This window comes from Silene latifolia, chromosome Y, assembly GCF_048544455.1.
Source record: "Silene latifolia isolate original U9 population chromosome Y, ASM4854445v1, whole genome shotgun sequence".
Classification (NCBI taxonomy): domain Eukaryota; kingdom Viridiplantae; phylum Streptophyta; class Magnoliopsida; order Caryophyllales; family Caryophyllaceae; genus Silene; species Silene latifolia.
The window spans coordinates 45,710,641-45,782,729 of record NC_133538.1 but is presented as its reverse complement, the minus strand read 5'-3'; the positions used below and the strand labels follow the sequence as shown (position 1 = coordinate 45,782,729).

The following is a 72,089-nucleotide window of genomic DNA, read 5'->3' as shown; positions in this document are numbered from 1 at the left end:
GTCCTATTCACGACCTGGCACCGAATGTTTTTAAACATTTAGGACCCCATTACGTTGTCACAAAAATTTGTCCTACGAGGTATCGTTATTATCTCGCATCTGTGATCGATCAGTCAACCATTTGACTTATGGCTCGTTGAACCCACCATCAATCGACTGCACAATATAATAGCCAGAGTTATCAGCTCATTAAGGCGATTACGGACCAAACAAAATATAATGTAATTTAGTTCACTTTGTGGCGTTCAATGTTGTCAGTACAATCCACATGAAAAACAAAATATTCTAAAAACGATGAAGTTATAAATAGTATATGAAAAAGATAATGTATCAAATCCATAATCAACTACTACAACTCAGGAACACATTTAATTCCCATGGAAATAACGTGCCCTTCATGCTTATCAAAATTCAATGGTTTAGTGAGAGGGTCCGCGATGTTATCATCCAAAGCTATCTTGTCAATCACTATCTCTTCTTGCTCCACGTAATCACGGATCAGGTGAGCTTTCCGATGTACATGTCTAGATTTATTGCTAGACTTTGGCTCCTTAGCCTAGAAGATGGCACCTATTGTCACAATAGATGGAGATCGGGTCATTCGAACTAGGAACTATCTTAAGTCCTTGTAAGAATTGACGCATCCATACCGCTTCCTTAGCTGCTTCCGAAGCGGCATAGTACTCGAATTCAGTGGTAGAATCAGCTAAAACACACTATTTGGAACTCTTCTAGCTGACCGCAGCACCATTAAGAGTGAAGACGAACCCGGACTGAGATTTTGAATCATCTCGATCCGTTTGGAAGCTAGCATCTGCGTAACCGATTGCGCATAGCTTAGTATCGCCTCCATAAGTCAATACCCTATCCTTAGTTCTCCGTAGGTACTTGAGGATATTTTTAACAGCTATCCAGTGTGTTTCACCTAGATTCTTTTGGTACCGACTCGTCATACTCAATGCATATGCCACGTCTGGACGTGTGCATATCAAGGCATACATGATTGATCCTATTGCAGATGCATAAGGAACACGACTCATGCGCTCAATCCCTTCAGGCGTCGTGGGTGACTGAGACTTGCTCAACTGCATCCTAGACATCATTGGAAGGTTCCCCTTTTTGGAGTTGGTCGTGATGAACTTCTCAAGAATCTTATCCAAATAAGACTCCTGACTAAGTGATAACGTCCGTCGTGATCTATCTCGGTAGATACGGATTCCCAAAATGCGTTGTGCCTCACCCAGATATTTCATCTAGAAATGGTTCTTCAACCATTCTTTAACCGAAGATAGGAGAGGAATGTCATTCCCAATCAAGAGTATGTCATCGACATACAATATCAAGAATACAATCTTGCTCCCACTCAACTTGATATATAAGCATGGTTCCTCGACCGATCGAGTGAAACCATACTCTTTTATCACCTGGTCGAAACGATGATTCCAACTCCGAGAAGCTTGCTTAAGTCCATAAATAGAACGTTTAAGCTTGAACACTTTCTTAGGATTTTCAGGATCTATGAAACCTTCGGGTTATACCATGTACAACTCTTCCTCCAAATAACCGTTTAAGAAGGAGGTTTTCACATCCATTTGCCAAATTTCATAGTCATGAAATGCGGCAATCACTAAGATTATCCGAATGCAACGTAGCATGACTACAGGTGCAAAAATCTCATCATAATGCAATTCGTGCACTTGAGTGAAACCTTTTTCCACTAGTCGTGCCTTATAGGTATCTGGTTGCGCGTCTACAGAACGCTTTATTTTGTAAAGCCATTTGCACTGTAGAGGTTTTACCTTATTAGGTAAATCAACAAGATCCCATACGTCATTTTCATACATGGAGTCCATCTCGGATTGCATGGCTTAGAGCCATAGCTTTGAGTCGGAACAGGCCATAGCACTTTTATAGGTAGCGGGTTCATTACTCTCTAGGAGTAAAACATCATTCTCCTCGACCATACAAATGTATCTGTCCGGAGGATGAGAGACTCTACCCGACCTCCTAGGTTCCTCAGGAATATTAACAGTATCATCAGTTGGAGGAACAACTTCCTCCATCTGTTCCTCGGTTGTTGGTTCTGGAATCTCCGACAGCTCGAAGGTTCTATTACTTGTCTTGTTCTCGAGAAATTATTTCTCTAAGAACGTCGCACTAGCCGCAACAAAAACTCGATGTTCGGTAGGCGAATAGAAGTAATGACCAAACGTTCCTTTTGGATAACCTATAAAATATGTCTTGACCGATCGCGGGCCGAGCTTATCCTCGTGTCTCCACTTGACATAAGCCTCGCAGCCCCAAACCCGAATAAAGGACAAGTTAGGGACCGTTCCCTTCCACATTTCATATGGAGTCTTGTCGACAGCTTTAGTCGGACTTCGGTTAAGTATAAGAGCAGCTGACAAAAGAGCAAAACCCCATAATGAATTAGGTACTATCGTGTGACTCATCATGGATCGAACCATATCAAGTAAGGTTCGATTTCTCCGTTCGGACACACCATTTAATTGAGGTGTTCTAGGTGGAGTTAACTGCAAAACGATTCCACAGTCTTTAAGGTGTTGATCAAACTCATTTGAAAGATATTCGCCAACCCGATCTGAACGGAATGCTTTAACCTTTCTACCCAGTTGTTTCTCAACCCTGTTCTGGTATTCCTTGAATTTCTCAAAGGACTCACTTTTATGCTTCATTAAGTAGACATATCCGTATCTACTCAAATCGTCCGTAAAAGTGATAAAATATCTATAGCCATCTCTAGCGGTAATTGACATAGGTCCACAAACATCAGTATGTATGAGTCCTAATAGGTCACTAGCGCGCATTCCAACACCTTTGAGGGAAATTCGAGTCATTTTGCCAATGAGACATGATTCACACGTGCCATATGTAGAAAATTCGAAGGCGGGAATAGTCCCATTATCGACGAGTTTCTTTACGCGTTTCTCATTTATGTGTCCCATTCGACAATGCCATAGATAGGTTTGATCTTTGTCACCAACCTTTAATTTCTTATTATTCACGTGTAATGCTTCTGTGGTTTGATCTAAGATGTAAATTTCATTCATGGAAACCGCTTTGCCATAAATCATTTCATTGAAAGAGAAAATTCAGCTATTATCCTTTATTAAAAATGAAAATCCGTCTTTATCAAGTACGGAAACTGAAATAATGTTCTTAGACAAACTGGGTACATAGTAACAGTTATTTAAAAATAACTCAAAACCACTAGGGAGTTGGATTACATATGTTCCCTTCAAGACAGCAGCAACTCTAGCTCAATTCCCGACTCGCAGGTCCACATCACCCTTTCCGAGAGGTGTGATGTTTCTTAGGCCCTGCAAATGATTACACAGATGAGAACCACAACCAGTATCAAGTACCCAAGTTCCGAAACTTGCATGGTTAATCTCAATCATATGAATATAAGATGACATACCAACAGGAACGACGCGGCCTGCTTTAATGTCCTCACGGTTCACGGGACAGTTCCTCCTCCAATGTTCAGTCTTGTGACAATGGTGGCACTCAATATCACCGCCCTTGCTCTTTGCCTTGCCCTGTGAGCCACTAGTCTCACCGGGCCCACTCTTACCGTTTCCTGGCTTCTTGAATTTTGGCTTACCTACAGTTAGGTCGCCTGGAGCTTTACCCTTACCTTTACCCTTGTTGTAAATCGTAAGAACATCCTGCTTCATGCTCCCACTCAATTTCATATCCTTCTCGGTCTGTACGAGAAGGGAGTGTAGCTCATGAGGACTCTTTTTCAAGTCATTCATATAGTAGTTCGCCCTGAAAAGGGCAAAACCATCGTAAAGAGAATGAAGCATACGGTCAATGACTATGCTCTCACTGATTTTACAATCAAGTGCCTCCAATTTCTCGACATTCTCAATTATGGTAAGAATGTGTGGGCTAACCGGTTGGCCCTTTTGGAGTTTCGCATCAAAGAAGCGACAGGTATGCTCATAAGTAACGATTCTCGGTGCTTTTGAGAACTCGTTAGTGAGCGTGGTGAAAATCTTGTTCGCACCTTGGGCAATGAAGCATCTCTGCAAATTGGTTTCCATTGCAAAGATGAGTACTTTCTTTATCGCACCCGCTTCCATAACGAAATCACTATAAGCAAGTGACTATTTAACTCCCACATTGGGGCCTGGATTTACCGGTATTGGCTCAGTTAAGTACTTGAGCTTACCGTCAGCAATGGCAGCATTCCGTAGTGCTGCTTCCCAGTCCGCAAAGTTGGACCCATCATTCTTCAGTCGCGTGTACTGATTCATGTTGTCCATAAAAACTTTCAGCCAGGACTCGCGTCCAAGTGTGGCACTTGGCATTGGGATTTCGTTATTTCCAGCCATTTGTTGTGTAACAAGAATATAAACGTGTTCTACACTGCGAAAAGAAGAATAAATAATAAGCATGTGCATCGATTTTAATTTAAGTCTAATGCAATCTTTGTTATAACGCGAAGACTCATGCATTTATACAATTGACCTTCCTCAAGAATTATATAAATGATCCCAAGACTCAATTATCTCTAAATTGATAAGCCAACCTTTTGGCTAATTCTCTTGTTAGAATTCTCGGTCGATAAATTTTCAGTAAATTCTATCTTTAGTCCATCATAATCACGAGAAACTCTTCGGACTATAATGTTGAGATAAACTAAGTCAACACAAACTACTTACCCAACGTAGAAGGGGTCATATTATGCCTACCGACGAAGAAGAGATTCATAGTTGTTTGCCCTTATAAAGACTAATCTCAATTTCCGTTTTAGAAGAAGATCTCATCAACTTTATTTTAATTCAATTTAAGTGAACTAATATCTAGCATGCGTGAATGAATAAACTAAAGTGATGGCTTAAAAACACGTGACATCTGTATGTCTATGAAAACTAACATACAACCTATATGTGTCAATTTTCGTGCATTTTAGTAGGTGGTTTGGTTTTAGGCGGAATATGATGCATTAACTAGCATGTGAATGAAAAGCAATAAAAACGGTAAAACGTAAAACAAAATAAAGTCCTAGTGTGGCATATCCTATCAAAATGAACATAAGTACAACTTTGGAATCCGTCCTTGGACCCGAGAAGCTTGTCTTGATGTTCCATCTTGATCCATGTAGCGGGAGTGAGCTCCAATCTCCATCTTTAGTCTTCTCAAAAATTACAATTTAAAATTACATAATAAACCTATTTACATTCTAATTTCAAAACCGTAATAAATAAAGAAAACCAAACGGAGATACGAGATCTCAAATTACATTAAAAATTATGTTCCCATCATTACGAAAACATAATTTGACTAAGGCCACACTAAGTATTACAAATTACAACCGATTGCAAAAATACGTAAATAAAACCATTCAACGATTCATTCAACTAAAATAAAATGCATCAACTAAAAAAAAATTAAGCATACAAGACATAATTCTTTAATTATGTAGATTAATTTTATCCAAACCACCTATTTAATTGATCAAATTAAGTGACAATTCCTCAATTAATCACATTAATTCCAATCTTAATTCATATTAAACTTGTAATATGAATTTAATCCATTAATATTTTAAACTGCTTTAAAATAATTAGCTATCTTTATATGTGAACCTTTTCACTACAATTAATCATACATTAAAATGTATAATTATAATTATTGGCCAAAAACAACAAAAAAAGTTTTCTTTAAAATTATACTCGGCAAAAAAAAACCGAAACAGCCTAATAAAAAGAAAACCTTTTCTCGGTTTTTCAGCAAAAACCGAAAGAAAAAAAACAAAAAAAAAAATTTTTAATTCTGCTGAACGTGAACAGTAACAGAAACAAAAAAAAATTTTAACTTTTCTCGGCTGGAAAAACGAAACAACAAAAAAAAAACAGAAACCTTAATTTTTTTTGTGTCTCGGCTGGAAAATAAATTAAAACAGCCCCAAATATTTTTTTATCAATTCGGCATTATGCCCTAATTGCAAAAACATGATATTGATGAACAAAATCGTTTATCGTTGCTATTAACAAGATTGGCATATTCATCTTATAATTTAAACATGTAAATTCATGAAACATGATTCTAAACAACAATTTAGAACCATTTATGCCAAAAACAATATAGCAAAAAATAATTTATCATCAATGAAACTAAGCAATTCCATTTACATATCAATTTAAATTTTATTAAATCAACACATCTACAAATTCATTATATTATCATTTTAACCTATTAAAACAATAATATGAATAAATCAAATGGAATCAAAACAACAAAACAAGAACAAAACCGGCTGCAAAAAAAAAAAAACAATTCGGCATAAAAAAAATTCAGCCGTGCCATTTTATTTTTATTTTTCGAAACCCTAAAAATGTTTACATCCAATTTTATGAAAATCATCAAAATAAAATTCGTGGCCTATGCTCTGATACCACTTGTGGAATTTATCTGTATGCATCCCTTTAATTTTAAGGATTATAACGAATTATAATGACGAATGCGAGTCATAAAATGAATTACATAAACAAAAGGTAGAGAATTAAGGAATAACCTTCGGTCCTAGCAAAATCGGCCTAAGAACAATATTGCAATGATATTCGCCTATCAGTTGCACCCAAGATGATATAAGATATTCCCTTAACCTGTTGCTAGAATCGATCCCTCAATTTCTGTAAAATTGCTTAGGATTTTTCGTTTTTGTGTTTTTAGATGAGAGGCAAGAATAGGTTAGAATTAGGTTAGAAAATTACCCCCTCTCCTCCCTTTTAAACCGTGAAAGAGGAAGAGCAATAGGGCTTTTTTTTAAAAAAAATTTCGGCCCATATTAACCGAAATTAGAGAGATTAATTTCTCTTTTTCGGTTTTTCTACTTACCCAAAATAAGGAGATTAAATCTTCTTATTTTGGTAGTATGCAAAATGTATAAAAATGTATTAAATATAAATTGTCATTTATATTATTCCGCATTAACAAGTCTACACACAACAGCTTGCGGTTGATTTATTAATACGGGTCAATAATAATTTATTATGACAATATCGTATAATTATCATTTGCTGATTAAATATAACCGATTACATTTAATTACGAATTAACATATTAATTCGTCCAAGCTCACATTATATACATTAATTAAATATAACTTATTATATTCAATTTACGAATTGACAGTTAATTCGTCTCAACTAATATTATTTAATCACCATTAAATAATTGTCTCATCAACACATTGACTAACTGTTTACTCATATAAGGCATCAATGTCATTACATTTCCATAACCACATCTCTCAAACACATCCTTTAGGTGTGACTTTTAGGGACCAGTTGATCACCGCCATCTGTATGATAATAACGTCAAACTTTCTAGCAAGCCAACCGTTATTAGGTAATCGTTAATCAACTGATAAAATACGAAGTATACCCTTGTGAACCTATAAGAGATTTAATAATCTTATCACACTCATTTGTGGAGGACACAAGCTCCAACAATTACCTGCCCCAAATATCACCCAAGAGGAAGCTTACACGGCTAAGAAAACCTCAAAGACCACAAATCACAACCAACAAAACATTGTTTAGAACATATGCAAAATCCAAATTTACGAAAGGGACAATACACCCACTTGTATCTCAAGGTAGCTCGCGCCTCTTTAGGGTGTCTGCTTAGCCTCTAAGCAAACACAACCGACCTACCTCCCCACATTTCTCTATAAATGCCACCCATCACACACCATAACACCCACGCGAGTGTCCGCCCCCTCACCTCTCTCTTAAACTTCTAGACCCGACTTCCTAAGTCACAAAATCGACACGTGTTTACGACCTACCGATCGTAAACCCAAGTCTTACACATTTTGTTTGGTACCGTCGCCGTGCATTCGACCGACCCAATTGACCAACTCAATTCATTAGTCAACATGCTTTAATTAACATATTTTCAACATATTTTCAAAACAAAATCCTTTTTTTAAGGCACTCTTTTAAACTTCTTTGATCGCGAGTAGTCACAACGAGAAAACCGTCTCTAAAGTCGTCTACTTCGCAAACATCAATACACGTAAGTTTGAGGGTGTAAATATCTCATTTATTTCATGTCTTTACTGTTTTTATGAGTTTATGAGCATGAACAATGCATAACACGATTTAAACATAGGTTAGACGAGCCAAAACCGAGTTTTGGCCTGAGACAGGAGCTCCTTGCTATGCAGGGAGGCTTGTGCCTCTTGTAGGTGTCTAGGTCAGACTCATCCGTGTTTGTTCTCGTCTTTCCTCTTTATTTCATTTCTTATTTGCAATCGGTTTTTACCATTTCAAATGTTTCAAATCGTTTTTATGACTAACTTTTTAGCCATAAATTATAATCACCCTTGGTTCCATATACCCTGACGGTTTAATCCGTGAATCGGTGATATTATTTGGTTAATTACATTTTAAAGGAAATTATTTTCTTTTATTTACCATTTTAATTCATTTTTATGATAAACATATTTTGACCATTACAAAAATCATCCTTGGTTCTTTATACCATGACGGTTTATTCCTTGACTCGACGATTTTATGGTTAATTACATTTTAATGGGTATTTTAGCACCCTTTTATTTCATTTACCATTTTTCTCATTTATTTACATTTGCAAACATATTAGTCATAACTCATAATCATCCTTGGTTCCTTATACCATATCGGTTTAATCCGAGTACGATGACAAACTTGACTAATTACAAATAATTGAACTTAACATAATTAGTTCAAATCAAACATTTTCCTTTTAGAAATTTTAATATGTTTTTCAAACATGCAAATCCGACAATAAATATTACTAACATAATAGTAATTATTCCGAGTCATGCAAACAATACTTGTAAAATATTTAATCATAAATACAGTTTTAAATAACCTTTTCAAGAACCAGGATATGCCCCCTTGGGTCGGCTCATTGCTCGCGCCCCAAGAGGCCGTCTACTTTCTTATCTAAAAACCAGGGCAGAGCCCCTTCCCTCGCCAATAGGCTCGCGCCCCTATGGGGCTTCCTGGCACTATTCTGCCTCGTTTTTAGCACTTGTCTAGGACGATCCCGATTATGGTTAATCCGAATACATGACGGATCAGATTGACAAGCTTACATTTTTACACTTTGTCATTTGACACCCTATTTCAAATAATGGATCGTGTTAAGCATCGTAATCCGAATTTGGTAAATGGATCTTTAATTTCCTTTTTCACATGCAAATCTATCTAAATCCAACTTGACATCTTATGCTTGATATTTGGATTAATAAATCGACTTAGAAAGCTCACAGGTTAGGTTAACACTTTTGGATGTGCACTCATGCATTTACACCATTTTATCAACTTTTGCACTTAAACAACCACGGTCGATCAGTAGAGGCCGCTAACGCGGGCGGGATTGGGTGTCCGATTAAAGAGATTCCCAATACATACCCTCACCCCTTACTCAGAACCTTTGGATAGTGGATGGCCTTATCCAGGGCGTACGAGAGTCATTTTAGGCATAGAATGCTAAAAGGGGGGCGAGTCCTTATCTTTAGTACCTATGTCAAACACTGTTTTTTGCCTTGGTTGACCTAGGTATAAAGTGGATTCGAACGGGTTCCAACCATCCCACAAATGCTTGGTGGCGACTCTGAACATCTCTAATCGTTTCGAGACCTTTACCGAGACTAAACCGACCGATCTAAAGCGATCTGGTCGGAAGCATTTTTACGTCACCGAGCGTGGCTTTCAAAAGACCGCTGCATGTCCACAGATTGACTTGGCGTGCAGGTGGCCCGTGACTGCAGATAGGTAGGTGGCCCAAATCCACAGACCGGCATGTGGCCCATGTCCACACAGCTGTCGCAACCCTATCAAAAATAAAACCAACCGGCTCTAACTTATGCAGCAGAGGTAAGTCGGGTATCGTATCCACAGGGAGGCGGTCACTATCTACTCATTATTCTAGTCTGTCTAAGGTCACAAAATGGGGGTTTGAGTTGTTTAAACTAAACTAATGAACTGAGTCAAAAACAAAGGATTGAGAGAAAATATAGAAAGAGATACTAGGATGTCGGTTCACCATGATATCACACAAATCAGCTAAAAGTAGGTCAGTCGGTCTGATGTGAGAAGGGTAGTGGAAAGGTCCTCTAGGTCCGTTATCCGCCCTAAAGTACTACTAGCTTAGCTTTCACTCTCACTAGTGTAATCTATTGTTCATAGCAGGTCTGTTTATTCCAATCTCTCGTTCTAGATCTGAATTTAACCAAGTTAACTAATTCAGTTGCATGCATTCAACCAAACGATTACAGTTAAATTGCTATCAAACAAATCTCACAACAAAACCTCCAGACCAACTAAAGCATTATCGATTAGTTATTATGGCTCTCCTAATCCTAGCATGGTAAACTAGCTACGTATAATTAAAACTAATCTAACAGAGATAAGGATGAGAGAAACTGATTATCTTGGTACAAATCCTTGAGGAGTAGATTCTTTTATTGAATCTAAGGTTTTCTTGGAGCACTAGGATTTTCTTAAGAAGACTAATTTGGAAGGTGTCCAGATTAGAATACCCATTTCGGCCCTCCTTGTAAGTTGATTGATTTCTTCTTACTTTGTTTTAATAATGTTATGCATGCATAAGATCTTATTAGTTTATAACTAAACTAAATATATATAGTTATTAGAAATGTGGAATAAGAGATTAATGAATCTTATAATTGGTATCAGAGCAATGGGTGTTGCATGCATTGTAACACCCCCATACTCCAAGTGCCTTACCAGGACCACTCAGGTATAAGGATGCCACCATATCGGTTACCCGAGGCATGATATTCATAAGACAATAACGAAACAACTTTAAATGATATAACTTTAGTGAAAAGTACAACTGAAGCCAAATCCCAAAATACGGGTACAAGTCCTCAAACCAACTGTATAATCAACTAAAAGTAAAGTTTATAAAACTACGAAGCTACAGCGGAAGACTACTATCGTCAGACGGTGGCACATCCCAGCTATCCCAGTACTCAACTCAAACCTGCTCAATTACTACTCACCATCCCTGAATGGATCACCGCAGGTTTTACAAAACAACAACCGAGGTCACTACTAATCACACAACTTATATATATATATATATATATATATATATATATATATATATATATATATATATATATATATATATATATATATATATATATATATATATATATATATATATATATATATATCAACAATAAGACAAAAACAAAACTTACACCGTCACACACACAATCACACCAGTCCCATCAATCTCAATCACCGATCGTCCCTTTGGACTACCGCCAAGTGGAGGACCGCAGCCGTACCCACCTAATCCCCGCTCCTCATATTGAGCGATAACCCTGTCCATTAATGTGCACATCCCCTTCCGTGGCGGGTTCCACGAAGGGCGAAACTAGGGCGTGAAGCCACTCCCGCAAGTGACTCCACTCAGCCGAGAACGCATCTCGAGAACCATAGACAAACAATCACAATCACAACCGTCACAATACAATTACGATATTAATCAAACAATAAATCTCAACACATCAACAATCATCTCATTATGGGACTAATACTGAGTAGGAAATCCTACCTGGAAAGCACAACAATCAGACGGTCTCTACAGCTGTATCAAAAAGCCTCTTCTACAAAACCTCCTCCTATCATACAAACATATAACACTACCAAATCACAATCTACACAAAACCCCCAAATCCCCATATTAGGGTTTAAACAACTTAAAGGAAATACTATACAAATGGTACATAGGTCTTACCCTCGACGCAAGGATCTCAACGGTATAACGAACGGTGAAATCCGACCTTCCAAACTCCGGGATTTTCTAACAATGCGATTAAAGTGAAGAACGTAATTTGCTTTCTCTCTTGACAGTAATTTAGGTTTCGAAAAGTGTTTAAGAACAATGACGGAAAAGCTTAAATACTTTAATCACATAATTAACAAAACCCGAGAAATAACTCCTCAGAATGGCTTACTCGATCGAGTAGCTAAGGTACTCGATCGAGTGCCCCTTACTCGATCGAGTATCCTAGTTACTCGATCGAGTACCCAACAGGTCAGAAACTATTTTAAAACGCAACTCACCCTTACTCGACAGAGTAAGGCCTACTCGATAGAGTACCCAGAGACTCATAAATACGGAGTATTACAGTCTTCCCTTCTTATAAGAACTTCGTCCCCGAAGTTCAACCCATACTCAAAAACAAACATACTAACTCGATCAAGACATAACAACGTGACTAAGAACTGTAAACAAAACTCCAACCCAAACATGAACTCGTAACACCAACTCCGCTAACTATTCCTACCTCCGCAACATGGCTCACGATATCGTATCAACTCCATTATATCTCTCTCAACACTAACTCCATACACTACCAACTAGCTCCGTAATATATCATCCAGAGCCAATCCATTATCAAAATACCCATAACATCAAACGGAATGTTACATTCTACCACCCTTAAAAGGAACTTCGTCCTCGAAGTTTACTCAGACTCATAACATCATCCTCCAACTGTCAACACTATATAAAATATTCTCACACTCCGAAGCATCACACTACTACAAGCACGGCCATGGCCTTTTATAAGTATCATCCACAAAACAAATCCCTCCTTTACGCTACGCTAACACTCTACTTCCAATTATATTACAACATGCACCACCATGAAACTTTCTTTTATTGCATCCTACTACTCTTAAGATAAATGTTACGTCCTCGTAACTCACTAATACTAAATCCTAGCTATATCGTCTCATTATCCTCATCACCACCGTATGTCAAAGATAACCACCTATAATCTAAACACTCGCCATGCATATATCCAAGGCTCTCTTACTTAAACATTCCTCATACCTCAGCTCGTTCGGCACACCACCTAACCTATACCATAAAACTCGTAGCAAAAACACCATACTAATTCCCCATTATTACTACAAAACAACATACCTCTCTATGTAAAGCACCTATCTCCTAAAAGCATAACTCACGATCCACACTCGTTACGTACACTCACACTAGATCCTCAAGTTATTTCCTTCATTACCGCAAAATCTCATACACAACTTAACATGACACTAATACCCAACACCCTACACTCACTGTCCCAAAAACTGATTATGAACCACGTGCAGCTTCTAGATTAGTATAACACATGTTCCACTAATCACTTACCATGACTATGTCTAACGCCTCATCTCAAACAAGGTCCAAAAGTACCGTAACAACTTATGACAACTGTGTCCCATCAACAGAATGTCACTATAACATGCCAACAACGAAAACATATACAACTCTCTTTCATATCATACTCTGCCCTCATTCCAAAACTTAACCGGTAAGAAACATCGATAACAAAACAATCGTCTATCTCGTACAAATCGAAACTCACAGAAGCAACATCAAACAAAACAACAATCTATGTATGATCGGTATGTACTTCGAAACTCGAATCATAATCATCCCGCCTACTCCACCACAACCGGTGACGGCATCACAACACCGCCACCAACAGCCACACCGCAGTGCGAAAATACCCGCATCACAACACTAAATATCGTGCCCGGATCACCACCCGAGGCACCACAACCACATCGATAGTCATCACAATTGCATACAACTCCCATAAATACCGACTCGAATAACTTCTCGAGGACACAAGAAAACTTACTCAAATCCACTTTACTAAATCATAACACAAAATATTTTATGAATTAAACAGATAATAACCTCGTGAATATCATCCCCTTACCATATCACAGATTGACATGTATCATGAATACATACAAGTATAGCCAGTCATGCCAGATCACTCAAATTATTACCTTTTTGAATATCATTTAATTAGATCAGCGTACTCAACATGCATTCTGAGTAACATTCAAATAACAACTTTATGATAATCACACCATACCACGTCTTGTGAGGTCAAAACCTCACACAAACATTTATATATCACGGACCGTAATCACATCCAACCAAATCAATCCCGATCACGTAAGTTACCACTCAACAAAAGTTACCTGTCGCCCGAGCTTAACTAACTGCATGCCCTCATCACATTCTTCCATTCGCATAACCAGCACCTTCTGCCACACATAACTATACAGCTAACACTCACTATGAGAAACTGCCTCCTAAGACTATGTCTTATACTTCCTCACAACCATACCTATCAATTCAATCTCTACAAAATCAGCCTCTGTAGAATTGCCATCTTTCCTATTTATCATTAACCTTAACCACTAGCGACAACACCTCCACACAACTACCGTTCGTACATCAAACTTCTTACACTCATCTCTAAACATCACCGTTTCTTCCCTATCTTTGGTTATCATCCCCAATAACGAGCATCAAATCCATCAACAAAATTACCTCAACATTATTTCCAATACTATTCTTAATTGTATCATCATCTAACTCTCCACCAAAATCTCATATCCTGCAGATATTCTACCAACTTCTTACTTTCCTTAATTCCTCAAAACTCAAGACTAATCTTGTTGTTCCGAAGCTCCTGTATAATCATTAATTCAATTCCTCATGATATTATCATGCATCTTAACGATTCCTTACTTTTATATCACATAACTCCGGTGAACATTTTCTTAGTTTTACTCCCCTCATGCTTTTCTTTTTACACTCGACTAAAGCAATTGACCATTCAACTCCTTATTACTTCTTCCTGACTTTTTAGTGCTCCGTTCACCTTCTCATTGCTCCAAAATTCCAATCCCATTATTTCTTATCGATATTATCTCACTCTTCCTTACCATGGGTCCCCTCTCATCACTCCACTCACTCACACTTGTCGTTAATTTGTCCATAAAAATCAACATTTAAAGTTCAAACAATTACATCTGTAGAAATCAAATTTTTTTTTTTTTTTACCGTTAATTGCCCAAGGAAATCACACATTAGTTTCGTCTCTCGATAACACAAATTTCCAAACTCAGTCACTATCTGCAAATCCACGTCGTGACATGTCTCCATTAAGTTCACTATATACCACTCTTCTCAATTTCTCTAAAACGACCTTTCATTACATATATTCTTACTCAACACTATTTCTAACCATCTCCTTCCATAATTCGTTATACATCTCAGGTTGCTACTATCCACATCCTTTCTTTCAATCTTTTCATTCTCACGTTCCTTAAACTTACATCACTCTTTGCCCACATTCACTTACTCTTACATTACTCAACACACAATCATATCACTCATCCCGTCTCACAAAACATGCTCTATGCCTCAATTAAGCCATACCAATCTCCCTTTTCTTTTTCCACTATCTATCACAACACATAGAACTCATGTCCTCCCACCGAACTCCTACTCACCACAGGTGCCACTCACTACACCATAAGATTGGGTAACTTACGCATCAGGATCAACATACATGTAAAGCAATGCATAAAGAAGTAAAATAACATCTTTGAATTAAACATAATATGCAACGAAGTCAAAAGATAAGCATATGACCCAAAACAGGGTCACTAGATCGAGTCTGAGCCACTCGGTCGAGTAAGTGACTTACTCGATCGAGTAGGTGAAGATCAGAAGCACGAAAAACAAATTACCAGGGCCACTCGATCGAGTAACTGACGTACTCGATCGAGTTCCCCACTAATCGATCGAATACCAAGGCTACTCGATCGAGTACCTACGCATTTCTCAGCACTGTCCAGTTTTCGTAAAACAGTCATAACTCACTCATTTCTTGGTCGTTTTGGGCGTGTGACCTATCGTTAGAATCGTAAAAGAACAAGCTATCACCTCCAATTGGAATCACATCAAAATCATTTATGCATCTCAAGTTATAACAGTTTAAAGACAACTTTGTCTTTTGTAATCGACGACATAACTATTTGATTTTTACTTCCAAAAAGCGGCTTAAACAACAACCAAGCAAACAAAACCAGTCCAAAACTCATAAAACCAGTATTCATAATCATATGTTACTATTTTCAAAAGTCAAGCAACAACATTCATCATGCACATAGATTATTTAACTTGTCAATCACGATTTACCCACATGCTTTTATTTTATAACTTTACGTACACAATAACATAATATACGACATAAAATCCCATATTCACATTTTACTAACATTGCAACATTATACAATCCATTACCCACATAAACATGCTCCACACACATGAATTTCATATTCTTATGCAATTACTTACTTAATCTCTTCCAACCAATTCATCCATTACAGCTACACACTTCTTACAACATATACACATGAACAATCGTGGACAAGTACATAAACTTATCATACAACTCTATGCAAACAAAATATACATATACAACACAATATTCTATTCACATGTTATTATTATGTCACATTATGAATCATCCATCCTGCAACATCATTACTCATCCCATATCATCACATATGAACTACTTCCTTTTTCTACCACATCATTCATCATTCTCATATACTTTTCCTACGATTCAAAACAACATTGTAAACCAACTATCATGCTTTCAATCAATAGCTTACGAAATCACATCATCACCATCTTTTCTACACATTCCCCATTCTCCACATACATACATCCACTGATTCATGCCACACATCACCATATAAGTACACAATTCATAAGATAAACACATAGCAATCCCGACTCATATCCCATGGTGACCGGTTCAAAATTGTAGGGCGAGTTCGCGACTTTAGGACGTCTCTCAAGCCTTTGCATTAGCTCCTACAACCTTTACCCCGGGTTCATTTTAATTGACTCCCTATATTCATTAAATTCATTGGTTACAGGTTTCAGGATCGTCGCTCTGATACCATTTGTAACACCCCCATACTCCAAGTGCCTTACCAGGACCACTCAGGTATAAGGATGCCACCATCTCGGTTACCCGAGACATGATATTCATAAAACAATAACGAAACAACTTTAAATGATATAACTTTAGTGAAAAGTACAACTGAAGCCAAATCCCAAAATACGGGTACAAGTCCTCAAACCAACTGTATAATCAACTAAAAGTAAAGTTTATAAAACAACGAAGCTACAGCGGAAGACTTCTATCGTCAAACGGTGGCACATCCCATCTATCCCAGTACTCAACTCAAACCTGCTCAATTACTGCTCACCATCCCCGAATGGATCACCGCAGGTTTTACAAAACAACAACCGGGGTCTGTACTAATCACACAACTTATATATATATATCAACAATAAGACAAACAGGCAGCTTACACCGTCACACACACACACAATCACACCAGTCCCATCAATCTCAATCACCGATCGTCCACCTTTGGACCACTGCCAGTGGGGGACCGCGCCGTACCCACCTAATCCCCGCTCCTCATATTGAGCGATAACCCTGTCCATTAATGTGCACATCCCCTTCCGTGGCGGGTTCCACGAAGAGCGAAACTAGGGCGTGAAGCCACTCCCGCAAGTGACTCCACTCAGCCGAGAACGCATCTCGAGAACCATAGACAAACAATCACAATCACAACCGTCACAATACAATTACGATATTAATCAAACAATAAATCTCAACACATCAACAATCATCTCATTATGGGACTAATAATGCGAGTAGAAATCCTACCGGAAAGCACAACAATCGGCAGTCTCACATTTGTATCAAAAAGCCTCTTCTATAAAACCTCCTCCTATCATACAAACATATAACACTACCAAATCACAATCTACACAAAACCCCCAAATCCCCATATTAGGGTTTAAACAACTTAAAGAAAATACTATACAAATGGTACATAGGTCTTACCCTCGACGCAAGGATCTCAACGGCATAACGAACGGTGAAATCCGACCTTCCAAACTCCGGGATTTGCTAACAATGCGATTAAAGTGAAGAACGTAATTTGCTTTCTCTCTTGACAGTAATTTAGGTTTTGAACAGTGTTTAAGAACAATGACGGAAAAGCTTAAATAATTTAATCGCATATTTAACAAAACCCGAGAAATAACTCTCCGTAAACCGGCTACTCGATCGAGTAGCTAAGGTACTCGATCGAGTGCCCCCTTACTCGATCGAGTATCCTAGTTACTCGATCGAGTACCCAACAGGTCAAAAACTATTTTAAAACGCAACTCACCCTTACTCGACAGAGTAAGTCCTACTCGATAGAGTACCCAGAGACTCATAAATATGGAGTATTACATGCATAATCGGTTATTGTTTTTCCGAGTTAAAATGTTAACATATAAAACTAAAAATTTGTGATTTATGAGGATAAATACCACGAAATTTTTGTATGAATAACAGTCTGGTCCTAAATTGATTTTAGGTCATTTTGATGATTTATGGTATAAATATTGCTCTTTAATTTATTTTTAGTATTTTTATTATATTTTATTTGGTAAAATGACTTTTAAATACTAAAATATGTTAGACTATGATTTTGACCTTGAAATTTTAACACGACCTCACATGCATATTTTACTTATTGTATGTAAAATTTCATGTAAAAGTGTTTTATATTGCATGTTTTATGATTTTTACATGATAAAAATAGATTAAATGGAGGTATTTTTGTTAAAATTAGTTAGACTTCGTTTCTGTCCATGAAATTTTAGTATGTTGTCACATGCAATATTTACACACTGTATGTAAATTTTGAAATAAAATGGTTTTATTTTGCATGATTTACGATTTTTAGATGTAAAAATCACATAAATAGTGACTCTTTTAACAAAATTAGCTAAAATGAATTTTATGGCATGAAATTTTTTTCCAATGTTGTATATATGATATTAACATCATATCTAAAGTTGCATGTCAAATTTCGTTGGATTTGGATGTTTATTGATTTTTATATTGTAAAATTGATAAATAGCAACTTTAAATAGTCATAGTTGTAAATTCGATTTTTATCTTGAAAATTTGTCATTTCCAGGTTCTGGAAATTTATATAGAATATTCAAATTTTAATTTTGATTTTTCATAATTTTATGTTTAATTTGGAATTAAAAGGTTAAAGTTATGTATTATGCGATTTATTTGTGAAATAAATTAAAATATTCTATGGGCAATTTTAATAAAGTTTTGGAATATTGGGAATTTTCCAGAATATACAAAATTATGATTTTAAAATTTTTGAATTTTTATGACTTATTGGGAATTATTTCTTTATTATTATGAATAAAAAATATTTAAAGAGTAATAATAAAATATCAAGTTGAATTATTGTCAAATATTTAGTGAAGACTAAATTTTTGAGTCCTGAGAAGGTTGGGGTAATTAACTTGGACATAGATTTGATTTATGCAATATTATGTGATTTTAATAAGTTAATAGTCACAATTATCCATAAAATCGGACCGAATATACGATATTAGCTTAAATAGGGCGATTTGGCATATCACATGGCATATTTCATACATATATTAATCCTGCATTTTTATTATGATTATCATATTTTAATTTATATATAATTTTGAATTATGTAATTTGTACTTAGTATGGCCTTAGTTTTTAATTGATATTTCCCGATATGAATGGGGATATCGATTCGATTGTAAGTAATGTGATTTTGTATCACTTTTATTTTTATTTTTGTTTTTCTTTTTATAATGTATAAAGTAGAAAAGCTATGTAGTTTATTTATCCCGGAGATCCTTGAAGACCGTGTCATTCGGAAAGGAGTTCCGATAAAGACGGTGTTGCCTTGAAGTGCATGCCAAATGAATTTCAAGGGACCAAAGGAGTTGGTTTCCGAGTTTGTAAATAGTTTATTAGATTTACTATTTTAGGAAGGTCATACTAGGATTTTATCTTTTTGCTTTGCATTTATTTTATATGTTTGCATGCATAGCCAAATCGCCATAACTACACATGCATATTATTTTCTAATCGAGTCATCGACTGTGTCAATTATAATTATCGTAGTCCACCGCTTTAGTTCACTTAAAACGAGATAGATAATAAATTGACAAGATCTCTCACTAAATAATAATTGAGAATTAGCCTTACCAAATAGTAGAACCATGAATCCCAATTTCATAAGGAAGTAGGCTCGGCTCACCGGGGTGCTAAACTTGTTACGTTGGTAAGTGGGTAGTAAATTGTTATTACATCGAAATTTGGATTGAGCTCAACGGAAGTATTCGCAACCGTAGCCGCATGTGTTCCGGGCTTAAGATAAATATTAAAGTAATTTTATCGACCGAGAGTTCTAGAAGTAGAATCAATTAAAGAGTTAATCCACCGAATTATATTGATTAGGGATGTATCGGCTCACCGTGCCCAAGTTAATATGAATTTGGATCTCGGGATCATTTATAATAGTTGGGTAGAGGTCACTATATAAATGCTAAAACATTCTTAAATGTTTTTAGATATAACGATGAATGTTTGATTTTCCCACTATTTCGTTGTTTTATGTTCTTTACTATCGCTCCTACTCATATATGATATCAATTCGATTGTAACACGAGTCTCCGCTAAACCACTATTACTTACGACAAATAGAATCTCTTTCTAAAATGAACCGTATCATAGGTTGTGGACTAGATCCACAGGAATTTTTCTATTCCATAGAACTCGATAGGAATCCTCCTATGCAACTATAAGATTAGCATCTTAAAATTCCTTACATACCTATATTCTCTTGCGAAGAATATGAATAGAAGTAGCACTTAATCAAAATATGTTTTGATAATATCTTGTATGCATCCATGGTTCAAAAGTCTTATTGCTCAACCTAAACACTTGTCATCAAGCATTTAAGTTGTTAAGAATATGACAATGTTAAATTGGTAAATTGATTTGCTAGAAATTTTGATTAACCAAATACCACATTAGAGTTCATCCTTGTAAAGGATTAACTAGGAATTTATATGAAGATAAGTCTTCATCAAGTAGAAATTCTTGAAGTGAGTGGGAGCAATAAGAAGTAAAGTATCTATCTTAATTGTTAATGATAGAACTAGGCTCGAAAGAGAAGGTGTTAGACATTAAAATAGAGACAAATCCCTAATAAGTAAAGATCAAGGAAGTTGGTCGTGTGACACCAACATATTCCTTCTTGAATATGTATGACATTGACATAGCCTTCTTGCGAATTATCACGTCATCAGTATTTGAAACAAATTTGTGAACAATGTTAGAAAATACCACATTTCATGATTATGAAATATGGCAAAAGGATGTCAAAAACAACCTTTCTAAATGGGTATTTAGAGGAGGATGTGTTCATAACACAATCCGAAGTTTTTTTCTAAATCCTTAGAATCCTAACATTGAATTATCGTACGGCGACTAGCAAGAATAAATTCAGAAATTTACATGAATGGAACTAGGGTAGTTGCCATTTCATCCATGGACATATAAGTGTTATAGTGTATTCATTTTAGTTTTGTATTTAGAATTGTACTTCAATAATTGTTATGATGTACACTAAGTCTAAATAAGAATATAATTCAAGTTTTTGTAGAAAAACGCAAAGGGTTTCACTATTGTGCAATTAAAACAAGTGTTGTGCCCTTACATATCACGATTAAGTTTATGATGAGACCATACAAATTAAGGTAATTATATTCAAACTAAAAATAAATGTCATATATATATATAACTCAAGTTGGTGATCCCAATCAACTTTACCAGATTAAGTGTATGTATAAGGCCAATTTAAGTTTTATAAGCAATTATGGGGTATATTTTTGTGGAATTAGATCATTTAGGTAGATAATTGAGAAATGTGGACAACAAAAAAATAATTTATTTATACAATATTTGATTAGTGAGATCAGTAGCACATTTAAAACTAGATCATCATCTTGTAAACTTAATTTTAGTTTAGTTTAGGTTTAGTGAACCAAGTACATGTTATTTCAATATCTCGGATATTAAGAGTCTTTCTAGATAAATTATTTTTCGTAATCAAAAAGAAAACTGTATAATTCAATTACAAATATTTAGGTAAAACCGTTTTACAAAAGTTTTATTATAAAACCAGTTATTTTACTTAACTATTAATCAGTGCTACAAGGTCTCTATGTGACTATTTAAATAAATAAAATGTAGTTTTACAATAATTATATTTTAAAATCGTCTTATAAGAATAATTTTTAGACAATTTTTTTTATAGAGAGGGTCTTTTAAAAGTCTTATATTACACATTTTAGAATGAAACAGACAAATGCAAAAATGAATAATATACTAATTTTAAAATTCCATAAATTGAACGGATAATTGACTAGTGGGCACGAAATAACAAACATACGAGTATATATCAATATACATACTATTAAGGATACGTAATCCTCTGATATTTTCTAGTACCTTCCTTGTAATCTTTATAATCTTTGTATGTATCTTTTTATTATATTGTTACCTTAGTTTTAGGACTGTTAATATCTTTTAGTTATTTAGTTTCCTAGTCTTACGCATTAGGGTTTTCAATGTACATTATATATACTCTTGTATCTCATTGTTTCTAATTAAGAAAATCATTCAACATATTCCATTCTCACAAAAAAAATTTCTTCATCATGTCAACTTCCACAACTACCCTCCCAAATCCCTCCGAACCTCCTACCTCTTTCCTTGTCATCAACCTCAATCAATGCATCAAATTAACTACACATACATATCGATCTTGGACCACTCAACTCACTGATTTTCTTCTCGGTTTTGATTTACTCAAATTCGTGGATGGCTCACATCCATGTCCTCCATCGGCCAAAACCGATGCTGAAAAGAAAGAAGTATCGAACCCGTCTTATCATACATGGGTTCGTCAAGACAGGCTTCTCAAGGGTGCTATTCTTGGCACGATTGACCCATCCATCACTCCTCTCCTTCTCGAAGATAAGACCTCTCATGCCGTGTGGACTACTCTCAAAACCACATTTGGCAACCCGTCTCGCAGTCATATTCATCAAATCAAAGATCGACTCAAGTCGATATCTAACGGTGACAAATCTGCCACGGCCTATATGCAAGAAATTCGTACTTGTACGAATGAATTGGCTCACTTGGGTAAGCCAATGGATGCTGAAGATATCATCGCTCAGGTAATTGACGGTCTTGACTATGTCAAATATAAAGCAGTAATCGATGCGGTACGTGCTCGTGACACTCTTATTTCTTTCGAAGGTTTACATGAAAACTTGTTGCATCACGATTTGACTTACAAACCCTAGACCCCATCCCCACAACTCCTTGCCTCTGTTCACTATGCCTCTCAGAACCGTCGACCCCCACCACCCAATAACTCCCCTGGCATTCTCCGACGACCACCAAACAACCCCTCCAACCAGTCCCAATCCTCCCCTTCCACTGTCAATTTCCGCGGCCGCGGCCGCTGCCAATGGTGCCACAAGTCAGGCCACTTTGTTAAAATTTGTCGTGATTTTAAACGTCACTTTCCCACCATCCAATTCCCTCCCATGCCCCGTTATAACAATCAACCTCAAACTCGCACTGCCACCGCTGCCACCTCCACTGACCGCAATACTTACCTGCTCGACAGTGGTGCTACACACCACATTACCAATGACCAAAACAACCTTGCTCTCCATAACCCATATGATGGTGCCGATGATCTGATTATTGGAGATGGGTACTCAATCTCCATTGAAAATATAGGTTCTTTCTCTTACTCTTCTCCTTCTTCCATTTCTTTACAATTTAATGATTTCCTCCCTATACCTTCCATCTCTCATAATATTATTTCAATTCCTAAACTTTGTTCCGACAATAATGTTATTGCCCTTTTCTCACCTTCTTCCTGTTTTATTAAGGATATTCGAACCAGGACACTCCTTCTACAAGCAACAAAACGGAACAAACTGTTTGAATGGTCCCCCTGCTCTCCACAAGCTCACGCCAGCTCCACTGCTTCTCTCGCGCTATGGCATCACCGCCTTGGCCACCCGTCACTTAAAAGTTTTTAATAATCTTAGTCGTTTAGCTAATTTCTCCATTGCAAACTCTAAATTCGAACCGTGTGATAAGTGTGTTATCAATAAGAGCCATAAGCTCCCCTTTTCTATTTCAACTTTACATTCTACTTCTCCGCTACAAATTATTTTTTCGGATGTATGGACTTCGCCAGTTTTATTGTATGATTCATTCAAATATTATGTCATTTTTGTCGATCATTTTACCAAATATATATGGTTATATCCTCAAAAATGCAAGTCCGACACCGAAGCTACCTTTATTCGCTTTAAAGATCTCGTTGAAAAGTATTTTAATCGTCCCATAATTCAACTTTATTCAGACAATGGGGGTGAATATATTAAATTAACCCCGACATTAGGCGCCAATGGAATTGGCCATCTCACTTCCCCTCCCCACAATCCTGAACACAATGGTTATGCCGAACGACGACACCGACACATCGTTGAGACAGGTCTTGCCCGTTTCTCTTACGGTCACTTACCCACAACCCTCTGGCCTCATGCCTTTACTACAGCCACTTACCTCATTAACCGGATGCCTACACCCACTCTTAATAATATCTCTCCCTTCTTCAAGCTATTTAACACTCAACCCAACTACAATAAATTGCGAAGCGTTGGGTGATTATGCTACTCATGGCTTCGTCCTTATACATCGCACAAACTTGACCCGTGTTCCATCCCGTGTATTTTCGTTGGCTATTCTCCCTCTCAAAGTGCCTATCATTGTTTGGATCCAACTAAAAATCGCCTCTACACATCTCGACATGTTCAATTCGTCGAAAATAAATTCCCTTACTCCTCCCTCACCTCCTCGAGCCCGAGTTCCCTACCATCACCATCTCAATGGTGCGATTTATCTATCACTGTGCTCACCTCTACCACAATCACTCCTACACCATCTTCTTCACCTAACTCTTCTCCCCCTACTTCACCTAACTCTCCTCGTTCTCCCGCGTCCTCTCAATCGTCTGCTGCCAGCACTACTCCCTCAACCTCCACATCTCAGTCCCCTCAACCACCTCCTGATACTAGCCTTCCACGCCGCCCACCACAACTTCTGCACCGTCTAACACTACCTCTGTTCCTGCTCGAACAGTGGTAACTCGTCTTGCCAATAATTTCGTCAAGCCCAATCCTAAATACGCCAAAATCGCCACTGTCCACCCTCCATCCCACACTCTTCCTTCCACGGTCAAGCAGGCCCTTCTTGACCCCCGTTGGCGTGCAGCAATGGAGGACGAATATCGAGCCCTCACAAAAAACGAGACCTGGTCTCTTGTTCCCTCTCAACCTCACTACAACACCATTGGTTGTAAGTGGGTGTTTCGAATCAAATACAAACCCGATAACACCGTTGATAAGTACAAGGCACGGCTCGTTGCGAAGGGTTTTCATCAACGACCGGGCCTTGACTATACTGCCACTTATAGCCCCGTCGTCAACCCTGCTACCATCCGTCTCATTCTATCTCTCGCCCTTACAAACTCATGGTCTCTCCGTCATCTTGATGTTAACAATGCCTTTCTTCAAGGCTCTCTTGCTGAAACCGTCTATATGTCTCAACCACCTGGCTTTAATGACACCTCTTCTCCATCTCATGTATGTAAACTTCACAAAGCTATTTACGGTCTCAAACAAGCTCCTCGTGCCTGGTTTAATGAACTCCGCACTTACCTCCTGTCTTACGGCTTCATCAACTCCATATCCGACCCTTCTCTATTATATCTTACTCATTCTTCCCATTCCCTTTACCTCCTAGTCTATGTCGATGACATCATTGTCATCGGTTCCTCTTCTACTCATCTTACAGCCTTTCTTTCTCACATTCATGCCCTCTTCTCCTTAAAGGATCTCGGCCCACTATCATACTTCCTCGGCATCGAAGTTACCCCCAACCAACATGGCCTTCTTCTCACTCAAACAAAGTACGTCACTGACCTCCTCACTCGCTACAACCTCACTGATTCGAAACCTACACCCACAGCCCTCCATTCGTACCCTCCTCTTCTTGCCGCTGATGGACCTATCATCCCCAACCACTATGAATATCGAGCTATTTTGGGATCACTCCAGTACCTTGCCCTTACCAGACCCGACAAAGCCTTCCCTGTCAATCATCTTGCACAATTTCTTCAAGCTCCTAAAGAGTGTCATTGGTATGCACTAAAACGCCTGTTACGATATTTAAATGGAACCCGTGATCTTGGTCTTCAACTTCATTCTAGCTCGCCCATGTCCCTACACGCCTTTTGTGATGCAGATTGGGCGGGTGACAAAGACAATTCTATTTCGACAACGGGCTTCATTGTGTATCTTGGTCGAAACCCAATTTCTTGGGTCTCTCGAAAACAAAAAACTGTTGCTCGTTCGTCCACTGAAGCGGAGTTTCGCGTTGTTGCTGATGTTACTACTGAAATTATTTGGTTGAAATCTCTGCTGTCCGAGCTGCACCTCCATAGCACCTCTGTTCCAGTTATTTACTGTGACAATTTAGGTGCCACTCACTACTCGGAAAATCCTATTTTTCATTCTCGCATGAAACACGTTGCCATCTCTTTTCACTTCGTCCGCGAGCATGTCCGCAACAATGATATTCGGGTTCAACATGTACATATCAATGATCAGTTGGCGGATGCTCTTACTAAGCCCTTAGCCCGACCGCGCTTTACTTTGATCCTATCCAAGATTGGTCTATCCTCCGGATTGTCCAACTTACGGGGGCGTATTAAGGATACGTAATCCTCTGATATTTTCTAGTACCTTCCTTGTAATCTTTATAATCTTTGTATGTATCTTTTTATTATATTGTTACCTTAGTTTTAGGATTGTTAATATCTTTTAGTTATTTAGTTTCCTAGTCTTATGCATTAGGGTTTTCAATGTACATTATATATACTCTTGTATCTCATTGTTTCTAATTAAGAAAATCATTCAAGGTAGTCCATTCTCTATACATACAAAGACTTAAAAATATCAAAGTCATTATTAGCACGAGGCTAACTATTGTAGGCCCAAGTATTTGTGCATTAGTCGACAAAAACTAATTAATTTGTTTAGAATGACCACAAATTCTCATTATAGACGGACACTATCCGTCTATACGTATAGACGGATACCATTTCCCCTCACAAAATATCCATTTGTCATAAAATGGGAAGCACATGGGGAGTGTCCCACCTTATCCCCCTATCCATTTTATTAGAGGTCTTTACCCGTCTGTTCGCCTCACCCGTCGACCTATTATAGAACGACTTGGAAGTCTTTGGTTAACTTTGGTGAGAGTCGTTTTCTATGGATATATGGTACAATTATTATTTCAAACCACCCACGTGACTATTTCATATCATTCACATTTCATAGACAAAACTCACAACGACGTGTCAGGCTTCTGTCTCCTCGTGAATAAATGAACAATTGGTCTCTCTTGTGACGGGTTATCATTTGTGGCGGATATTTTGTGAGATAAAATGTAACAAAATGGGTTAGTGGAGAAAGGGGGCCACATGAATAGTGTTGCAGAGAGAGAAAAAGTGGGTACTTTGTGAGGTAAAATAGTATCCGTCATTCAAAAATGATGGATATGTACCGTCATAAACAAGAATTTGTTATAAATGAATTACTACGGAGTATTCATATTTCTAATATCCGCCTACACTCTAGTTGGTCATTTTAACGCGTGTGTATTTAAGGAGCAATACTTAACTTGTTGGAGTAATAATGCAAATACTGCGTCAATATTTCACTAAAAGGCTACTCATACACGAGGTGTATGGAAAAATCATACACGACCAATGACATCGCAATACGTGGCAAATTAGAGTTAGTGTCTATTGGTTAGTGTAGGGTTAAGTTAGTAATTTTAGATGTGTGGTTAACTTGTTAAGTTAATCAAATTAACTATATTTAGATCAAAAATGTTGTTAATAAGGCTCAAACCCATGACCTCTTGGTGACCATACACTTGCTATTACCATTGTGACACACCATCTCTTTGTTAAATATGTATCTCTGTTGTTATTTGTATGTCAAAAGCCGAGTTAAAATAACATTTACTTATAATAATTACTAAATATATACTTCTAACTTATGTTTAATGTAATGTATTCACTTATTAAACAAAATATTTTATTTACTTATGGTAATTATCATCTGTACTTTTAGTTTACATTTAAGTAGGTTTGGTTCCGGCCCCACCGAACTACCACTATTCACCATTTAAATGTTATTTTTTTTATGAAATATAATTGCGTTAGTATTTTTAACACATACATTTACGATTTATAATATATTGTTCTATGATATATCTTGAAATTATGATGAGATTAAAATTTATCAACAAATTATATGAAACACATTCATTTATTCTCCCGTCGTGGATATTATTACGTCCACGACATACCCCTGTTAATACTATTGCGTTTACTACTCTTTCGGTTACTGATATTTCTTTGACTATTCCCGCTATTTTTATAGTTAAATTCACTATTCCCGTTAATTTTATCAAATTTATATATTTAAATAAATAAAATATTTTCCTTAAACCGAATATTAGCTAACTTTCTCCGTTGTTCATACTGTTACTTTTATAACATTTGTTGTCACTACTATTACTTTCACTACTCCCGCCATATTTATTTAATTTTTTCACTACTCTCGCATTTAATACTGTTAATTTCACTATTCTCATTCTTGATACTATGACTGCTATTATTGTCACTTTTACCACTAAAATGGGTGATTACTATCATATTTATTATATCAAATATTGCTACAATTATTTTCACTATTAATAGAGTTATTTTGCTACTTACACAATTTTATCAGGCTTATATATTTAAATTAGAGGTGGTCAAATGCGGATTTAGATCGGACGTGAGCCGGCCTAGCTTGATTTTTTGGCCTATATATACATGTTAGCAGGTTTTGAGCGGGTTCGTGGGCCGTGCCTTTGTAAACTTTGGAAAATATATACGTTGTCCAAACCCTCTTTGTTAGCGGAAATAGGCCCGTCCCGTCCATGAACAACTCTAATTTAAATAAATATATCAAACATTTGTTAAATCTTTCTGTTGTTTAATTTTATCAAATCAAATTTTATATTAGTTTATTATATGAATTTATTAGAGTTATATATTTTGACAAGGCTAAAGTCGTATCACCTTTATCAAAATAAACCTAACTCAATACTAACTAATAGCTAGCGGTAAGAAAGGTCGAATCCACAGGGAGGCGAGGTAATTGTTCTAGTTGGAAATTTTTATTTTATTTATCTCTTTATAGTTTTCATAACCCATTTCATTTACCATTAATTTAGTTCATTCAAGTATAATATTGGGTGTAATTAAACTTAATTTATTTATTATATTAAAAAAAATATACTTAGTGTACAAAAATACAATGACACTCTAAAACGGGCTCTAGATGCATGAAAATGAGTACTAGGTTCATGAAAAGTGTTACATACATGAAAATGATTATTAGGTGCATGAAAATTAGTAAAATGTATTTCGCCTCAATTTCCTTCTATAACTTAAGTATAATTTTTTACCAAGAAATATATTATCTAGACATTAAATTGTACGTCGAATCCAAATATGTCGTTATTTTAAAAATAAAATTTTATAAGGGAGAGTTCTCATGGTTCTCATTATCTTAGTGGTTCTCACCGGATCCCAAATTTATATATATACCCCTTATATATCTAAGATGCACTTAATGAGTTAATGATATATATACATATACACTTGATAATTAATTGGAATATACATGACATGTCATATAGGTATATATTATGTACTCCAATGGAAATAAGATGTACCTTTGCCATAAATATATTTTACGTACATATATTTTTCGTTATAATAATATGACCTATAATGAATATAAATTTTATATTAAATTATGTAAATTATAATTACAAATAATAATTACTATATGTACATAAAATATTTAGTTTAATTTTTATTAAGTACATTTAATTAACCCAGTATGTACATTTATTTAATACTGAAGGTACATTGAATATAAGTTAGAAGTACAATTAATAATTATTATATGTACATATTGTTTTAACTCAGGTCTTAACAAAGATATATATCAAAAGATATGCAAAAATGACAACAAGATGGATGTGATAGTGGTAATAGTAAGGGCTATCAAACCAAGAGGTTGTAGGATCGAACCTTATCAATGACTTTTTTTGAGATTTGACTTAATAATAAATCTAATGTATAAAATAAAAAAAGAAACAATTTCCATAAATATGGTTAACTACATGTAGTTAACAATTTAACAACAAATACTAAATTACTAACTTAACAATTTAACAACAAATGTTAAATTACTAACCTAGCCTTAAACTAACTAATAGAGGTTAACTCTAGTTTGCCACATGTTACAATGTAATTAGTTGTGTATGAAAAAACTCATACACCTTGTGTATGTGTATCATCTTCCAATATTTCAAGCGGTTTTAACATTTAAGACAATTTTTTTTTTATTTTTTCTTAATTATATTATATGACCCATCTCAAATAGCACTTACGACGGATATGAACGTCTTAAAATAGAGTAAATAATATAGTCCTATTTTGGTTTTTATCCTATGCCTAGTGGGCATAGGTTAGAAAAACCGTAATTAAATTTTAAGGATAATAATCCCATATTTACTAAATGAATAGGTGAAACTCTTATTTTCCCGCCTAAAAAATATTTTCTAAATTAGGCTTAGTATTTTTATCATATATACTATAAGTATGATGAGTTAAAAATGGGTATAATTTTTTAAATGTACATATTTATAAGATTTAGTATATTACATTCTCCAGTCAATTTATGATACGGAAATTCTTTTTTTTTTTTTTTTTTTTGCTCTTTAAAGAATTTTACGATAAAAATTCAATGACATTTTATGATAAGAAGTTAGGCTAAAAAATATGTTCACGGGGTCAATTTAAAATTTATAAATAATGCACTAAAAAGGCAAAATACTATATATACGGTGCATACATTGCACGAGTTTTATACTAATTTTCAATTATTTATTTAGGTCTTTGTTGTGATTGGCTACTACAAATCTACAATTCAAGTCGTGAAGTTCCTACCAAGCTACCATTGTATCATCCACAGTTGAGACAAAAAAACAAAAAGCATGTTCACATTAACTAACGAATCTTTTTCTTAAATGGGGTTCAAACCGAAAATAATTACAAAAATGGGGTTCATTTCAGAGTATTTATAAGAAATGGGTCCACGTCATTAATCTTTTTTTTTCATAAAATTAAACTTCTCGCTGCCTCATACAGCGAGTAGTCATCAGTTTGCTATTTAAAAAGTTCGTCGACACTCTCACTTCGGCGTTTCCATTCTCCTTGCTCTGACCACCAATCAACGAACTACCACCACTATTATCTTCTTTTTACTTTGCTCATCATATAAAAATAATTTTTTGAGTTATTAGCCTTGTAGTTAGGACAGAAAATGGCCCGCAATATCACCGCTCACAAACTTGCTTTTACGATTTCGGGTTTTCTAAGCAGCCAATTTTCATTTTCACCTAATCTATTGGGACCAAATCTTGAAGATTGGTTTTCTAAGAAGCATCCTATTCTACTCAACAATCGATCATAACGAATGCTTGTACAATTACAGTCAACCTTCATAAACTTCAGTACATAGATTTTGCTTCTCGGTTCAATGTTTGATTGACGATGAGTATTTCAGATATCATATACAGAGGTTTCGACACTTGCCCCTTAATTTAAAGTATGTGAACCATGAGTCAATGAATAAGTAAATTACTCACGCTGCAATTGAAGAAGAAGAAGAAAAAGAAGAGAGTTGTGGTGGTAGTTCCGTTGAACGTACGTGCACCGAAATCGTAAAAGCAAGTTTTTTTTTTGGTGAAATGTGAGATGTATATATATATGTATCAAAAAATAAATGTCATGGGTACATAGCAACTAAAACCAGATTACATAATTCCAATTTTCTTAAGCCATTCTAGTTCTAAGAGAGTAAGCTTTCTGCTGTCTCTTCCTCGAACTCTCATCTTCATGTCATCAACAATGTTTGCTGCAACCTTCTCAGGCCTTAGTAGGACACCATCAACCCTGCACTTATTTCTATGATGCCATACATGGTATACAGCTCCCAAGACCAGCCCTGCCTGTACCCCTTTCTGAATCTTAGTTCCAGTAGCTTGTATAAACCATTCAAGCACATTGTCAACTACAAAATATAGGCCAGTTTTTTGCTGCATACACTGAACGATCCTGGAACTGTAATCACACCTAAAGAATAGATGTTCCAAGTCTTCAGGTGCCTGTCCACATAAGTAGCAACTGTCATCAATGTCCAACCCATACCTGATCAGCTTATCTTTGGTTCTAAAAGCTCCATGTGCAAGAAGCTTGACCCATGAGTTGGTGCTTTGGGACCACCTATTCATTCCATACCACACCATCCCAGCTAACCTTAGGACGAGCACCAGAGCCATTGATAATGACTAGCGAAGAGAGAATCCCGCCCCCGTATATCCCATGCCCCATTTTGTGTAAGCAGCCGGTCATGTTTCACTCTACAAACTCTCCTCCACACCACTTGTGTTAGTACCAGGCTTATCGCAACCAGGTCTGTCCTTTAAGATGGTTATGCTTCACCCATTTGACCCATATAGTGTCCTTATCCTCAGCAATCCAATTGACCAGGTTACCTATCAGTGCCTTGTTCATCAATTCCAAGTTTTTAATCCCTAGACCACCCTCTACTTTAGGCCTACACACAGTGTCCCATGCCACCAGTGGAACCCTATGGTAGTCAGCACAGTTATCCCATAGGAAATTTCTGCAAGTAGCCTCAACCTTTGTAAGAATTCCCTTTGGTAAAACAAACAATGATACCCAATAGGAATGTAAGGTAGTCAAAACAGCTTTCACCAAGACAAGTCTCCCAGTATATGAAAATTTCTTTGCTCCATAGCCATGTATTCTGCTACAGATCTTCTCAACTAAACATTCACAATCCTGTTTTTGCAATCTGGTGGTTTCAATTGCCATACCAAGATACGTAAAAGGCAACTTACCCTCTGCAAAACCAGACACACTCAGGATGTCTTGTTTGAGCTGATCAGGAATCCTTCTAAAATAAGCATTAGACTTTGAAGCACTTATTTTTAGCCCGGTTTCTTTAGAAAATGTAGAGTAGGATTGGATTAGTAACATTATAGACTTGGCATCACCATTACAGAATAGGAGCACATCATCTGCAAACAGCAAGTTAGCCAATTGCACTTGCTTGCACATAGGATGATACTTGAACTCATATTTAGCAGCAGCATACTTAATGGTTCTTGTCAGATATTCCATACATAATGTAAAAATTAATGGAGAGAGGGGGTCTCCCTGCCTGAGACCTCTCCTGCCTTGGAAATACCCAAACATTTCTCCATTGAGGGATAAGGAAAAGGAGGCTGTAGATATGCACTGCATCACCATTTCCTGAAACTCCACAGGAAACCTTAGCTCATCAAGAAGCTTCTCAACAAAAATCCACTCCACAGTATCATATGCCTTTTGGAGATCTATTTTAAACAGGCATCTAGGAGATGCATTAGGCTTTTCATAGCACCTAATTAAATCTTGACATATAAGAATATTCTCATGTATGCTCCTATTTTGTATAAAAGCTCACTGATTATGATCAATGATAAGAGGTAACACTTCAGCTAGTCTTGCACATATCAGCTTAGATATTACCTTGTAGACTACATTGCAACAGGCTATAGGACGAAATTGAAGCACGGTTTGAGGCCCATTACACTTAGGGATCAGAGTCACATTTGTTGCATTCACTTGCTTCAGCAGCTGCCTGGTTTTGAAAAAATCTTGGACAGCATTAATTACCTCCCCTCCTATCTCATTCCAAGCATCCTTAAAGAACTTGCTTGTGTATCCATCAGGACCCGGTGATTTGTTATCAGGGATACTAAAAACAGTTGCTCTAATTTCCTCCCCAGTGACAGGTCTCAGTAAGATAGTATTGTGCTCCTCCGTGCACCTTTGTCCTTGATCAATAATCTTCCTGTGTATTTTAGTGGTGGCCTGTTTAGTCCCAAAAAGCTGCATATAGTATTCCAGGAATGCTGCCTGAACCTACTCTGGACTGTCACACATCTTGCCATTCATGTCCTCTATCATGATCACCCTATTCCCATTCCTTCTCTTTTTGAGAATGCCATGAAAATAAGCACTATTTGTATCCCCCTCTCTCATCCAAAACTGCTTTGTCTTTTGTGCCAAGTAGCTATCCCTAGCAATGCTTAACTTTTTTAATTCCTGAGAGGCCTCATATTCTGCATTAAGCAACTGAATATCAGTAGGATTCCTTCCAAGTTGTTCCTGCAGATCATGGACCTGTTTCTGGAGTCTGCTAGTTGAATGCTCAATATCATTATACCCCTCTGTATTCAATCTTTTTAGAGGAGGTTTCAGGTTTTTAGCCAGCCTGAACATGCTAGTGCCCATAAGATCCTTATCCCAATTACTTCTAACAGTAGGCAAGAACTCCTTTGCATCTCCCCACATGTTGAAATATTTGAAGCAACATTTCCTCTGGGAATTCTTAGAGCTACTTACAATACAAGGAGTGTGATCCATCAAACCCTCAGGCAAGAAATGAGCATATAGATCAGGCATATGATCACGCCAATCTTTATTGATCAGGAACCTATCAATCCTACTATAAATTCTCTCCTCAGGTTTTTGTTTATTGTTCCATGTAAAAAGAGATCCTTTAGCATCTATATCAATGACTCCACAATCTGCCACACATTGCCTAAAAGGCTCCATCTCACCTGAAGGTGTGTTGCCACCAACCCTCTCAGCAGCTGATAAAACACAATTAAAGTCTCTAGCAATAGCCCAAGGACCACTAACCTGACTAGCAATTCTTCTTAAATGATCTCATAGAGGAGCCCTATCATGAATAGAGTTGAAAGCATAGACCATTGTCATGTAAAATATGCTTCTAGTCTCTAATGATTCAACTCTCATATGGATGAATTGTGCATTATACTCTAGAAATTGAACCTTCACAGCTTGTGGTTGCCACAAAATCCAGATCCTCCCACCATTGTGATGACCATTATTAGTTGATATGCACCAGTTATTGAAATTATTTACAGCTTTCTTCAAAACCTTACTCTTTATTTTAGTTTCTAGCAGACCAAACAATCTGATCTCTTTATTATGTAAGAAAAACTTTATAGTTTTTTGTTTTCCTACTCTATTCATACCTCTCACATTCCAAAAGCCTATCTTATCCATTGGGGTTTGTAAGTTTGAGACTGTTACCATTTGAACCACCACTTCTTCTATGAGGAGATGAGACAACCTCCTTGTATGAATGTGCACCAAAAGAGTCAGAACTGTATCCACCTTCACTGTAATCCTGTCTCTGCAACTGAACTAATTTTTTAACAGGAGTAACATTCCTAGCATCTGTATTCTGAATTGGGCCTTGCATACTCCCAGGAGGATTAGCAGGAGGAGGTAAAGAAGCCTTCTTCACCACAGGTCTCCAAACCATCTGAGCTTTCTAACCCTTCTTTTGATCAATCTTCCTGCAATTTTCCTCTATATGTCCTATTCCCATACACTTTTTACACTTAACTGGCCTCCATTCATATTCTACCTCAATTTGAATCACAGTGCCATTTTCAACTTTGAATTTTATCTTTTCTGGCAATTCTTGATCCACCATTAACACTGCCATCACCCTTGCATAACCTAGGCGAGTTTTTTCCTCAGTAGCTACATCACTCTTGATGTATTTGCCAACCAAAGAAGTTATCTTAGGCAGTCCCTTTCCCCAAAATTTCAAAGGTAAATTATGCATCTTAATCCACGCAGGAACTGAACTTACCTCCTCTTTTTTCATCTCTAAATCTCGTGTCCAGGATTTCACAATCATAGGTTTATTGTCAAACATATAATAACCTGAGTTCAGCACCTTGTCCTTCATTTCTACAGACTTGAAACGAACCAAAAACACACCATTTGGCATAAACGAGATTTTATCAATGTTGAACTTGGTCCAAATCCTCCTAATAAACCCTTCTATCACCTCCCAAGGAGGATTAGCTCCTAAGATATAGCAGACAACAGCCTGACTCCAGTATTCAATCTCCTCCTCTACATCATCATGTTCAATCTGCAGTAAATCATCATGCTCTGTTCCTGGATTCTCCTCAGGAGTTTCGGTACTCTGTTCTACCGTTTCTCTTACAACTTCCTCCTCATCCTCTATATCTTCCACTTCTTCTTCTTCATCCTCAGTTTCTACTTCCAATTCAGGAATTCCTGTTATCTCATTAATATTTTTTGTTTTCCCTGCATTCTCACCATCCGGGCCTGTTTGAAATTCATTAGGGTTTGTATTACCATCGTTTTCCTCTATCTCTTCAACAGGCGATGATGCCTCTGCAGTAACTTGAATACTACGTCCTCTTAATGTCATCTCACGCTGCTTTTGGTGGATTGATTTCCTAGCCATTGGCTCGAAAATCAAATCAAAAATCAAAATTAAATTGCATTAAATTCTCATTAGGGTTTTTTCTCTCATTAGGGTTTTTGAGCGGCCATATTGCGGGCCATTTTCTGTCCTAACTAAAAAGCTAATAACCCAAAAAAAATATTTGTATAGGTTGAGCAAAGTAAGAAGAAGATAATGGTGGTGGTAGTTTGCTGTTTGGTGGTCGGAGCAAGGAGAACGGAGACGTCGAAGCTAGAGTGTCGAGGGAATTATTTAAATGGCAAACTAATGACTACTCGCTGTGTGAGGCAGCGAGAAGTTCAATTTATGTAAAAAAAAAAATAAAGATTAATGATGTGGACCCATTTCTTATAAATACTTTGAAATAAACCCCATTTTTATAATTATTTTCGATTTGAACCCCATTTAAGAAAAAAATTCCAAACTAACGTGGTAAGTGGTAACGATGACTTTTGATTTTAGAACAATTATATTATTATTGGATCATAAGTGAGCTGTGAGTGTACCAGTGTACCACGTCTACATCTTATCTGCATGAATATCTTACTTTATTGTACCCGTTTTAATACCATTAAATATGCCATAATTCTTGTATACTGTATATCGGTTGCACTGCTTGCACATAATGACCATTTGTAAAATCGACTATAATTACTATACGTATGTTAATTACACCCTTTGGCCTTTACTAACTGCCATAATATGCTAATAAGGACATCTAAGTACTTTATTAGTAATAGTTTTACAATGTTTTACAGTATTGTAAATCTTTTACAAAAGACTTACCCCCAAGTCATACGTTAACGTACTAAATTAGAGAATCTAGCATAAATTGAGCACATAATCCGATTTAGGATTGTTGCGTGCCTTCCAGTCTTCTACATCTATGAATCCCTCAGAAAGTCTTTTAATCATATTTAAACTTATCTTATTAAAGAAAAAAGTAAGTTATCTTTTTAAGGTTTACAAAAGAATATTACAATATCAAAGCGTTTTGCTTGTGACGGGCTAATCCCGTCACAAGCTGAAGACCTCTCACAAAAAGGGAGAGGGGACAAGGTGGGGCACCCCTCATGTGCTTCCCACTCACCTCTAAATGGGTATTTTGTGAGAGAAAACGGTATCCGTCACAAGGTTGTGACGGATATCGCCCGTCTTCAATGAGATTTTGTGTTACAATATTTACTTTGACTTCCTACCTAGTCAATAATTTTTTTGTTCAATTGACTTTGTAGATAAGATTGTACTCCCTCCTATTTACAATAAATTTCCCATTTTATTTTGACACAAAAATTAAGGAAACACAATATCCCATCATATAAATAAATTTGGACTACACAAATACACTACCCACCATACAATTAAATTTGGACCACACAAACACTTACTAAAAAGGTAAATATAGGGAAGTTATTGTGAATAGTAGGGAAGTTTATATTGAACGGGAGGGAATATATACGATTATTTGTGGTAGAGCAAAATGCACCCACGCACGACGCACGGTCTCATTCAGATTTTCACTACACCCTTTTTGTTCCATTTTTTCTTTTTGGTCTAGATTTTTTTTTTTTGGAACGAACTACCAATCAATTGTTACTGAAGTGGAGAAAGAGTAATGATTTAAAATGATTTATTACAAAAACCGGAAGAAAATGAAAAGGAAAAATATGAATGCCATATTTGGTCTTTTGATAAAATAGGATGTTACAGGTTTAAAATTTTTGACGACGCTTTTTATAAATTAAAATACAATAATTTAGATCGGAAACATTGGTCCAACCAAATTTTGAAAGGACTTGCACCACCAAGGTATAAAATATGTGAAAAATGGTGAATACAAAGGATATGATATTGAAGTGGAAAGATATGTCTTGGGAGGAGATAAGATGTATTTTTTGCCGTGAAGAGTTGGAAACTCCAAGTCATTTATTTTTGCATTGTGAATTTTTTTGGCAGCCATGGACGGGTATTAGTGATGCTTGGGATAAGACATGGATTTGTCCCTTGGAGGTTGATGATGCCTTTCTGATGTGGTATGACTCTCATTTTGTTGGGTTTGAAAGACGACTTTAGGAAGTATATTTCATTGCTATAGTTACTCTTATTTGGAAATTGAGAAATGAAGTTATCTTCGAGAACAAGTCACCCAATTGGACGTGTATAACAGATAAAGTATGTTTGAGGGTTGGGTTGTGGTGCAAAGCATGGAAAGAAAATCGACCTTACACCTTAGAAGAATGGTTGAATAACCAGAAAGGGTTGAGATTGTACGTGGAAGGAGAAATGGATAGTGCAACGAACGACTCTTCGTCTTGGTAGTTGATTGTTTTTACTAAGGTCACCATGTTTTATCTATGTTGTATTTCTCTGTTTTGGTGGTTATGATCTTTGTTGTATTGTTGTTTTATCTTTTTTGGAGCTCGTCTCGGACTCTACTCGCTGTAAATCTCTGGGTTTATCCCATCTCATTCACTTCATAAGATATTGTCCCATAACAATATAACACACTCGAGATTAAAATTTTTCATATACGCATTAAGTTAACTAAATAATAGAATATGAAATTAAAAAAAACATACATTTACTAGTCCTCAGTTAATTGAATGTTGTCTCACTTTTAAGGTCATGTCTAAGCTAAGGGTAACCACAACTCGGTTTAGAATTGAACTTGGCTCGGCCTGGCCAATCCTGAAACGTCCCTTAGGCAGATCGAGTCCAAATGTCACATATGTTTCAAAGTTTTTTTTAGTTACTTCGCTTATGAGTGCGACAAATGACGGGGTGAGCTTGAGGTCATGAACCCGTACCAACCCGAGTAAAAGACACGGGTCTGACTCAACCTCAAGCGGGTTTAGCATTAGAGTTGTTCATGGGACGTACCTGATATACACATTAAGTTAACTAAATCGAATATGAAATAAAAACAAACATACATTTACTAGTCCTCAGTTAATTGAATCTTGTCTCACTTTTAAGGTCATGTATAAGGGTAACCACAACTCGGTTTAGAGTTGAACTTGGCTCAGCCTGACCAATCCTGAAACGTCCCTTAGGCAGATCGAGCCCAAATGTCACGTATGTTTCAAAGTTTTTTTTAGTTACTTCGCTTATAAGTGCGCCAAATGACGGGGTGAGCTTGGGTCATGAACCCGGACCAGCCCGAGTAAAAGACACAGGTCTGACTCAACCTCAAGCGGGTTAGCACTTAGCATGGCCTTGGTTTAGAAAAGCCCGATCAATGGGTCGGGTCGGGCCACCCCATGCTATTAGCAGCTCTAGTAATATCATTTAATTTCTTTGAATAAAAATTAACACAAAATTTAAAATTAAATAAAAGTAGCTAAAATTTTAAGTGAAAAATTTTCAAAGTAAAACAATGACTTAGTTATCAACTCTCACTAAGGCACTATATATATCAAGAAAGTTTGATAAGGAGTATGAGCAAGGGCGGATCCAGGTAGTGGGCTATATGGGCTATAGCCCAACCCATTTTAAAAAATAAAATTAAATAGATCACCTAACATATTCATCCAAGCAAAGTTGTCCGGCCGGTAAAAGTGCTTTGTCTGAAAGTTGTTGGCACTCATCGCAACGCAGGATCGAAATCCTAAAGGAGCATGTTTTTGTTTCTAGTAAAAACCTTTATGTATTTACTCCACCTTTATGTTTTTTCCAAAGCTTTATACTAACACATTTTCATTTTCTTAAAAACTTTTATGTATTTTTCACTTTTTTAACTCAAAAAAAGCTTTATATATTGTTTTTTTCCAAAGCTTTATACTAACACATTTTCATTTTCTTAAAAGCTTTATGTATTTTTAACTCAAAAAAAGCTTTATGTATTTAATATATTAGTTGATACATTAATTGTTCATTATCTTGGCAATTGTTAGTTGCTCCTTAATTAATTAAACTAGTTATGTGTGAGACAATGTTAGACTATGTAGATACTCCAAGTAGTTATGTGTGAGACAATGTTAGACTATGAGACGGTGTTATCATAAGAAAACTCATTTATTATCATTAAATGAATAGTTTTCTTACAAACATGGCCCGTCTAATAGTAGAAACCGTTTTAAAAGTTGGGGATTGAGGTCAAGATTATTGTTAATTTAACTATTTTAAATAAATTAATAGAAATATGCATTTGAAAAATATTTTTATACTAGTAATATTTTGTTATTTTGTAATATTATATAAGATAATCTAAATATTGTATCATTCTAAAAAAAATGGGCTCGCCATTGGTAAAGGCCGCAACATTACAGTACACATATGCACAACTTCACATAACTAACAATCACTGACTTTGACCTAGCCCTACATACTTTTAATTTCTGGATCCGCCCCTGAGTATGAGTGAGTAGAAACATAAAGGAAGTAGCATCGGAGTTGGAATAGAGAGCAAGTTGCAAGTTGTAACCAGGGGCGGACCCACATATAAGCTTGGTATAGCATTTGCTACACCGAAGAAAAAAAATTGCATGAGAATAATTCAATTTGCTACACCATAATTATCTATTTATTGCTCAATAGTTAATGTTTTCACTAATAATTACTCCGTATGTCTTTATCAGTTAATAGATCCTACAACCAGTTGTATGCTCTAGAACTCGAGCTATATAATAAAGCTTTCGAGTTTTGTTTTAAAGAAGTCGAGCTGTACCCTAAAATTTCTGAGCTACTCACTTAAACATAAAAAAAATTAACTTTAAGAAAGCTCAAAAAAATTACACATAAGCTCGATAAGATATAACTTGGTTGTATGATCCTATTATACCACTGGAGGTATAATGTTATTTGTGTGTCTTTATACTCACAAAAGATGTGTTGTCTCCCTTACTTCCCCCAAGTTCAGCCAATTTAATACACCCACCTTATTTATATTTTGTAAACGTTCCAATTTCCTAAATAATCATTACTCGTCATCAATTTTTTTTTTTCGCCAAGCCCAATTTCCTATCAATTCTCATGTATTTGTCCACTAATTTGAACAATTTACGAAATATTTTAAATAATATTTTGACTAATTTTAACGATGTACGGTATTTTCTTGACTTCTCATTATTGTTATCACGTGATTATATAAATAAAATGCCGCTCATAAATTAAAATGTGAATTTATGGTAAGACAGAAATTGCTTTGGTTACAATGCACATTCTCGTCTCAAATACTATCACTAATTCATCTTCGGCTTGGATATGCTCCCCTCGGTTTTTTTAATAAGAATTTTGAGTTTACATACATATTTATTTTTTACTAAATTAAATTATTTAAAAAAAGAAATGTAAAAAGAATATATATTTGATCGATTTTGATTCGAGTTTCAAAATTCTAGAGTAGATTTTAATTAGTTTCGACCTGAGCGTGAGCTCGAATTTAAATCTAGCCATTGTTAATTACGTCCAATCAATTAGACGCTAATTTTATTAACACGGTAATCTTGCTACACCAAAAACAAATTTCTGGGTCCGCCCCTGGTTGTAACACACTCCCCAACTTTCTCTCCAAAAATGGTTACATACAATGACGACGAACCCATTCAAGTTATCAATGAAAATATCACAACAGGTACATTATTCTTATTATTATTTCCCTCTTCTTATTATTATTCGCATAAATTACACTTTTCAACTTATCATGCTTGCTAATTTTTTATATTCTTTCACTAGAAATTCCTAGTACATTTGTGCAATCATAAGCGATTACGCGAAAAATTAGGAAATTAAGGGAAACATATGTTACTCCGTATTCTGTAGTTTAAATCTTAAATTCTGTGTAAATTTAATTGAAGGAATCAATCATGCTGCACTATTTTGTTTCTCCATTTTTGTTTCTATTTGTTTACAAATAGTTTACATATTACAGCTATAGTGCTATGTATGATAATTGATAAGCATATTTAGTTATTGGATTCTCATATGATTCACAAGATGCAGAGTCCTAAGGTATTTCACAAAGGTCCGAGATTCAAAATCCCACTAAAACAGAACACAAATTTTCATTTCAATTAACACGGGAAAAATAATATCACCATTTCATAATAAAAAGTAACCATTTAGAGTAATTGTAAAAAGCTAAAACTAAAATTGTCACTTTTGATAATAATCTGTGAAAATTTTTTATCAGAAAATGTTCACATCCCCCTATACTAAAAGAGTAAGAAATCTCTAAATTTTTCTGCCTAAATGAATTTGGCTATAATTTAGCTTTTTAATATCATATCTGTAAATGTGTTTTTATTATATCATATCTGCAATTGAGCTTTCATTATATTATTATATATGCAACTGGATTATACTGAATTTTTCTTGTTCCACCGATTAATACAAAACATTAATAATAATAAATTTTACAATTAAATATCAAATTGAGTTAGTTAAATATCAGGTTTTATAATTGTAACTACTTCGTATTACCCTTTTGTTTGATATATCTAAAAAACTGTACATTCGCGCGGGATCTATACACAATTTTTACGAATTAGAAAATAGTAAAATATTTATCTGTCTCAAGTTAAACGGATACCACCAGTTTAAAATGAACTCCGTGCAGAACACAAAGGCCAAAGCTATAGCCTATAGATGCATTATTACTTTTTTTTTTTTTTTCTGGTGACGAGGAAACTCGTAGCTGCTATTTTCAATGGACATTAAGTAAACCCTCAAATCTTATCTTTATTAATTCAGAAGACAATACTCAATCCAGGGCGTGCCACGTCATTAATTCAACCTTTTTTTTGGAAATACATGTTATGATGGGACCCGTTAGTGTGCAATGTATTTATTTCTTCAGAATTCCGGCTATACAAACATGCGAAAAATTCCGTCTTAGAACAAATACTATGAAATAATATTATGAAATAATTTTATACATTTCGAATAAATGAAATTAATGGCATATAAGCGAAATGAATTACAAATCGGAATAAATGAAACTAATTACAAATAAATGAATTACATAATTTAAAAAAAAAAATTAATAATAAAATTACATAATTACGAGAAGGAATTACATTTAATAACGGGATAGAATTACATATAATGCGAATAAATTACATGCATAATTTTTATAAACTAGATAGTATGATATATTTTTTTTTTTTAAAAAAATATCCTTTGTTATTTCCTCTTAAACCATTGCATGTGAATACGTATTTGTAACAAATTTAAACATTAATTATGTAGATCGCTGATTTAGACCAACTAGATAAGTACAATAGAAACGCAAAAAAAAAAAATACATCAAAAAACAATAATACCGGCCCAAATACATACCCGTGCAATTTTGCACGGATTTAAAACTAGTATATATAATAGTCTACAAACCACTTATTATTACTCTCTTTCTAAATACTATGCTACGGTGGACTTTATTTCACATGATGCACAAAGTAGACAAATTGTAGCGAACCACCACAAATTTGTGTCATAAAGAGCTACTTTGAGTGACATTTCCTTTTTTTGTTAAAAGTAATGTAGAGGACTGTAAGAATACTTACTCGGAAATATTTACACGGGTTACACGTTACTACATCCGATTGACCAGCTAAACCCGGACTGAAGGATAAGTATAATTCCGAGTAAACCTGTCAAAACTTGGCCTGACCCGACCCGACCTATTTTCAGGGTCAAAGACCTGTAAATATTGACATACATCTGATTAACCCGGCCTAAAATAATCCATTATTTTAGGGTCAAAACCAGAGACGACGACTTTAATCCGTTGGGCCAAAGATTGTCCACCATTTTGGCTTAAATATTGTAAAATTAAAGATGTCAAAAACTTAATTTTGACTCATATTCTGACCTTAACCCGATCCATAACCGGTAAGATATAACCGTATTTGACCTGATTTGGAATCCGAGTTATCCGACCCATTAAGGTCTAATTCAAAGTCGACAGTGGATTACAACATTAGTAAGTTGACAGTTTGTCTGGTCCTATGCGTAACCTTGTAGCATGTTTCAGGGCTAGGGGTAGTGGTGGACAAATTCAAAGTCGGAGTAATTGTTTTGGTAAAAATTTACCGATTATTGATTTAATTTAGTGAGTGATAGTGATTAATCTATGGCCAACGACGGAATGAATGCAACAAATTTAACGTACGAATAAACAACAAAATAAGAGAGTGACACGAGAAATTTTTGGTGATGCGGAAAACCCGATGTGGGAACAACCGCGGGGGGAGTCGGAATCCCACCAATTTGGCACTATAATCGAGATAGAATTTTTGAGTAAGGAAATACAAGAATTATTTTTCTAGCGGAATATTGCTAAGTATAGACGGAGTGTTGAGTAGTAAAGTGTTGAGAGAGTGCTTGAGTGTTGCTCTTTTCTTGCTTTATATAGCTTTCAGAAGTAGACCTAGGGTTAGCACACTTCCTCCTGCTTCTACTCCTGGAATCTTGGGTTGTTGCCATGAAAATAGGTAGTAGTTGTTGAAATAGTCAAAGTCCAATCTTTCCCTTTTTTTGCACGTGGGATTTATTGCTTAGAAAAGTGTGTTTGTTTGATTCTTATCCAATGGTCCTACCATGTCCACCTCATCAATCCTCTTTCTTTTTCATCCGCCAATAAACAAGCGCCACCTCATCAGCTCATTTGTCTTTCTCTCGGCCAATGGGAAGATACTACATCATAGGTGATAAAATGTAATTTTTATCCCTAACAATTGCCCCCAATTTTCCTTCTCAGCCTCAAGATGCCTCTGGGCTGCTCCTAAGCCTGCTGAGAAAAAAAAAGGCATATTCTGGTTCTGCATCTGAATCCAGCGCCAGAAAGAGGGTTGCTACTGCTTCGGCCAGAGTCTACTTCTATTGAGATTACTTTACTTGCAACCATGCCCCCAATCTGTGGGCCTGCTCCACCATTTGGGTGTGTTTCTGCTTCTGGAAATGCTTCTGTTTCTGGATATACTTTGGCATCTTGTTCTCCTGCTGCTGAGTTTCCTTGGAGCTTTTGGCAAGTTCAGATTGTCGAGAGATTTAAGTTTCTATGATGTTGAGGGTCGCACTTTTGATGCTGAGATTCGCCTCTCACTGGCTCTGGATACTAAAGCTTCTCTAGCCTTCAAGGTGCGAGTCTTTGGAATTTGGAAGCGAGAGAGAGAAAGGCTGGTGCGAGAATTTCTGTGGGTCCGAACCTGGACGTGCTATCTGGTCTGGAGGGGGAAGGTGCTCCTGTTGACACGCCAGATGTTGAGGAAGAAGTGACTTCTGCTGCACCTGGTATTCGAACTACTGCCTCTGAGTTTGTTCCTGTTTTTGGGTCTAACTCTGCATCTGGATCCCACGCTGCTAGTGAATGATGGATCCAGCTCATGGATGCTAGGTCCAGCCTCCTCCTTACTCTACTATTCTGCGTTTGGTCGGCATATGTGCTTCTGGTGCTGAGAACCTCTGTCAAAACTTGCCTACGCAGTTTATATGCAGCTGGTACCTGAGAAATGTTAGTAAGGCAACCTAGGTGTATGCGATGACCTTCTAATGCATGATCTAGCGATCTAACCAATGTAGACACGTTATAAACTTATATGTCGGGAATGCAATGTTTATCAATGTGTCGTGAGAATGATCATGTTTAAGCGTGTGTTGCGAGTGTTGCGAGTGTCGCAGGTGTTCTATCGTTTGCTTTGTATCTTGCCGTTTCTGGCGTACTTTTGATTTGTGCATGCATGTTTTACGCTGTATGTTTGGCCATCGCTGTCTGATTGCTGGCTAAGGGGTCTAGTACGCCCACTCGTTCAGAGGAGCCAGGCTTGCGTGGGTGCTAATGCATCGCGGGAGACTGACTGTCCCGGTTGTACGTGCTTAGCCACGGACACACGCCTTCTGTAGTGAATATAGACCCTGCCAGATTAGTTTGCATTTTTATTCACTTGGTCATTTATTTGAAAGATATTTATAAAAAGGAACTTCTTCACTTAAAATATTAAAGTGGTTTACTAACTTGAAAAACTTTCAGAATCAGGAAATATCAGGGTCAGAATACATGTAGGGTCTTTTCAGAACCAGAAAATGTTGAGATTGAAATACGTGCAGGAAATTTTCAGAACCAGAAAATGTTGAATTTAAAATATATGTAGAAAATTTTCAGGACCAGAAAATGTTAAATTCAGAATAGATGCAAAAAGTTTTTAGAACCATAAAAATATTCAGAGCCAGAGAATGTTCAAAGCAAAATCTAGAACCGGACTGAGCTGTATCTGGTAGGTTGAGTACCCGATTCTTGACCATCTTTGGTGGGCGACATGTGCGTGCCTCGACAGGCGTCCCACCTTTTTGCAAATTCTACTGACATCTTTGCGCTTTGTGGGCTAAAAGTATCTCTACCTCGTACTTTATTTGTGGGCTCTGCCCCCTGCATGGTTTCCACATTCTCCACTGTGGAGAGCATGCAAAACAGCCTGAGACTCTTCCCGATCAAGGCATCTGAGGTAGGGTCCAATGAGGGATTTCCTCCTTTTTATCTGTTGGCAGGATGTCATTCTGCAGCCAATCTAGGTACGGTTTCCTCCAGTCTGGAGTATCTTCTTCACTTCTGGTGTTGCACAACACTCCTGCTTCCTGCTTAGGTATTAGTATCGCTGGCTCCAGCACGTGGACAATTGGTATTGTGGAGATGGCTCCTGCTTTGAAGGTTGCCCCCAAGGTGGCCAGCACATCTGCTTCTGCGTTCCGGCCTCTGGGGATTTGTTTGATGTTGAACTTGGAAAATCTGAGGGTCGACTCCTTTGCTATATCTAGGTATGCCATCATCCTGGAGTCCTTGGCTTCATAAGATTCATTTACATGGTTAAATATGAGTTGAGAATCACTGCAAACCTGGAGGTGTCTGATTTTCAGATCCAGAGCTAGCCTCAGACCCAGGATCAAGGCCTCATATTCTGCTTCGTTGTTTGTGGCCCCTCCTGCTCTCGTACTAGCACTGCACTTGCTGCTGCTTCTGTGACTGACATATACAGGAATAGTGGCTCCCCTGGCTCTGGTTTCGACAGGAGTGGCGGAGTGCTGAGATAATGTTTCAATTCCTTAAATGCTTTCTCGTGCTCCTCTATCCACTCGAATCTTTGAGTCTTCCTCTAGGGGGTAGGTCTGCGTCGTCCTTCCCTTCTGTACTTCCAGACACCTTATTCTCGCTTCTGCTGTAGGGTCCTGATCTTTCGCTCCTCTTTTCTACCGGGGCTTTTATGGATAATGGTTCTGAATCGTAAGTGCCTCTTATGGGTGCAAAGTCTTCCTCTAGCCTCATGACAGCAATCGCCTTTGATTGTACCTCCTCAAAGGTAGTGCACGGATGCATGGTCAGGTCTTTGTATAGCTCTGAATTCTAGTGCATTCCTCGGCGGAAGGCCTGTATAGCGGTCGCTATATCGCACCTCGGGATTGATAACTTCTCTTTGTTGAACATGTTCAAGTAATCGCGGGTAGATTCCTCAAACCCTTGCACTATCCGGTAAGGTCATTTGATGCCTTCCGCTTTTCGCTTTCGCGGCGAATGTTGGTTGATTGCATTAACTAGGTCGGCGAAGTTGGCTATACTTTTATTGGGCAGGCCGACGAACCACTGCAGGGCTGCTTCAGACAAGATCGATCCGAATCCTTTTCACATACAAGCTTCCTTTAAAGGCCCGGCGCGGTTATCACCATCATTTTTTGCTTGTAGTGGTTGACGTGATCAAGTGGATCTGTGGTTCCGTCGTAGAGCGTCATGGCTGGTGGTACACTGTGGGAAATAATCTGTATACTTCCCTTTAACATGAAGGATTATAACGATATAATAAAGATGATCTATGGTCATAAAATAAAATACATAAGCATAAGTAAAAAGATTTAGAATTAACCTCGGGTCCTTGCAAAATTGGCCTAAGAACAATATCAAAATTGATATTCGCCTATTAGTTGCACCCAAGACGATCTAAGATATACCCTTTGATTATGCTAGAAATCAATCTAAAATTTTCTGTAAAATTTTATTGTCTTTGTGTTTTTTTGTGATGAGAAAGAGGAGGCTAGGTCAGAAAAAGAATTAGGTTAGAAATAATTCTCCACCTTTCTTTTATATAGACCGAAATCCGAAATCAATTAGGAAAAGGGAAACCTCCCTAATTTCGGCCACCTGAACCGAAAATAAGGAGTATTTTTTTCCTTATTTTTGATCTTTCCAAAAATATATAAAGTGTGTTAAATTGTCATCTAGTGAGGATCAAACCCATGACCTCTTGGCTTGTGTACCCTCACTATTACCACTATGACACATTCAACTTGTTGATATTAAATACAACTGATTATATTTAACTATGAATTAACAGATTAATTCTTCCAAGCTAACATTATATATATTTAATTAAATATAACTTATTATATTTATTTTTTAATTGATTTGATTAATTCGTCTCAACTTATTATTATTTAATTTTCATTAAATAATTATCTCATCAACACATTGACTAACTTTTTAGTCATTTTGGGCATCAATGTAATTATATTTTTATAACCACATTTCTCAAATACGTCCTATAGGTGTGACCTTTAGGGACCAGTTGATCACCGCCATCTGTATGATAATAACGTCAAACTTTCTAGCAAGCCAACCGTTATTAGGTAAACGTTAATCAACTGATTAAATATACGAAGTATACCCTTGTGAACCTGTAAGAGATTTACCAATGTTATCACACTAATTTGTGGAGGACACCAGCTCCAACATACACATCCTTTAGGAACGCCGACGAGGGCTATGTCGTCCACGAAAGGTGAGTCTGCATAGCTATCGCGTGCCGCTTTCTCTAATGGACGTGCTACGCCTGGTATCCTGTACATCAGGTCTCTCAGCTCTTGGTACTGCTGCTCCAGCGAAATACCTACTCCTGCAAGGGGGTTAGAAACAGGCGGGAAGAAACCAGTAGGTGTACTTCCTAAGCAGGGCCCTCCAGGAAATTGGTCAGATGTTGGATGACTTGTCACTGGTGTTGCACTGATTATAGATTCTGGCTGTCATCCTGGTGTCTGCTGCAGGCGTCTGATCCAGGCTCCACTGGTGAATTGACTGAGTGATGGAACTCCTATGTTGATGACAGCTCCAGATTGCCATCCGGATGTCTGGTGCACGGAAGTACCTGAAAAGGGCGGAAGGTCAGATCCTGACGGAGTGTTAAACAAAGCATTACCTGGTGTCTGCTGCAGGCTGGGTGGTTTGTCAAATGACAAACATCCCAATCCTCCAGGCTCGGACCGTTTCTTTGGGTGCTACTCTGCAAGGTCTAGTCGGTGACTAGTTCTAACGGAATTGATCGACTTGATCCTCCCACCGATCGGGTTGAGCCTCAGTCCGATCTTGGTTTGGGCCGGATTTCTTTGTCACGATCTGAGCAATCAGGTTCTGGTTGTCTTTCCTCAGATCTTGAACGGCCTGATGCAGAGTATCCATCCCCTGAATCATCACCTGCATTGGGTCAAGCACTGGAGGTCCTCTGCTTCTGAGAACTTCTACACCTGATCCCTCCTGGGTCGGGGCTCTGGATGCAGCTTCACCTCTGCTGGGGCTGCCTTCCCTGCTGGATCTGGGTTGGTTGGGCACGCCTGCTGCCTTGGGTATCTGCGTCGGCTTCAGAGGCAGAGGCATGGTTCTGGGTGACATGCTGACGGGAACCATCTGGCTGGATGCTGGAGAAGCGATTGCTGATGTAACACCCCGTAATTTTGAAGACCTTTATTATATTTTAAAAGTAATATTTTAATCTATTTTAATTTTATATTAATTTATTTGAAATAAAATTTATTTGATAAAATATAATCTTATTTTATTTTGAAGAAATGTAATTATTTTTGATAGTTTAGAAATGTTTAAAAGTGATTTAAACTATTTTTAAACCTTTTTCCTTTGATAAAATAGATTTCGGATAAAAGTCGTAAAATTGGGATTTTACCATTTCTTACGGTCGTTGGGTAAACGAGTTTGGATATTGGGCATATGAATACTTAATCTTTTAGTAAAATCGTGTTTAAGAACTTTAATTTTCTCGGAAATCGCGTTCGACGAATATTTCTAATTTAAAGTTAAACGAACCAAAACGTAAACAATGGAAACTCAACCAAACACTCTACCCCAAACCATGCACCCTCCATCCTCCATGGGTCTCCTCTTCATCTTTCATTTCCTCAATTCTCATTCTCTCTCTTCCTTTCATCAAACATCAAATTCATCTCAAAAATCCTCCTTACAATCCCTAAATTCTTCATAATTCCTTCATTTCTCCACCAAATCTCATAAAAATTATATATTTGGAATCCTCTCTTCAATCCTCATCTACTAGTAAGCTTTATTTTCATTTTCCCCAATTTTCGTTTAAGACACTTTTTTTAGGGGTTTCGAATTTAATCTTAATAATTGTGTTTTTGTTGTTCTTATAGGTGAATAATTTGAATATGAGTTAGGTGACTCATATGTTGTAGAAGATGATGAGTGATTTCGGTTTCTAGGGCTCTTTCTCAAGTGTTATTGTTCTCTTTTTCTAACTTAAGGTAACTATTCCGAGTTACTCGACGAATTAATGTCACATTAGTAGTTGTATTTGTTGTTTGTTGTTGTTTGTTGTCGTTTGTTGTTGTTTGAGACGATCTTGTTTATAAATGAATGAATGGAGTAAGATGAGTATGCTTATGTTTAGTTTATGTTACCCATTTGTATATTATTGTTTGGAACAAATTTGGATGAGGAATTATGTGTTGTGACAAGTCCGTATTTTGGCTGGAACGCGTCAGTACCGGACCGAGACGGTTTCCAATATTTCCAAAAATATGACAGATTGAACGGCATCGAAAATTTAGGTGGTTTAGCCACTTGAATCACTCAATTCGGAGTCCGTATGAGTAAATGGCGTCGTTTTATCGATTAAAATTTATAGAAAAGTTTACCCTTGTGTGAGACGGTTATTTATGCTATTTTATTATGCGAGAATTTTGTGGAACTAGTTATTTTGTAAGTTGGAATGTTTTCTTTATGTTGATAGTGTTCACATGATAGAAATTGAAAATAGCATGAGAATGATATTGTGATGAATTTTGTGATTTGGGCCAAAGTAGGCCAAGACTCTGAGCTGGGCCAGATTGACCGAACGAGTTTGGTCAAACTAGGTTTAAACCGGTCAGCCTCGATTTGACCGATGACCCGTCGCGGGACTCGGGTCGAGGGTTTGTCTTTGAGGTGAGATTGGTTGTTATTGGATGTTTTATGTTATGCCTTGATGTTTGTAATTATCATTTCACATGTTGGTTGTTGGATGCTTTGGATGCCTTATGCTTGAGTCTTGTTGCATCTCTGCCATTTTAGCTTGTTCTCATGGATTATGGTACTGTTGGTTAGCTGGAATTTGGATTATTATTGATATTGGAGATATTGTTGGATTGTCAGCTGAATATGCTCTTGCGTAGTCTTTCTTATGCTAGGGTGTGTATGATAATTTGTGTGTGTGCAAGTTTGGACTCTTTGCCCCTCTTATGGTTAATTGGGTGTCCTACTTGTCTTGTGTGGTGTGGGCTAAAGTATTCAAGCTGGGACTAGGTCCTAGGTGAGTATTTCGGCCTTCGTCATAGATAGGCCCTTATGGTCTTTGACGAGTGTATGTTCACAGCTTAATTGCCTTTGTGTCTTTGCTTGGTGGGCTTATATCCAAGTTAGGGCATGACCTCCTGACGTACTCTTAGAAGTATGTGGTCAGCTTAAGTACTAGCCAACCCTTTGGTGGACTCGTTAGGGGTACTCATGTGTGTGATCATGGGTCTTGGATGCGGTATTTTCCGCATGTCGCTAGGTCTGCGCAGGTTTAGGACTAGGGTGTTTACCTTACCTCGTGGTATATACTCGAGTTACAGAGTGACTATTGACTGTCCTAAGAACTTATGCATGTCTCTAGATATATTGTCCTTTCTTGTTTGATGATTCTATGAATCATAGAAGGTGAGATGCAAGCCGGCTATGCTTGATAGAGTTTGGATTCCTGGATGTTATGTGATTCACATGATAGTGTAGTGTGAGTCGGTCTAGTATTCACATGCTAGGACTATGTGTTGTTATATTGTTGATCACATGATAAGCACGATTGTCTAGCACCTATATGCTAAGGCTATGTGTTATCCATATTCATACTCTTATGTTTACATGTTATATTAATTATGACATTTCGTGGCTGGGAGAACTCGGAGTTACTCCCCACTGACTGTGGCTTTCGTATTTGTATAAAATGCGATTGACAGGTAGATGATGCATATATGGGGTACATGGACGAGCTAGCGAGCAAAGTAACCTTGGGACCTAGATTGGCTTTATTTTATTGTGACCCTTAAACACTTTTTAGGTCATATGCTTTTTAGGGACATATGTCTCCCTTTTTCATATTTGGGTTGTATAACTTTGTTTCGCGACTTTAGCGATATTTTATTCATGAGATTTATTTTAGACCTTGCATGTTTGACACCTTCCCATTTGGATATTTTTATAACGAGTTCGGAGTTTTAAAATTTAGGTGTTTTTACCCAAATGAACCTATTACAAACATATCCATGCAGTTTTTATCTAGAATTATGTGTTTACTTTTCCGCAATAAATGAGGGTGTCACAGTTGGTATCAGAGCATATTTGCTCCCGACACACGTTTGTGCACCCTCGATATAAATAACTTGACCTTAAAATAATAAACTTGAGAGATGGGTAGGATAGGTAGACTTAGGACCTTATGTTGTAGTCTCTTTGTGATTGCTATTTGTTAGGTGCTAACCAATGTTCTCTTTTGCAAGATGGCCCCTCCAAGAAACGTAGATAATGCAATCTTACAAGCTAGGTTTGTTAATTGTTAGTTATTAATTTTCGTGCCGTTGAAGCTATGACCGTGATCTTACTCGTTGGTGACCAAGATTGAGTGGTTGTTGCCGAATGTTGAAGATTGGTTATGCCAAATGAAGAATGCTTTCACTTTCTCGATATTTCTTTTCGTATTCAGTGTACCTTACCTTAATCTTTCAATCTCGTTGTTTATTCGTCTTTCTAATTCCTCTTCTCTCGCCTAGGTAACTACTCTTCTATTCTTTCTCCCGATACATCCTTGGTTCGTTCTCTTTTTATAATAAGAGTCCTTGTGGACACCTTCCTTTTATTCCGCGGGATAGCCCCCTTGTTCAAGAGAACCCGATTTTGAGAGAATGTTTTTAACTGAGCCTCATACCTTGGGGTGAGTGGATGTATCATTGGAGGGCGTGAACGAGTTGAGAAATTGATTGTTTAAGGTTTGACTTGTATATGAGAATATGACTTGGGATCCTTTGGTTAGTCTTGTTAGTTGTGCTTGATGTGAGAGCCTAGTGAGTTGAGAAACACCTTGGGATTTATGTCTATTGAGAGCTTGTTTCTTATAGGTGATTGAGCATGAGTACTACCTTATCACATAAGTTGGAATGAACCTAAGCTACTTCATTTGAGAGTCTCGATGCTTCTTGTGGAGAATTAAAGGAATGATAGTTAGCCCCAATCTTTGTAAGCCTTGAAAGGAATACAATAGGATATTGACGTTGCTTAATGGATTAGTATCGTACTTTGGAATTAGTTAGTTTGTTAAATCTTTTGAGTTGACCAAATCTAGTATAGAGTAGCCCTTGTTGACCTTTTGAAATTTGAGAACACGTGGTTGACCTTATTAATCATATCTGAATTTGGGAATTTTGGTGGAAAATTATTCGATGTAGTACGTGAGTTCAAAGATGCGATTCTAATTTATGGTATCGAAGACTAGAAGTACGAAGTGGTGAGATGATAGTGTAAATAAGCCATGGTACTTGGGGATGACATAGCAAGTGAAGTTCGATGACGAGAATTGTAAAGGAGATACTTTGGGACTTGGATGGTAATAAATGAATTTGTGTGGTGAATTGTTTTTGGCTCTTGGAACCAACTGAGTTGAGGAATACCTACCATTGTGGAGTCCTTGTTAGTCCTATGATTTAGTAGACTTTTGAGGCTTTGTTGAGCACCTTAGTGATGTAACCTTATCATAGCGATCATAAGCTTTGAGGAGTGTTTGTTTAAGCGGTAACCCTTTCATTATGCCGCTTCTGTTCTCCTCTCCTTCTCTTTACCGTTCGTTGAACCCTGTTTTTATGCCGAAGTTTACGTATCTTCTTCTTGCCCGAGATATCTTCTTAACTCGAGTACCCTCTTCTTATTTCACAACCGTTATCTTTACGGTCCGACCCCTTAGTTTCCTAACTTGTCATGCTCATGCACCCTTCGAAAATATTTTACCGTTTCTCTATTCCGTTATCACTCCTTATCTCCTTAGTGTAGTTGGTACCTTGTTGACCATGTTTACAGAGTTAGTGGGATGTGATTTGAGGATTTTTGTATTTTGATTTTTGTCGGGAATTGGTGTAGGAGTTTGTGTCTGTATTTGACCATGTGATATGAGAGTTAGATTTTTGATGGAATTCTTATGATGGCAATGTTGTAGTCGCCTTGCGATTTGAGGTTCGCGTGATTTGGTGGTATAAGACTCACTTTGGTTTCGATTTGATGATGAGACTAATGGGATTAGTTTACCTTGGTGAAGTATTTCTATGGTTATTTTGGATTTGTTTTGGGCATTGTTCGTTCGGGGATTGTTCGTTTGTCATTTGAGCCTTACTTTACGCTATTGGGGATTGATAGCTAAGTTTGTGGAATATTATTGTAAGTTTGGACCTTATATTTAATCCTTTGAGGAATCTTTCTATTGGAATTGGAATATTGTTAGAAAGTAGGATTGTGAATCTTGAGTAAACCGATCAGATGATTTGTGTGATGAACCCATTTATCTTATAGTTAGTGCTAATTATGGATTGGATAGTGCAACTTGTTGCTTGTGGGTTGGTTTCAAGCATGAATGCGTTTGGGAATATTGAATCTTGGTAAGGGTATAATATTGTTACTAGTTTCGACTTTGGATTTTGATTTTGTTCGGTGGAGGATATTGGTGGAAACGTTTTGATTGGGAAATTGTTAAGTTATAATTGTAGAGGATAGGATTGTCTCAAGGATTAGCTTATAAGTAGACTTGTCGATGAGTGGTTCAGATGGCTCTTTGGATTAGTGTGGCCTCTGGTTGTTGCCCTGTTGATGTTCGGAGGACCTAGTAGGATGACTCTGTGGTTGGAAAATTGAGTGAGTAACCTTTCTTGATGTACCGATCTTCCTAATTCCGATCTCGAGCAATTGTCATTTCGGCTATTTCGCTTGTTTAGTTGAGTTCGCCTTTTTGGAACTCATTTGACCTTTTGAGTAAAGCTTCTTGTTCGTTGACATCTTTATTGACTTCATCCCAAAATTCCACCTTTAAGAGTTCAATTCCTTCTTGTCTGTTGGGTGTGAGTTCCCTATCGCGACTTGCACTTCTCGTTCCCGAGTTGTTTTCCATCTTGCATAGATTCTATCTAGTTTGAGTAAACTTTTGGTTCATTATTTTAAATTTTGAGTTAAATCTACAAATTGACCTTTTTCTATAACATTTGAAAATGATTTCTCACTCTCTTTCAACCTTGGTGTTCGATTTGATACCTAAGCTATTTCTCGTTTTGTGTAATTTCGGACCAATGTGAGTTAACTTTTCGATTCATTGTTAAAATTTGTATTATATTTGGAAAACTTGATTTCTGGTAAAGTTTGAAAAATGATTTAACATTCTTCTATAACAATTGCATTTGACCTTTCGCTTTCATTTTGTTTTGGCGTTGATTCGTTGTCAGGATTCGTTATTGGAGACGTCTAATAGCTAGTTCTGCACTTATCGGCGAATGATTTCGTATTTTGATTTGTCCTTGATTCGGAATGATAGCGCGCTTGCATGCATCAAGAGTTCTGTCATTCCCTTGATATGGACATCGTGCTTTTGAAAGTTTTCTTAAGCCCTTTTTAAGGATCATCTTTTGAAATTCCAATTTGTTTTGAATGTGTTGATTTTCGCCCTTGGAAAATTGAGTTCGTCCTTATTATATTTTCGTTTTCTACTTGCAAGTTTAGAGGACGAAACTTCTTAAAAGGAGGGATGATTGTAACGCCCCGTAATTTTGAAGACCTTTATTATATTTTAAAAGTAATATTTTAATCTATTTTAATTCAGTTCACTTTGTGGTGTTCAAAGTTGTCAGTACAATCCACATGAAAAACAAAATATTATAATAAAACGATAAAGTTATAAATAGTATATGAAAAAGATAATGTATCAAATCCATAATCAAGTACTACAACTCAGGAACACGTTTAATTTCCATGGAAATAACGTGCCCTACATGCTTATCATAATTCAACGATTCAGTAGTAGAATCTGCTACAACACTGCCCGGAACTCTTCCAATGACCTCGGCACCATTAAGAGTGAAGACGAACCCGGACTGAGATTTTGAATCATCTCGATCCGTTTGGAAGCTAGCATCTGCATAACCGATTGCGCATAGCTTAGTATCGCCTCCATAAGTCAATACCCTATCCTTAATCCTCCGTAGGTACTTGGATTCTTTTGGTACCGACTCGTCATACTCAATGCATATGCCACGTCTGGACGTGTGCATATCATGGCATACATGATTGATCCTTTTGTAGATGCATAAGGAACACGACTCATGCGCTCAATCCCTTCAGGCGTGGGTGACTGAGACTTGCTCAATTGCATCCCAGACGTCATTGGAAGGTTCCCCTTTCTTGGAGTTGGTCATGCTGAACTTCTCAAGAATCTTATCCAAATAAGACTCCTGACTAAGTGATAACGTCCGTCGTGATCTATCTCGGTAGATACGGATTCCCAAAATGCGTTGTGCCTCACCCAGATCTTTCATCTGGAAATGGTTCTTAAACCATTCTTTAACCGAAGATAGGAGAGGAATGTCCTTCCCAATCAGGAGTATGTCATCGACATACAATATCAAGAATACAATCTTGCTCCCACTCGACTTGATATATAAGCATGGTTCTTCGACCGATCGAGTGAAACCATACTCTTTTATCACCTGGTCGAAACGATGATTCCAACTCCGAGAAGCTTGCTTAAGTCCATAAATGGAGCGCTTAAGCTTGCATACTTTCTTAGGATGTTCAGGATCTATGAAACCTTCGGGTTGCACCATGTACAACTCTTCCTCCAAATAACCGTTTAAGAAGGCGGTTTTCACATCCATTTGCCAAATTTCATAATCATGAAAAGCGGCAATCGCTAAGATTATCCGAATGGAATGTAGCATGAATACAGGTACAAAAATATCATCATAATGCAATCCGTGCACTTGAGTTAAACCTTTTGCCACAAGTCGTGCCTTATAGGTATCTGGTTGCGCGTCTACAGAATGCTTTATTTTGTAAAGCCAATTACATTGTAGAGGTTTTACCATATTAGGTAAATCAACTAGATCCCATATGTCATTCTCATACATGGAGTCCATCTCGGATTGCATGGCTTCGAGCCATAGATTTGAGTCGGAACAGGCCATAGCACCTTTATAGGTAGCGGGTTCATTACTCTCTAGGAGTAAAACGTCATTCTCCTCGACCATACCAATGTATCTGTCCGGAGGATGAGAGACTCTACCCGACCTCCTAGGTTCCTCAGGAATATTAACCGTGTCATCATTTGGAGGAACAACTTCCTCCATCCGTTCCTCGGTTGTTGGTTTGGAATCTCAGACGGCACTCGAAGGTTCTATTACTCGTCTTGTTCTCGAGAAATTCTTTCTCTAAGAACGTCGCACTAGCCGCAACAAAAACTCGATGTTCGGTAGGCGAATAGAAGTAATGACCAAATGTTCCTTTTGGATAACCTATAAAGTATGTCTTGACCGATCGCGGGCCGAGCTTATCCTCGTGTCTTCACTTGACATAAGCCTCGCAGCCCCAAACCCGAATAAAGGACAAGTTAGGGACCGTTCCCTTCCACATTTCATATGGAGTCTTGTCGACAGCTTTAGTCGGACTTCGGTTAAGTATAAGAGCAGTGACAAAAGAGCAAAACCCCATAATGAATCGGCACTACCGTGTGACTCATCATGGATCGAACCATATCAAGTAAGGTTCGATTTCTCCGTTCGGACACACCATTTAATTGAGGTGTTCCAGGTGGAGTTAACTGAAAAACGATTCCACAGCTTTTAAGGTGTTGATCAAACTTATTTGAAAGATATTCGCCACCCCGATCTGAACGGAGAGCTTTAACCTTTCTACCCAGTTGGTTTTCAACCCTGTTCTGGTATTCCTTGAATTTCTCAAAGGACTCACTTTTATGCTTTATTAAGTAGACATATTCGTATCTACTCAAATCATCCGTGAAAGTGATAAAAATATCTATAGCCATCTCTAGCGGTAATTGACATAGGTCCACAAACATCAATATGTATGAGTCCTAATAGGTCACTAGCGCGCATTCCAACAACTTTGAAGGAAATTCAAGTCATTTGCCAATGAGATATGATTCACACGTGCCATATGTAGAAAATTCGAAGGCGGGAATAGTCCCATTATCGACGAGTTTCTTCACGCATTTCTCATTTATGTGTCCCATTCGACAATGCCATAGATAGGTTTGATCTTTGTCACCAACCTTTAATTTCTTATTATTCACGTGTAATACTTCCGTGGTTTGATCTAAGATGTAAATTCCATTCATGGAAACTGCTTTGTCATAAATCATTTCATTAAAAAGAAAATACAGCTATTATCCTTTATTGAAAATGCAAAACCGTCTATATCGAGTCTGGAAATAGAAATAATGTTCTTAGATAAACTGGGTACATAGTAACAGTTATATAAAAATAACTCAAAACCACTAGGGAGTTGGATTACGTATGTTCCCTTCGAGACTGCAGCAACTCGTGCTCCATTCCCGACTCGCAGGTCCACATCACCCTTTTCGAGAGGTATGATGTTCTTTAGGTCCTGCAATTAATTACACAGATGAGAACCACAACCAGTATCAAGTACCCAAGTTCCGAAACTTGCATGGTTAATCTCAATCATATGAATATAAGATGACATACCAACAGGAATGACGCGGACTGCTTTGATGTCCTCACGGTAGACGGGACAGTTCCTCCTCCAATGTCCACTCTTGTGACAATGGTGGCACTCAATGTCACCGCCCTTGCTCTTTGCCTTGCCATGTGAGCCACTAGTCTCACCAGGCGCACTCTTACCGTTTCCTGGCTTTTTAAACTTTGGCTTACCTACAGCTAGGTCGCCATGAGCCTTGCCCTTACCTTTACCCTTGTTGGAAATCGTGAGAACATCCTGCTTCATGCTCCCACTCAATTTCATATCCTTCTCGGTCTGTACGAGAAGGGAGTGTAGCTCATGAGGACTCTTTTTCAAGTCATTCATGTAGTAGTTCGCCCTGAAAAGGGCAAAACCATCATGAAGAGAATGAAGCATTCGGTCAATGACAATGCTCTCACTGATTTTGCAATCAAGAGCCTCCAGCTTCTCGATATTCTCAATCATGTGAAGAATGCGTGGGCTAACCGGTTGGCCCTTCTGGAGTTTCGCATCAAAGAAGCGACAGGTATGCTCATATGTAACGATTCTCGGTGCTTTTGAGAACTCGTTAGTGAGCGTGGTGAAAATCTTGTTCGCACCTTGGGCAATGAAGCGTCTCTGCAAATTGGTTTCCATTGCAAAGATGAGTACGTTCTTTATCGCACCGCTTCCATAACGAAATCACTATAAGCGAGTGACTCGTTGACTCTTGCATTGGGGCCTGGGTTTACCGGTATTGGCTCGATTAAGTACCGAGCTTACCGTCGCAAGAATGACAAGATTCTCGTAGGCCGCCACCCGAGTCCGCAAAGTTGGACCCGTCGTTTTTTCGTGACGTGTGAACCGATTCATTTGGTCCATGAATATTTTCACCAGGACTCGCGTCCAAGTGTGGCACTAGGCATTTGGATTGCGTTATTTCCGGACATTTTGTTGTAACAAAGATTATCAAAATAAACGTGTTCTACACTGCGAGAAGAAGAATAAAAATAATAAACATGTGCATCGTTTATATTTTTAAGTCTAATGAACTACTGTCATAACGCGAAGACTCAAAACATTTATACAATTGACCCCCCTCAAGAATTATATAAATGATTCCAAGACTCAATTCTCTGTAAATTGATAAGCTAACCTTTTAGCTAATTCTACCGTTAGAATTCTTGGTCGATAAATTTCTGTAAATTCTATCTTTAGTCTATCATAATCACGAGAAACTCTTCGGACTATGATGTTGAGGTAAACTAAGTCAACATAACTACTTACCCAACGTAGAAGGGGTCATATTAGGCCTACCGACGAAGAAGGGATTCATAGTTGTTTGCCCTTATAAAGATTAATCTCAATTTCCGTTTTAGAGGAAGATCCCATCAACTTTTTTTTTAATTCATTTTAAGTGAACTAATATCTAGCATGCGAGAATGAATAAACTAAGGTGATGGCTTAATAAGTCTGTGACATCTGTATGTCCATGAAAACTAACATACAACCTATATGAGTCAATTTTCATGCATTTTAGTAGTAGGTGGTTTGGTTTTAGGCGGAATATGATGCATAAACTATCATGTGAATGAAAAGCAATATGAATGAAAACGTAAAACAATTAAAGTCATAGTGTGGCCTATCCTATTAAAATGAACATTAAATACAAGTTTGGAATCCATCTTTGGACCCGCGAAGCTTGTCTTGATGTTCCATCTTGATCCATGTAGCGGGAGTGAGCTCCAATCTCCATCTTTAGTCTTCTTTTGAAAAATACAATAAATAAATTTTACATAATAAACCTATTTATTACATTCTAATTTCAAAACCCAAAACTAAAGAAAAATAAAGGAGATTCGAGATCTCATAATTACATAAAAATTATGTTTCCTTCATTACGAAAACATAATTAACTAAGGCCACACTAAGTATTACAAATTAGAACCGATTGCAAAAAAAATACGTAAATAAATTCATTCAACGATTCATTCAACAAAAATAAAATGCATCAACTAAAAATAAATTAAACATACATGACACAATTCCTTAATTATGTTGATTAATTTTATCCAAACCACCTATTTAAATCAAATTAAGTGACAATTCCTCAATTAATCACATTAAATTTAATCTTAATTCATATTAAACTTGTAATATGAATTTAATCCATCATTATTTTAAACTTCTTTAAAATAATGGATTAATTGACGGGAATAATCCCACCTTTACACTCTCTTCCTATAATGATCCAAGCTTTCATTAATCTCGTAATAATCCGACCTTTTGGCCTTATCTTCTTTAAATGCACCCAAAGCCAGGTTACCTGTTGAGCCGGTTACCCAAGTCACTAATCATTCATATTTCTCTTTATTTGTCTTTCTATTAGTCTGTTACAAGCTACACCCTCATTTTCTCTCGTTCTCTCCTGTTAATCTCCTGTTAGACCAAGTTAATCTTCTTCCCAAGCAAATCAGTCATTCATTATACATTGTATTTATCTAGTGTACAATGTATCTTTCGCTTGTATTACAGAAGTATTTCTTTGGTCCTTTAATGTTCCCTTACATCTTGCAAATCAATCAGGAAACATTCATCTTTCCATTTCCATTTGTGTCAATCTCTTTACCAAACATTTCCTTCATAGTCATTTTCTCCTCTTTTCATACTTCTCGCGTCATCTCCTTCATCGCCATTAGATTAATCATTTTGTGCTTGTTTTTGGTGATTTACGGGTGGTTGAAGGTGGCCATGGTGCACCTGATTGGGCCATAGCTGAAACGGAAGTGGACTAGTGGTGGTCAAATGTTTCTGCTCCGGTGGTTGGTGCGAGAATGCAAAGGGGAAAGTGGTGCCGTCGATGATTGTTTGTGGAGGGTTGATTTTGGGCTGGTGGGTGGAAGTGTGGAACAATGGTGGCTTAACTAGAGAGTTTTTGTGGTGCCGTCAGTTAAAGGTTGACGAAGGAGGTAATATGGTGGTCATATGGTAGTTGATGATGGACGAGGCTTGGCAAGATGGTGCAGGGCATGAATAGCCATGACAAGTTCAGTATTGGGATGTTAGATGTATTTGGTCACCTTGACTTTGGTTCATTTGCTTAAAGTACGTATTAATTGAGATAAAAATGACTAATAAATTGGCAACATGAATAAAAGAGAGACATTAAGTAAGAGAATACAGCTAGTTACCTACTATGCAAGTTTAATCTATAATAGGTGCATTTAAAGAAGATGGGGTTAAAAGGTCGGATTATTACAAGATTAATGAAAGCTTGGATTATTATGGGAAGAGAGTGTAAAGGTCGGATTATTCCCATCAATTAATCATAAAATAATTTAGTATCTTAAAATTGTGAACCGTTTCACAACAATTAATCATACATTGTAAAGGTAATGTATAATTAATATTGGCCAAAACAAACAAAAACAAAATCCATTTTTTTTATATGTCTCGGCTAATCAAGGAAAAACAAAACAAGTTTTTTTTTTTTTCCGGCAATAACAGCAAAAACAAAAAAACAGCCCTTTTCTTATTTTGTACACGATTTTATCTGTAAAAACCGAAACAAGACAATTTTTTTTTTTTTTTTTTTTTTTAAATATGTCCTCTGTGAACAGTAACAGGAAAAAAAAATTTCTTTTCTCGGATACTTTTCAAATCGGCATAAACAAAAACAGCCGCAAAAAAAACTTTAATCGGTTTTTCAGGAGAAACCGAAAGAAAAAAAACAGATTTTTTTTTAATAATACTGTTCATCTGTGAACAGTAACGGAAACGAAAAATAAAATTCCACGGCTCAAAAAAAATCCAGCCGATTATATTTTTTTTCTTCGCAAACCCTAATTATTGTTTACAAACAATTTTATGAAAATCATCAAAATTAAAATTCGTGGCCTTGGCTCTGATACCACTTGTGGGATTTATCTGTATGCATCCCTTTAATTTAAGGATTATAACGAATTCGCCTATCAATTGCACCCAAGACGATATGAGAAATGCTCTTTGATTATGCTAGAATCGATCCAAAAATTAACTGATTAATTTTTTAGGTTTTTTTTTTGTGTTTTTCGTAGAGATGAGAGGCAATAGTGAGATAGAAAAATTAGGTTAAGAAAAATTCACTCCCTTTCCCCTTTAACCGTGTATGAGGGGGAGATTAGGGTAGAATTTTTCTTCCTAATATTCTCGGCCCATCTATCTAAATTAGGAGAGTTAATTTCTCTTTTTTCGGTTATTCCAAAAATGTATAAAATGTGTAAATTGTCATCTAGTGAGGATCGAACCCATGACCTCTTGGTTTGAGTACCCTCACTATTATCACTATGACACATTCATCTTGTTGATATTAAATATAACCGATTACATTTAATTACGAATTAACAGATTAATTCGTCCAAGCTAACATTACATACATTTAATTAAATATAAGTTATTATATTCAATTTATTTAATTGATGATTAATTGTCTCAACTAATATTATTTAATCTTCATTTAATAATTGTCTCATCAACACATTGACTAACTGTTTAGTCATATAAGGCATCAATGTGATTATATTTCTATAACCATATCTCTCAAACACATCCTATAGGTGTGACCTTTAGGGACCAGTTGATCACTGCCATCTGTATGATAATAACGTCAAACTTTCTAGCAAGCCAACCGTTATTAGGTAATCGTTAATCAACTGATTAAAATACAAAGTATACCCTTGTGAACCTGTAAGAGATTTACAATTGTTATCACACTAATTTGTGGAGGACACAAGCTCCAACAACAAGTTACCTCCAGGTTGTGTTAACCTAGGTTACCTTTGTCCACAATTGCTAAATGCTTTTGTCAAGAGCCAAGTCCCTATGGTGTTAGAAAACACTGTAGGATCGTGGAATTCCCCCTCTTTCCTTGACAAGAAGAAGGGTCGTCTCCTCTCCACCATGCAACAAATAAAGAATCATCAATGGATAAATGGGTTTCAAAGTGTATGAGATTCATGATTGTTGTTTGCTTTTGAGTTTATTCCCCCCCCCCCCCCCATTTTTGTAGCATTTGACGATTAAGAACATTCCATGCCATTTTTGATGTTTGGCATCTTGATACTTGGCAATTTCAATTTTGCATTTTTTGAACATTTTTCAAAGTAACCCCATTTGTAACAAGGGTACTTCTATTAAAGCATTTGATGCATTGTACCGTCGTTCAGTACCAAAAATAAATACCTATTACTACTAACAGAAGTCAGCGGTAAGTAGGGTCGATCTCCACAGGGAGATGGGAAAATGTCAGTTTAACTAAGTCCGTCAGGGTAACAAATCCTTGGGGTTTTTTGAATGATTGCTCTAAACTAACGAGATCTAAGGAGAGAAATAGAGTGAGGAAAATAAAGAAGAGAAATGATAAAAAACCAAGTAGAGAAGAGGTAGCTAAGACAGTCGGTTCACCATGATTCTCAGGAAATAAAGTCTAAGGTCTTAGGTCAGTGCAAATTCGATCTACAGGGTAATGAATATATCCTTCCGGTCTCACTTCACCCTAAAACACTATTACCTTAGCTTCCACCCTCACTAGAGTGCCCTAATGTTCGCTACAGGTCTTACTTTTCCAATCTTCCGATCTAGGTCAAGGTGTACCGTGGTTAATCACCTAATTGCGTCGACTCAATTAGACAAGAACAGTTATATGTAGCGATTAACAACATAAACCTAATTCGCATCAAACCTAATTACATATTCAAAATTCCTTTAAATCATGGCTCCCCTATGTCTTAGCAAGGGAGATTAGCTATGCATAAATCTTGAGCAAACAATAATAACACATGAACTATAATGATTCAACATGATGAAAGGATAAAGAGAAATTAATAACAACGATGGAGATTAAGGAGAAGAAAACAATATAATGCAATAATAGATTAAGAATCAAGAGTAGAGTAAGAGTACCGATTACAAGAGGCAAAATCCAAAGTTAGGGTTCTAAGAAGGGAGTAGTGAGAGTCGAAGGAAAAAAAAGAGAGGAAGAGAAGAAGTCCAGTTATTATGACTGCCGTCAAAACCTTATATTCTAAATTACAAAAGTAAATCTCTCGAATAGCCAAAAATCCGCCTAAGACACATAGGCTCTCGATCGAGTGACTTGAAACAACTCAATCGAGAGAAAACCCTGGAAAACCATTCGATTGAATAAAGAAGGAACTCGATCGAACACTTCAAATGATGGCCAACTCGATCGACTGAAAGCAGATCTCGATCAAGTTATTCTTGAGTGGTAGAGCATTCGATCGACCACAATTGGTAGCAAAACTCGTCAATCAAGCTATATAAGCACGAGTGAACTCCTTGGCACCTTCCGAAGCCATCTCTCGCATCCATAAGTGACAGATTCCGGGCTCCGATTCCTTATTCTCCAAAATGCATGCGATTAGGACAAGTTTAGGCTTGATTTCGCCCCTTTTCCGGTCCATACCTACAATTAATACAAGACAGACCAAAGTAGAATATTCGGGGGAATTTGTAGCCAGATGCCACGTAAATAACACAGAAATGTGTGTAAAAATGAGGTAAAAACCTTATATAAAATACACGCATCAAATCTCCCCAAACCAAACCTTTGCTTATCCCCAAGCAAACTATGAATGCAACTGAAGACAACTTAACGGAACGAGACCAACTCATCAGCTACAAATTATCCACCCAAACCAATTTAATGCAACAACTAACAAAGCGGCAATAAGCAAGTGCAGACGAGTAAAATCAATGTCTCAAACTACTGAACCGTCGACCTTACAAGACTCATAAATATCGGACTCTCACGGGTCACTTGTCACACAAATTAGGCACAGGGTGAGTATATAAGTAAGAGATAGAAAAAAGTAAAGACACTCACCTAACTCGGCCTATAAGAACATGCATGCAGTCTAACATGAATAAAGTCTCTACAACCGTACATATGCATTCCAACCAACTAATGACCAAAACACATGCCGAGGATTTACGTTTGGGTAAGTGAGGTAATGGGTAAGAAGGGGCTATAATGAATTTGGAGATGTGGAGTTAACAACCAAGCTAGTAACAACGGATCCAAATTAGAAACACTTCCCAACTTCACACTCAATATATCAATGCAAACTGATGCTAAATTGCAGCACACAACTCACTAACCGTCATAATATCGTCAACTCCCCATAAGATACAAATATAACATGGGTGCGACAATCACAAAATAGAGTATTTCTTGGCTAATGATTTTTCGTAATCTTTCTTTTTCTCTTTTTTTTTTTTTTCATATTCCTTTTTTCTTTCATTTTTCACAAATTTTTCTTTTCATTCTTTTTTCATTCCCTTCAACATTTCCACCAACTTCTCAAACCAGATATGTAACCATATTGCAATGAAACATTCCCAACAGCTACTATTACTAGCTCGGCTAGGGTAGGCAAAATTATAGACTGTAGCTATGGGGGACAAAATGCGCAATTTGGCTATGTGGAGCTCATGGGTAGAATGAAATAAAGGGAACTGCCTCTCCTAACATGTGTCACCAACCACAGACCGAATGCATACAGGTACCAAGTATACTGGATTCATGCTTATGCAATTTAATGTTACATGTCTTATAGAGAGTACTACTCACATCCTACATGAAACTGGTCATGGATGTCACCAGTCTATTAAGCTCTAAATCTTAGAATGTAAATGTAGCTTGCCAATATAAGAGTCAAGTCTATTCGTTCAGTTATGTTTTAAACAAAAACTCGTAGATTATGCACATTACCATGCCAACAGAATGTTAAGAATATGCAAGGTAAGGGTTAAAGGACTCAAAGCAGCATAAAAGTTCAACCTTCCGACTCAACCTAAATGCAAAAATAAACGTGCAATTTTTTAATTTTATTCTGTTTTTTTTTCTTTTTTAATTAAAAAAACAATACATGCGAAAATAAATAAACGTGCAAACTGAAATGCAACAAAACACGCACACACAGATATGGATGCATACCTCCACAAACCAAACCGTGCAATGCCCTCATTGTACCAAAAATAGGGAAAGAAATGAAAACTGAAATGAAAAGGAGAACGGAAGTCAGAAAACTTACAAGATAACCTAAATGAGGGACCTCCCCAAACCGACCATGAACAAGGGAGGTCACAAGTGGCTCAAGTATCATCGCAGCATGCGAGATATAGTACCAGGACTCGATCGAGAAGAGGAGAGGGGTTCGATCAAGTGGTTATGGTGCCAGAAGCACTCGATCAAGGAGAAGATGCTCTCGATCGAGTGGATGGGATTTACAGGGACTCGATCGAATAATGCTGGTGTTCGATCGAGTGAAAGAAGCAGCAGAAGTATTCGATTGAGTGAGAGAACCTCTCGATCGAATCATTTGGGCGGGAATGCTGCAAAAACGCAACAGGGTAGACCATACAACTAACCAAAGAGCGTAAGTGTCCAACGAGTGTTTGTAAAACTAAAGTCTAGGCACACAACATAAACAAAAACAAAAAGTTTAAACAAGAGTACAACAAAATAGTCCGGGTTGCCTCCCGGATAACGCAGGTCTATGAGGTCCCCAACGACCTTTCTGACTTCAATTAGCTGGTTCATCAGGATTGTCGAAATAGAGAACCTCGAGTCTGTTATCTGCATCGTTTGCTTCATGATAATACTTCACATACTGGCCATTGACCTTGAACTTGTTACCATCGGAACTCTCTAATTCAATGGACCCAAATTTAGTGACAGCTGTCACTGTATAAGGGACACTCCACCTGGACTTTAGCTTGCCAGGAAATAAGCGCAGTCGGGCATTAAACAGCAACACCTTCTGCCCGACCTGAAATTCTCGAGGTATGATCTGCTTGTCGTGCCATCTCTTCGTCTTATCCTTGTAGATGCGTGAGCTATCATATGCATTTAGCCTAAACTTCTCCAGCTCATCTAGCTGCAATAAACGAGTCTGACCACACAACTTAGGATTAAAGTTTAGTTCACGAATAGCCCACCAAGCCTTACACTCCAACTCAACAGGTAAATGACAGGACTTCCCATAAACCAGCCGATATGGTGATGCACCAATCGTTGTTTTAAAGGCAGTCCGATAAGCCCATAATGTGTCTTCCAGTTTAAGACTCCAATCCTTCCGTGATTTAGAAACTACCTTAACCAAAATCTCTTTAATTTCTCTGTTAGTGACTTCAACTTGCCCACTAGTTTGGGGATGATACCCCAAACCGCGCCGGTGTTGGACACCAACCTTTGACAATATAGAGGTAAGTTTATTTTCTTTAAAGTGCATTCCCCCATCACTAATGACGACCCTAGGGACACCAAATCGGGGAAAATAATCTTTTTGAACATTTTAATCACGGCCTTGGAATCACAATTAGGTGAAGCAATCGCCTCCACCCACTTAGACACATAATCTACAGCTACCAAGATATACATGTTACCTTTGCTAGACGGGAAGGGTCCTTGAAAATCATTGCCCCAGACATCAAAAACCTCGACCTCTAGGATGCCGTTTTGTGGCGTCTCATGTCTCTTATAATTATTCCCGGAGCGTTAGCAAGCATCGCAAGCTGAAACAAACACTTTAGCATCAGCAAACAAAGTAGGCCAGTAAAAGCCAGACTGAAGTACCTTAGCCACGGTGCGCGATGGACCGTGGTGACCACCATAGGAGGATGAATGATAGCCCTCCAAGATTGATTTAGTCTCCTACTACGGAGTACACCGTCTGTAGAGACCGTCTGAAATAAGGATCGTCCCAAAAGTACCGCTTAGCGTTATAGAGAAAACTCTTCTTCTGCTGATAAGAAAGGTCAGGTGGCAGCGCGCCACTAACAACATAATTAGCTAAATCGGCATACCACGGGTCATGGTTAGGATGAGAAGACATAGCAGCAAATAAGGAGTCATCGGAAAAAGAATCATCAATAGGTAAAGAATCTTATCCCTCTTGCTGCGACAGTCGCGACAGATGTTCAGCTACTACATTCTCAGCACCCTTCTTATCTTTGATCTGTAAATCAAACTCCTGAAGGAGGAGTATCCACCTCAGAAATCGTGGTTTAGCTTCCTTCTTAGCAAGAAGGTGTCTTAGCACTGCATGGTCAGTAAAAACAGTAACTTCTGACCCCATCAAATAAGAACGAAATTTTTCTAGCACATAAACCACAGCTAACAACTCCTTCTCATTAGTGGTGTACTTCACTTGAGCCTCATCCAGAGTTCGGCTCACATAATATATTGCATTCAAAGCTTTATCTTTCCGCTGGCCTAGCACCGCTCCTAGTGCATAATCACTAGCATCGCACATAATCTCAAATGACAAGTCCCAGTTAGGAGGTTGTATAATCGGTGCTGAAATCAAGGCCTGCTTCAACATGTTAAAAGCAGAAAGACATTCATCAGTAAATGCAAAGGGGGCATCCTTAAGCAATAGCTGTGTAAGTGGTTTAGCAATTTTTGAAAAATCCTTGATAAACTGGCGATAAAAGCCGGCATGACCAAGGAAACTCCTCACTCCTTTAACATTAACAGGAGGAGGTAATTGCTGAATCACTTGCACCTTTGCTTTGTCAACCTCAATGCCCCTGTCAGAAACTAAGTGCCCTAAGACAACTCCCTCGTTGACCATAAAGTGGAACTTCTCCCAATTTAGCACAATATTAATCTCAATGCAGCGCTGCAAAACTTTATCAAGGTTAGACAGACAATTAGCAAAGTTAGTCCCATAGACACTAAAATCGTCCATAAAGACTTCCATAATAGACACTATATACTCAGAAAATATCCCTATCATGCACCTTTAGAAGGTGGTAGGGGTATTAGATAAACCAATAGGCATCCTGCGATAAGCAAAAACACCCTGAGGGCAAGTAAAAGTAATCTTTTCCTGATCGTCTGGATGAATAGGGATCTGAAAGAACCCTGAGTATCTATCTAGATAACAGAAAAATTTATGGGAAGCTAACATTTATACCATTTGATCAATGATAGGAAGGGGAAAGTGATCTTTCTTTGTGGCGGCATTCAGCTGTCTGTAGTCTATGCACATCCACCAACCAGTTACTACTCTAGTAGGTATCAACTCGTTTTTGTCATTCTTCACCACAGTAGTCCCTCCTTTCTTAGGAACTACTTGAACTGGACTCACCCACTTAGAATGACCAACAGAATAAATAATACCTGCATCAAGCAGCTTCATTACCTCAGCCATCACAACGTCCTGCATTTTCTGGTTCATTCGACGCTGACCCTGTCTGCAGCTTGGGATCTTCCTCAAGCTCAATTCTGTGCATGCAAATGTCGGGACTAATGCCCTTAATGTCATCCAATGAATAACCCATGGCTTTCCCGTTTTTCTTAAGAATAGCAAACAAGCGGTCAGCTGATTATCATCCAATTTAGCACTAACAATGAATTGATATTGCTCTGTATCATCTAAGAAAGCATATTTAAGATGAGAAGGAAGAGACTTACGCTCAGGTACCTTTACTTCTATGTCGCAAAGAGTATTGATCATTTTTTCCACTCTCTCCCCTTCAGCGTCGGTGAGTTCACGCTCATCTAAAGCAGCTTCAAGCAAATCCAACACAGCATCATTGTTCTCTGGGCTCATCTAAAAGCATCAAAGCTTCTAGTGGATCCTTTATAAAAGAATCCGACCAGAAATCATAAACCGACTCATCAACAATATCAACTGAATAACAAGTATCCTCTATCATTGGTCGAGCAAGTGTACCAGGCAGACTGAAAGTGATCACATCATCCCCCACTGCAAGAGTCAGACATCCTTGTTTGACATCAATAATGGCCCCGGCTGTACATAAGAATGGTCTTCCTAGTATAATTGGGGTCCGGGTATCCTCAGCTATGTCTAAAACAATAAAGTCTACTGATATAAAGAACTTGCCTACTTTAATAGGCACGTCCTCTAAGATATTCAAGGGTCGTTTAACTGATCTATCGGCCATCTGTAAGGTGATATTAGTCATTTTAAGGTGACCCATATTAAGTTTCTTGTAGACAGAAAGAGGCATGACACTGACATTGGCTCCTAAGTCACAGAGAGCCTTATCTATCACTTCATTTCCTATGGTACAGGTAATAGAGAAACTACCCGGGTCTTTCATTTTCGGTGGAGCTTTATTAAGGAGTAAATTACTCGACTCTTCCATAAATGCAACAATCTCAAATTCACTAAGCTCTCTCTTACGCGTCAAAATGTATTTCATAAATTTTGCGTAAGTAGGTACCTGGGTAACAAGTTCAGTAAAAGGGACGGTTACCTGAAGATTTTTGACCACGTGCACAAACTTACTGTACTGTCGCTCAACCTTAGCATCCTTCAGACGTCCCGGATAAGGAACCCTGGTAGCAATAAGCGGGCCTGCGACCTTCTCTTTACCTTTAGCGTTACGTGACGTCTCCGCAGCAGAGGAAGATGACACGGTAGCGGAATTAGGCGTTGAAATTGAACTTCCGCTGGCATAGGTGTTCGATCGAGCATTATTCCCATTCTATCGAACTGTTTCTTCAGGAAAAGTA

The 72,089-nt window shown here is 37.2% G+C and overlaps 1 protein-coding gene across 1 annotated transcript; it reads right to left on the bottom strand.

Moving 5' to 3' along the window:
- Positions 1-34,121: 34,121 nt before the first annotated feature.
- On the bottom strand, positions 34,122-35,556 carry LOC141627980 (uncharacterized). Its single transcript, XM_074441175.1, has 2 exons — positions 35,322-35,556; positions 34,122-34,855 (listed from the first exon to the last, which is right to left on the bottom strand). Exons 1-2 carry the CDS (start codon positions 35,554-35,556, stop codon positions 34,122-34,124), a joined length of 969 nt encoding a protein of 322 aa, XP_074297276.1.
- Positions 35,557-72,089: the final 36,533 nt, after the last annotated feature.

Bases quoted from the DNA above. Each gene is read 5' to 3' on its own strand.
- LOC141627980 (XM_074441175.1), bottom strand. From the start codon at position 35,556: ATGGTTTGGAGACCTGTGGTGAAGAAGGCTTCTTTACCTCCTCCTGCT. The intron at 34,856-35,321 runs GTAACAGTCTCA...GTGTTTTATCAG, and splicing joins AAGAAGTGGTGGTTCAAATG to CTGCTGAGAGGGTTGGTGGC.